We start from the raw sequence: 71,676 nt of genomic DNA on the forward strand, positions 1-71,676 counted from the left end.
CACAGAAGCGAAGGTTCGCCTCTAAAATATTTGGGTGTGTGTGAAACCGGGCCTTATGAATCGGCTGGACTTGAAGGCAGAACACAGAGAGAGAGAGGTGGGCAAAGTTTTAAGGGATTTATTGTAAAACTTGCAGAAAGGATGTAGAATGGGAGCAGGTTGACTGATTCCAGAAGTCGGGATAGGCGAGGGCTCAAGCCGTCAGAATCCAGATCCAATAGCCTCAGCACACAGACGGTGATGTTGTGGCATGAACCGCTCTTTATGTACCGCAGCAGGCTGGATGAGTTGATTGTAGATTGATGCTCAGGCGTTTAGTTGGTGGGAAAACGGGAAACACCTACATCCTAAAAACAGCAGGGCAAACGGAGTCAACACAAAATAGCACGTCAGTCTCATACTTTGTTGTATTTTCTGTATTTACTGCAGTTATTTACATTACATTTATTGCATGTAGTGTTGTATCTGTATGTAATGTGGTTTAAATGACTAGAATTGAAGGCCAATTCTATAAACGAGACTTAAAGAACAAGAGTAATACTGTTATCACACCAAAATTTGTGGGTGTATGCATGTTTTTTAAATGCAGGTAAAGCCGCTAAAAAGGTGATTGGCATTGCCAGCCGAGGAGTTTTCCCCCACCATCATGTTTAATGTCACAAGCTCACCGGAAACCAACACGTCGTCAACCAGTGCCTGAAGCAGGAATCCATTCCCATCGCCGACAATAGCCAGATGTTAGTGGGTGTTGGTGGGGTTTTTTTGACCAATGGGAAGGGAGATTTAAAGATGTCCATGAAGACATTTATCTCATGGTGATAAATCTGAGATGGACATTTAGGACGGGTACAGGGAAAGGAAATGCCCCTATCATGTTACAATATGTCTGTCATGGACAAGTTCTGTTTTTACTCCTTATAGTTTATGTCCCCCTGTATGTTAAGAAAACATAGTTTAATTAACCATGCATTTGTCGTGATGTCATTCTACGATAAATCTTCAGAGAGAGAGTTTCTCCGTTGCCTTTTAATGTAAATAATAAATTATTTGTTTGTAGCCTCATTGTATACATGCTGAATGCATGAAAGTGCAATGTCTGGGAATAAAAGATAGTAGAAAAGTTGAATGGAAATTGCAGAAAAAGCTGCTGAAATAAAGTGTGGACATTCCCATGTTTCCACACACATGTCGAATCATCTGTCATATGTATTATTGAAAAGACACGGTTAGATATGCCTGCAGGAAATGTATCCTCGTGGATTGAGTTCACCCTTTTTGTGGTGTCTCCGCCTCCTTGTTTCCGAGCAAGGACAATCCCAGCATCTACATCTCACAGGCAAGATAAACAGATCCATATGTTGTGTCTATTAAATTACCAATATGATGTCAGGGTTAAAAAACAGGATACCACAGAGCCAAGAGCACGCTTGAGGAGCCGGGTCCTAACAGACTCTCTGCACCGCCTTAAATCCAGAGAATCAGCTTCCTGTCCTCTTCTTCTTCTTCCTCCTTGTCATGGACAACCTTCACATGTACTTGCTTGCTTGTCCTCTGCATGACCTGTCAGGAACCCTCAGTGGCCCAACATTCTTCTGCATTTGTCCCAGGTGTGACCAGAGAGGTGAAATTCATGCACCATCACTCACATTGATCGTCTCCTTCCTGTTCTGCATCTTCTCTCGTGCTGTCTGTAGGAGAGGGAAACAAATGGTGGAGTGTGTCACATTATATCTCATATTATAGCGCTGATTGAGGAAAAGCAGACCCAACCATCACTGTCACTCTCCTCTCTGACCCCAAACCTTAAAGAGCAGCCACATGGCAACCTCATGCGTGCAAAGAAAAGGAGGGGAAGAGAAATACACTGATGCTCGCCCTTGTTCTTCTCCCCAATCATGCTTCTCTGTTCATGTCCTACGGCTCTGATTACAACTTATTACCCTTCACTATCTTGGGAAGCGTTCATCTTTATGTGAGAACTTAGATCACTTCCTGTCCTGAGGGTTCCAGATCACAAACCTTTCAGCTGTTTGCGCCTGTATTACCTGATTTATCCCATGTTTCTAATACAGTATTTACAGTATTTGTTCATATTTTATATCACTTAAAGCTGTTTATATATACATATATACATATATACAGCACTGCAAGAGCTAGTGGAGCAAGTCTAAGAGATGGATTTAATTGATAATGTATCTGTATAGCAGCGTATAGTGCTTTATTTACACACTCATTTCTCATTTGGAAACATTGCAAGTAAATTACATCACTGATTACATTACATTACAGTCCACACAAAGAAAATAAAAATCCATCTTAACGGTGCAAAGCTAAATTAAAAAGATAACAATAAACATCTAATAATTTATAATTAGCTTAATAATGTAATATGGTTTATAATTCAGAATGCGAGAGTGCGAGAGGGTGGAGAGAGCTAAAGCCACAGTGGAGCTCAGACTTTGCATCCAATGCATCTGTGATTCTCTGTTTCAGTTTCATGAACCAGAAAAAACACCCAGATGTTTATGTACTATAGCTGTAAAGTCAGAGTTTAAATTAAACCCTAAACTCTGACTTTCCATTCATGTACAAAGTCACACATGTGTGCCACGATTTTCCTGTTTATTACCATTCTATACGGATTTCCAGTTCAATTAAAGGAAAATAAATTTGTTTGGTAAATGTCACATTGGGTCATAGACATATCCCATCTTATTTTAAAATAATAAAGAGAAAAGGAAAGTTACAAGAAAATAAAAAATAGCATGTTTTCTCATATTTTGCAGTTATTCCAAAATGCAATCAGGAAATGAAAGATGTGGAGGTTTTACAAACACTTATCTTTTTTATAAAAATATATGTTTTTAATTCAACTCTGATTAAGAAAACTCAAACTTTTGTAGAATTTAAATTGTATGTGTTTATTATTTTATTCTAAAATAATAATATTTTACTCTAATTAACAGTTAATTAAACATTGAAAAACCTTGCACATTTCACCAACTCCAGTTTAATGAATAATCTCATGGTCTATAACAATAAGGGAGATTTTTTTGTAATAATAATCCACTGCAAAAAACGGGGGTTATTTGTCCATGACTTTTCTCCATGTCTGCTGCTCCATCCTGTGCATTCGTGGATGTGCACCGTTCATTATTGATAAAGTCTCTCTCTCCCCTGGTCCGCAGAGCCCACAGCAGCGTGGCTCGTCGGCTGCACCGGGAGGAAAAGTGGAACAGGCAACATGAGGATTTGGAGAGTTGCTCAAATGTGAAGTGACAGGTTGGAGAGCCCCCTCGGCTCTTTGTGGGACGCCAGCAAAGCGGCGCCAAATCCGCCTCAATTAACACGCCCCTGCGCGCTCACCTCATCGAACACACGTATAGGCCTATATATATATATATATATTTAAATGTTTTGTATATATTTACTACACAGTTTCAAATTATGTCAGTTTCTCTAAATGTAAGTGGAATCAGGCTGTTTTTTATTATTTCGATTATAGTAAATTCAACAATCCAATCCAATTTTCTTAAAATTAGGGGGTAAATTATGATCATATATAGGATTATCACCTAATAATAATAATAACAAAAATTTGAAAAAGTTATAAAAAGATAGGCTAAAAATCTAGATTGTTGCCTGTATTGAAAACCAAAAAAATCGTAAATGAAATACTTATAATAATAATAATATATATCAATATGTCTACTGTTGGGGCACAGTGATCGCTAATAATTAATTATATTGGAAGCCTGATGTTATAAATGAATGAAAAATGAAATTGGCTTATATGTATTACATTTATAACGTTGTGGTACAGTGGCAATTAATGTGTGTATTGTTAGCTATATAAAACGTTATAAATAAACGAAATTACTTCAGATATATTTGTTAGGAGTCGCAAAGATGTTGTTTTCACCCTGGGCGTGGGTGCGTCAGGTGCGTGCACGCGTGTGGCCGTGTGTGCCATCCGGATAAAATGTGGTCCTGCAGACTTGTGGTTTTGAGTGTTTGGTTGGTGCGGGTCCGTCCGTGCAGAATCTGTCTCTAAAACTTACAGATGCAGTCACTTAACCTTACAGATGTAGAAAAAGACAATCAAGGTATAGCTATAGATGTGGCCCCCCCGCCCATTAGAGCTCATGGTGTAGCCTGGAGACATACTGGAAGCTTCTCGTGGGTCAGAACGTCAACATGTTGACAAGTGTCGCAGGGTGGTCACCAGTTCATTCATTCATGCTGTGCTATTAGACTACTTGCGCGCCCTGTCCCCACCTGATCCTCAAATCCCTCTGTCGCCCTCTAGCCTGAGCGCTGCAAACCACGCCCAGCGCCTCTGAAATTGAAAAAAAAAGAGAGGAAAGAGCTGATGAGGGAAACTTCGTTGCTTCAGTGTGTGTCCGTGCATGTGCCGGGATGGACCGAAGTGTGACAGAGTGAACACCATCCCGTTTCCTCTCTCTCTGTGCGCACTCCCTGCAGCTTGGCACAAGGTTCCAAAGTGCGCATCCCTCTCCTCGGTCGTACCAGCGAATATGTTGAGGATTATTCTTGCTTTTGCTCCAGTATCTTTCCTCTCATCACCTCTTTACCATGCAAAACTCAGAAACTCCTAAAGCACTTTGGATTTAGACGCGTGCGCTCCGCAGCAGCAGCAGCAGCAGCAGCAAGTGGGGCTGAGACCTGACCATGACCACCTGTCTGATCGGATGCCCCGATGAGAGATCCAGTTGACAACCAGCGGGCTGCAATGGCGTACAATCCTTTCCAAGCTCGTCGACCCGGTGGTGCCTTGCCCCTGTCAGCCTTCCTGACCGCCGCCCAGCCCTCCTTTTTCACCGCGCTGGCTTTCCCCGACGTGTCCTCTCTGCCCGAGCCCGTCCCGGAGCAGGCTGCCTCTGACGCGGGGCTGCGCGCGGCTCTGCGCCGCCAGCATCCGAGCCTCCACCCGCGGTCCACGACGAGCCTGCAGCCAGAGGCGGCGGCGGCGCCGGATGATGACCCGAGCGTCACTCTGGATTCGAACTGTCTATGGAATGAATTTCACAAAATGGGAACTGAGATGGTCATTACGAAGTCAGGAAGGTAGGCTCAGCAAACCCCCTGTTCATTCAATCCAGAGAAAGTGCCACAATGGGACCTTGAAGTTAGATTTTTTATTTCTACGTTCAAAAGTGTCATCACCACTGGGGCTGCTCGATAAATGATATACCAATAATTATCCCAATATAGTTTTCATCAATAGCAATACAGCAAAGGTTAAATTATCCTAATGTATATATATTTAAAAGGGACAATGCACATTAATTGACATGCACACTCAAGTTCAACATGTAAATGTGCCAGATTTATCCAGGCTAGTTTTCATCTGCAGTCCCTGGCAGGGTGATGGTAAAATCGCACCAATAACAAATTGTCATTTCTATAAAAACACAAAAGATCAGTAGAAATATATTTCTTGACATTGTGCAAGCACATTGATGAGATACGATACATAACTGCTTTTAATACTCCACCTCTGATTTGTAGAATATTTAGCTGTTTATCAAGTGTTTGTCATTATCGGCCTTCACTCAGGAACAAAAATAATGTATTACTCATCAATGATTTATCGTGATAACTATTGATATGGACTAATATGACATTTTTTATTTATAACACTTTTTGACCAATCTAGTCGACGCATATTTTGTTTAAATCATTGTGCTGTGGGATCAGATTTCTTGCCATTATCTCCAAAATAAAACCTGTAAGACTTATTTTAAAGGGCACATGATACAAAACATATATAGGAATAGTGAAAAACGTTAAGGTGCAATGTTAAATTTCCCTCTGATCCGGCCTCTTAAATCCTCCACTTTCTACAATAGGATTTATGATAAATCCCAAATTACACAAAGCCACAATTATTTCCAACACAACCCATCAGTTTCATGGTTGATTCTCTGCCCCCAGGAGGATGTTCCCGCCTTTCAAAGTGAGGGTGCAGGGGCTCGACGAAGCAGCCAAGTACATCCTGCTGATGGACATCATCGCCGTCGACGACTGCCGCTACAAGTTCCACAACTCCCACTGGACGGTGGCCGGGAAGGCCGACCCAGAGATGCCAAAGCGCATGTACATCCACCCAGACAGCCCGTCCAAAGGGGAGCAGTGGATGAGCAAGCCCGTCGCTTTCCATAAACTCAAACTCACCAATAATATTTCGGATAAGCACGGATTTGTAAGTTGCATGGCCTACTAATTGAAATTTGAATTGCTGCGGCTTATGGGACTTTTATTCTAGTAGAACTCTCAATGTTGATTAGCTTGTTCCCCTATTTTTTCCGGCATTATATCACTAACCTATAATAATTTGAATCATGTGTCTCGTGTCTTTGACTTTTCAGACAATTTTGAACTCCATGCATAAATACCAGCTCAGGTTTCACATCGTCAGGGCCAACGACATAATGAAGCTTCCCTACAGCACCTTCCGGACTTATGCTTTCCCTGAGACAGAGTTCATCGCTGTCACTGCCTATCAGAATGAAAAGGTAAACCCCCGCCCTCCCCCATGTCCTCCCACCATCCTTTCCCTCCCTGCCCCTTCACACGCACGCCCGCACACAGTCACAGCCGACCTGATCTATTGTTGCACGCGGTCAGAACACACGAGTCAAGAGTCCTTTGGAGCACATTGGGAAAATGGGCCTTCACTGGCTTCACATATGTGGATACTAATGCTTCACTCAATCTGTCAGCTTGTTTTTGCAATGACTAACTTTCAGCGTCGTCTTTTTCTCCATGAGATTACGCAGCTGAAAATCGACCATAACCCCTTTGCCAAAGGGTTCCGAGCCACTGGGAATGGGAAGCGAGAAAAGAGGTGATTGCTTTGCCACCACAAAGCACATACAGCACCTGCATACGAGGCCCAATTTAACATAGACTTGTGTACTCCGCAGGAATAATCAGCTGAACGTGTCTTTGCTGCATGAGAGCCAAAGCAAAGTGGACCGGGACAGTGCCGATTCCGAGGACTCGTGTGAGCCGCCCTGTACCAGTGAGCCCTTCTGTTCCCCTCTGGAGCTGGTGAGCAGCCCCCTGATGTCCACCCCAACCTGCTTCGGTGGGTGAACCTACAGTATTTAATCACATTCTTAAGCCTGAATAGCAGCGTGTCTGTGATCCCAAATGACTTTATTGGAATGTGTTGCTTCAATATATTTTAAATGACACTGTAATATTATGCTTCACAAACAATTTGCAATGTTACATTTTAATAAATAAATTTAATATTCAAGGGGTGTACATAAAAACACTGGGGGGGGGATGGTAGGTGGGTTTAATTTAATATTTTTTTAATTGAATTAATATAAGAAATTGTTTTCAGCAACAACATTTAGTGTGATAGAAAAATCAATGAAACGCACCATTTTAATTTACCATATGCGCATTAAAAACATAATTTGTGACAATTTGATTCCTTTATCTAAATTAATCTCAAACGGGAATGCGGAAAATTTTAATTTCAGATAATAAAAATGTAAATTAAATTGTGTGTAAGCATGTGTTGCATGTATGCTTCACTTTGATTAAAACAAACATCTTTCGGTCAATGTGTTTTGATCAGCGATGGAAGAAATTAACAAATAAAAAAAATATATATATATGTATTACTTATAAACTATTTTAGTATGATTCAACCTGGATTTTCAAGATTGTTGTGTTTTTCTCTTCATTTATTTTGTTATATATTCATCCATCCATTTATCTCTTAGTCCATTTCACAGAAGTTATTTTAACTTAGTAGGAGATGTACAGGTTTTACTATATGATTTGATGATGATTCAGTCTTAAGCTGCTCTCAGACATGTACCAAACTCCTCCGGACATTCGTCAGAGGGGCAGTAATATCCGAGTAAGAGCCTCCTAAGCTTCTGCGGACTTTCTCCGTCTGGCTCCCCTGTAAAAACTTCACAGCAGGAGATCCTCGGCAGGATTCACGATGAGCGAGTGGGTGTGTTGACGTTTCTAACACGAGACAGACGCAAAACTGAACAAAAACCAAAATAATACAAATATCTCAGGATAGAAAAACGGTGCCATACACATAGAAGACATCGACAAAGATGTCGAAAGAGCTTTTGGTGATTAGAGACAACTCCGGTGTCTTTGTGCTGTAAAAAAACAAAGAAACATGTGATCTACGCAGCAGAATTATTACGATACGTGCCTCTGTCAGCTGCACGACCCCTCACCTGAACACTCCGGAGATTTCAGTGTGGTTGTGAATGTGTCTGAGTAGAGAATCTCCTGCCTGGTTGTTCGTGTGTTAAAGGCAAGCTCTGGAGAAAGTCTGGTCCTCCGGAGTTCATTTCTGAAAAATCCATCACCTCTGTCACCACTGTGACCTAATGTTATACGAACTTAAGCAGGACAGTGCTGCTTTTTAATTGAAAATGTATACATATTTAAAATGAAGCATGTTATTTCCCTGCAGACGAGAACAACACTGGAGGTGATTCAGATATTGAGCTCCAACACGAGGACACTGCAGAAGCCAGCTGCTCCAGGGATGAACATACTCCTACTCTGAGTCTGAGAGGCGAGGAGCTACTGCGGAACAGGTCGGCTCTCAGCAAGAGTAACGACAATCAGGACGCAACAAAAGAAAGAGCAGCGTTTGGAACCTCAGATGAGATGTACTGCGTGGAGATGGAGTCTTCAAAAAAGCACCTGAGTGATACCGAAGACGGGGTCGTGCCTGTGAGTCCGTCATCATCCCTCAGCGACGGTCCCCTTCAGACTTTGGATTTTGCAGGTGCACACGGCCAACAGTTTCTTAAGCTCGGGGCACCCTTGTTGTTTCATCCGGGACAGTTGTCAGGGAAACCAGAGAGTTTCCCCGCTGCGGGTATGGGACATCTATTTTCCTCTTTGTCTGGACTAAATGAACTAGAAAACGGAGGCCTGCCTCCTCAGAGCATCTCCTCTCCATCTCCCTTCATGTACCACCTGTCACAGCACATGCTGGCATCTCAGGTACGATTCTGCACTCTAACTCTACACATAATAGATACCATACGTTTGTTTGCTCCCTATAGGATGAGTACACCTGAATTATGAAAAGCAGTTTCTCCTCTTACATTGTACTGAACAGCAGAAACCATGTCGTCATCAACCAGGGTCATCTTCAGATCTTTGTGTTTTCATTCAGACTTTTGAGTTGAAATTATTTTTGGGAACTGTTAGAGAGAATATTGGAATCAGAAAAAAATTCTCGAATCAGAAAAATTGTCAACTGGAATACTCTAAAAAAAAGCTTGGAAAATAATATGTTTAAGTATTTGCTCTCATTCAGTAGAGAAAGAAATGATCCAAGAGTTGTTGAAGAAGTTACTTTGACAAAAATATAACGAGCAAAGCCGAGAGTGCCTGATAGCGTGAACGTGCAGCGGCTATAGGTTATACTACAGGTACTTTAGGCAACTACTGTAACTAATTTAGTTTGGGCAGAAAAGGCTCACGTAGGGAGATCAAGTTTGTTGCTGCGTTGCAAGTCACCAAAGGTCTAATTGTATTCTTTCATACAGGGACTCTCACTGTCACCGTTTGGAGGATTGCTGTCGTACCCGTACCACTACATGGCCGCCCCGGCAGTGATCAACCCGGCTCTGCACACTTCTACCAGAAACCACTGTTTCCGCAGCTCCCGGTCGCCTTGGTTGCGTTTCAGCCCCTATCCAATCCCGACCTCTGCCACTTCGAGCCAAAGCCTGTTTGCGGACAGATCATCTGGAGGCTCGAACTCATTGTCGGAGCTGTCCAAGTCAAACAGCAGACAGTCAGGTCAACTGTGCAACAATCACAGCCACAAAACCACGGCTAAGCAGAGGACTCCTGCACATAAAACCACTGTTAAGGGTTCAATGGATGAACTGCAGAACGTATATAATCTGGTTATTGATAAACCACATACTCCCTAAAAAAGTATTTTATCACTTGTTTTTCATTTTACACGTGATGGACTTTAATGAAGATTTCACTGACAAAAACACAGAGAATAGTTTATGAAGTTGCACATAATAATGACCTGTATGTGTTGCTGCTTTATAACATCTTATTATATAATAGATTAAACTTACTTGAAGTTCAATGAAAGCTACAATGAAAACCACGATTTTGACCTTGTTAACACATCCACATGTTTTTTTTTAATAGATAATAACACATTTTATGAGCAAAATGAGCATTCAACACCATGCCTGAGTTTTTCCACCTTGACAGCCTCAGAAGAAGGATTTGGACAGCCAGGGTTTCATGCGTCTTCTTGATCTTCGGAGTTGGTTTTTTACAATATACATGAATTACTCCTATAGCTGTAGCAATCATGTCGCGTACAGTAGGCGAATGGCTGAAGGGTGGATAGAGATAGAGGTGGGTCAGTTTTCATGATAATATAAATGTGAAAGAGAGGACACAGCTTTCCCTTGCTTTTGAACAATGCTTATTTTTAACCTAGATGTCACTTGCTCAAGCAAATTTCAGACATAGCCACGCCCCTCTGCCAGATTACCCCTTGCTGGAAATCCCGCCCCTGCACACACCTGTTCCCATCCACCTAACCACCTGTGACCTCTGTATACATACTGCATCTCCGTGTTTCCACTCACCAGTTGTCCGATTGTCTTCGTGCTCATTGCCAAGCTCCCAAGTCTTCCTGCTCCTGACTGTTTGCCGCCCTTTTGGCACTGTTGCCTGATTTGTTTGCCTTATTTTAACAGTAAAGACTTTGTCTGCCATCATTGACTCTGTTGTGCTTTAGAGCCTCGAATTTTTGGAGTTACATGATAAATTGACCCCACCTAGATCAATCAGTTATGGGAAGTTAAAGAATCTGTTAAAAAATGAAAGATGCATATCGGAAATAATTTTGGCATCCTAAACTATAAAAGAACAATAATGTGCTTCAAGGAATTATTCAAATTGTTTTCTTCTATATACGATTGTCAGATTCTGTTTGAAACACGACTGATCCAAGCCTTTTGAGACTGAACAATGAACATGATCACAGTTCAACCTGCCAATTTCAACGCAGGTTTTTTTTTTTACGAGCACTTACAGAAAAATGTCTACAATAAAGGTCATCTTGCAGGTTGTCTGACAAGTTATCTGGCTAAAGCGCGTGTGTGCGTGTGTGTGTGTGTGTTTCAAAATTTTAGAAGACACTGTTCACATGTAATGTAATTGTCTTCACACACGTACGTGTATAGTGTTGTTGAAGTTAAAATGTGGGTGTCTGTTGTCAGAAATCTTTCTTTCTGCTGCCTCATGACCACAAACATAATAATATTGTTGCATAATTTGGCTCCCAAAACACTTTTGATTTATTCTCCACACAAGCGAACTCAACCAACATTGCATTGTCATGGATGCACCTGAAAAGAGAAGAAGTACATGCACTGTACAAGTGGACTGTGTTCAAAACTGTTCTGAGACTCCGGATTGTCATCACCTGCTATAAGAGTAAAATAAAGGTAAATCCTTAATAACACTGAACACTGTAAATAAAACTGTTACTTATCAACGGTTGCTCCTAAATGTTTTATTTAACAGACAATTTAAATCTGTATATTCTGTCCTTTATTTTCTGTGTTGATTTTGCTTTTAGACGTGCAGTGCATCATTTCTTCTGTCTTCTTCTCCTCCTTCATTGTTTCTCTTCACAGGCACTGGCAGTCAAATGTAAAGAAAAGACAAATATGAAGCTAATGATCATTGTTCTGATGTAATCATTTTGATACTATAATACAGCAGTAATTAAAGAATCCTGTACCTATATTCAGAGAGACACACACAGGTATGATGCACAATTATATTTACTGAATGATATGATATATGGTTTATCTAATTGACATTGCTTGCAATTTTTACATGCCTTATATATATATATAAACATATACACTATGTATATGAGAGAGAGAGTTGGGACTGGGAGGTTGATGAAGGGTAGGCAGGGGGAAGGGATGAGTGGGGAGTGGGTGAGGTAAGAAGGGGAGAGGGAGAGGGGAGAGGGGAGAGCTCAACCAGGCAGTCCATGTAGGCCTTGCAGCGAGCACGCCGTTTCTTAGTCCCTTTTTATGAGACCATCTTTGTCTCTCAGCTGGTCCTGCAGCTGCTCCACCTGCTCCTTCAGAGACGAGTTTCCATCTTTGAGAGCCTTATTCTCAACTTCCTTGACTTCTTGTCGGTTGGTGGTTGTCGAGGATTCGTTCTCTCAAGAAGCTTCTGCTCTCGTCTGGATCTTGGAAGCAAATGACGTTTGTCTGCAGGTGACAACATGAAATAGTGTTTAAGATTTAGGTGAAATGGATCTATTGACAGAGATTCAAGATAAAATAATTGACACAGAGAGAGAGACACACACAGAGAGAGAGAGAGAGACACAGAAATAATCACAACAGCAAAACATTATAAAAACACTTCAATTAGATCATTTATATAAAAACAACATTTCTGTCTCACAAACACACACACACACACACACACACACACACACACACACACACACACACACACACACACACACACACACACACACACACACACACACACACACACACACACACACACACTACACTCAGTTAAAAATGAAGGACCAGTGAACCTTCCTCCTCCAGTGAACATAGTCTGATGCCTCACTGAGACTTGAAAGCTTCCAGGTTACTGGGCAGGGTGTAGAAGGCGTGTTCTACTCTCAGGTGAGCTGCTACCAAACCTTTAAAACACTTCACCACATCTGTCTAGCCTTCACCCAACATCTGGTTCTTCCTGCTCTTCCATGTGGACAGTTTAGCCATGCCAGACAGGAAGTTAATCAGGACTAGTGTTGTTCTGTTTCCTTGATAATATTTAGGCCCAAAAACAAATAACGTGGCCAAAAAGTTCTCCCCCAGAGCCTCTATCTACTGCTGCAGTACTCTAAGAGAGTGTGAGAGAGAGAGAGAGAGAACTTCCATCATCAGTCACCATAGCAACCAGATGCTTTGATTTGAATTTGAATCTGAATTTGATTGGCAGTGATAGCTGTTGTCTTTTTGACTTTGCCTTAAATACTGTAGTTAGAGTTAGCATCACGCTATCACGTATCACTCATTTATTTAAATAGCAACAGAAAATGACAAGAATACCACAGGAATCAATATAAGCAGCAGAAAACACAAAACAGGCTGTCAACAATATTCAAACATTTGTCATGAAAGCTACCACCCTCTTGAAAACGAGTTGGTGCAACTCAAGGGGTTTATCCCATTTGAATAAATGCATTGAATAAACAACCAGCACAGAAACCAGCACATTATCAACATTTAACAGCAGCAGGAAACAGCAGCAGCTTCATATTTTACAGTAGCATCATTTCAAACTTGAAATATGATCCTGAATTGTATAGGTTAACATGCTGGATAAATACAGAGCGAGAGTGAGACATGACTTACCTCACACAAGGTCAGAGTGCAATAACAAACTGTTTTAAACTTGAACAGTATTTAAGGTAGAGTCAAAAAGGACAACAGCCAATCAGAGGTCTCCTGTCAAAGGTATCCAATCAGATTCGTCCTGTTGTCACAGCCTCCGCGGAGTTATTGGTGGAATGTCACTGTCAATCAAAATCTGCTTCAAACTCAAATCTTAGCATCTGGTTGCTATGGCGATGGAAACACCAACTGATGAAGGAAGTTTTCACAATCATTTATTTTAGTAAATACTTTTTTTTACTCTAACTCATGAAGGTCATTTTGATAACTACATTTGATTTATATTTGAAATAATAATAATGTTATTTAATACAATTTTTAAAAAAAATTGTAACTCTTTAAAACACCTTTATTAGTCCTCAGTCCCACAATTTGCCAGTTAACACTTACATAGTGTTTAGGTAAAATATGACCCTTTGACATTTGACAGCAGTAAAAATAGCCTAAATGTCGTTCTTTTAGCCTGACACTTGATGGCTTTTCCTAAAATCACACCAAATATAAACGATAATATTTAAAAATTGGATCCTTTCTGATTGTAGCTCCACTTATCCATTTGTTTCAAAATGGTTGCAACAAATCTTTGTATTATTTGTAAACAAGCGAACAACTTCAAATTGACATTGTTACACAAAAGATGCTGTGAAATCTTCAAGGTTTTCGAAACAGATGGTTGCCTAATGTCGTGATTTTTACATTTATCATCAGCAACTAAATATGAAAACTAACTGATGACAGGTTATGTATTGTTATTATTATTATTGTATTATTGTCATAATTCAAATATAAATAAAACCAATTGAAACATTGTTTGTCTTCTGTTGACTTTTCTAACCAAACAACATATAATTTCCATCAACTCTGAATCAGCTAACTTAGTTTTCACTACTTGCTAAACACTTGAGGTTAAAATCTATTAATGACTCATATTATCCATATACAATATTTCTGGGATATTTAGTGTATGACCTGACCACTGTCCAGAGATGAGCCAAAATATCCGGGATAGGAACGATGCCATCTTGCGTATTTGAAGCCAGATTCTGGGCAGTAGCGATCATGACTTGGAGCAGCTGTAGTGAGGTCATAATGAAGTAAGCTTGACCAATTGAGAGTCAGTCTGAGCTGTCATGATGTTTCATAAGCCCCCCCCAACACACACACATTGAAATCAATCTTACTGGGAAAATAAACACTTGAACACCGATAAGTGTGACCATCTTTGGGAAAAATGTATTTGACGTGTACTTTACTTTGACTGTAAAGGTTGGTCCATGTCTATTAACATGGAAAGAACTGGGTCTATTGCACAGTTTTGGAGTCAGCAGAAAACGTCCCACCTGCAGATGTGGAGAGCTCTGTGTTTGGATTGAGAGAGGCATGAAAAACTCAGATGATATTCCTCTTATTATCCTTGCATGACGAAGTGTCAAAGCAATACTGCTGGAAACTGGAGGAATGTTCAGCACGCTCTAAATTATTCGGAAGTAAATGCTGGGATACAAATGTCAACATAAAGAGAAGCGATAGTCATCTGTAACTTATCACATAAATAATTCACTTAACAGGGATGTCAGCTTAAAGCCAGTGTGACCATGAATATAGCACTTGTGTGTCTTCTGGGGGTTATAGTGGTGTGTAGATGCTCACCATTTTGTTTTCAGTATGCAATGAACACACATAAAGATGGTCCCCTTTTGGATACCATACAATTATCATATTAAATCAGACCTCCATCCATCCATCCATCCATAGAGTGTAAATTTCCCATTCATTTTCTCAATACAAGTTCCAGAAAATCCCTGTAAAAAAAGAGTGTTACACCTGGAACCAGGCAGAACAGCTGTGATATGAATTGTGACCATAAAACATTTGATTCGGAGGAAAAAAATATTGGAAAATGGGCAAAATGCAGAGGTACAAGACTGTATATAATTGTTTTAAGAGTGAAGGAACTACACATCCCATAAACCATTGCAAATGATCTCTTTCCAATGACTTTCAGCAAGCTATTTCTTGTTATTATCTCACAGGCCAAGTGAATTAAAAATGAAAGATGATGTCAGATTATATAAATTCAAAGGCACCACTGATGGTAAAACACCATGTCAGGGCTTGAATACCTATTCATTAATAATGTGAAGTTATGTAGCTCATATGGGATGATGTCCAGTGTGCAAGGAGAGTTCACAGGTTGCTAGCACAAACAATATTCACGTGAAATATTGAAATACTGTCATGTGACCACTGCTAAGACACACAAAGGAGAAAAATGCCTGGAAGTTAAATATATATTTTTTACTTTACTAAGTTAATAATGCAATATCAACCCATAGAATACATACTATGATCAGTTCTGGGGGATTAATCTGCCATTCCCCAATTGCATTCAGAGATGCCAACTAAAGGCCACTGAGGCCATCTAGTGGATCAGAAATACAACTACGCTGCATTTTTGAGCAGGGCTCACTCTCAATATTTCAAAGTGGCATTGTTTAAGTCGAGGATCAGGTTTCAGCACTGACTCTGACAGCCACGAATGTCGAGACGTCTCAGAAGAAGATTGTCTAGATATCTTTCTGAGAAATACAAATCACAGCTTTCCACCTTTTACAGCTGCAAGTTTTCTCTGAATCTACATTGTTATCTTAATTGTTGGTGATTTGAGAGAGACGCCTCTGCAGGCGATGTATGGCTGCACAAAATCATGGTTCATCGACACTTTAGTTATTTGTCTACACGACCTTGACCTCAGCCTCAACCAGCAGGATTATATCTGCTGCTTTGAACTTGTGACCAACTGATTTTGGTGCAATGTTTGGTTTACCCATGGCTGCAGAAATAGTTGAGAAATAAAAACACACAGATCGAAATTTTCCATTTGGATGAACTTTTATTTTTTGCAATAGATGGCACTTTTCAAGTTTTACGTCCACAAGTGCTGATCACCCTCCACTGTTTCTCTTTTTGACGAACACATTTGCTGTATTGGACAAACTGAGCGCTGCCCCTCTTCTTGTCGATTATATAAACGGTTCAGTAAATCTCACTGCGGTCGAATAGTTTATACATCGTGTGAGCAAACAAGCGCGTTCACAACTGCAAACAGTACTCTGTGGAAACACACGTGAAGGATTAGTCCACCGGTTCCATCCACCGCCTCTGCAGCAGACAGCACAGTACACATGCTTCTGGAAGAACCACCTCTTTCAGGTCCCCGCCCCCTGACAAACCCCCTGACAAACCCGCCCCACAAATATTCTAGGAATCTCATTGGCTCTCTCCAAGGAGACCGTCCTAGATCTATGATAAACTAGATCGAGAGAAAGAGATGCTGCCATGGAAGCTTCAAAATCTTCTAACAGGGTCTTCTCTGCCATTCAAATCGCTATAAACTGTGTGGCCCACTTTAGAGGAAGAGCTAGAGAAATAATAATAACAATAAAAACTGTAATAATAATTATAATTTAAACTAACCCCAGATATTTGACCCCCTGCAGAGCATTTGAGTAATTTGCAAACATTTTGAATTATACTTAAATATGTCATAATGTTATATACTATTGATTCAAATGTGACCTTTGTATTGTTTACTTTGACAGGAAACTGGTCGAATTAAAAGCAACCAGAGTTAGCTAGCAACTAGTTTGCATTTACTTCCAGGCAAAGCAGCATTATAATAATAATTATAATAATAATACAGACAAATAATGATTTAATTAAAAAATAATAACAACAACAATGATATATAGGATGTACAATACAAAGCGGCCATCAATGTGAACTTTACATTACATAAGGCACAATACATACATGGTTTTTATACAATACATAAAAGTCCAATACATTTTATTGTAGTATAATATAATATAATATAATATGTAATATAATATAATATAATGTAATGTAATGTAATGTAATGTAATATAAACTGGTGGTGTGAAGTCTCTTCTAGCGGCTGTGGTTCTATAGCGGAAGCCGGGGGTCAGAGGTCGTTGTCCAGGCGTAACCCGCCGCAGCGTCACATCACCCCACTCTCTGCTGTTAGCGTCTGATGGAGCTGTGACCTCATCGGGATGTGACTTTCCTCCTCCTCGGCACTGGGATCGGAGATGTCTGACAGACCCAGTTAATTCCTCAGACCCTTGGACTCAACTGTGTCAGGATTACGTGTCGGTTCATCTCCACCGGTGAGTTGCTCGTCTCGGCTCGCGCCACCTGTGTGTGTCTGCGGTTCTGTGGCGTGCGGGGGGGGGGGGTACAGTACACACCGGTACCGGCAGCGGTGCTGTCCGTCCGCGGGACTCTATTAGCGCCGGTACCGTGGCTTAATAATTGTATTAGCAACTGGCCGGAAAGCTAGCTAACACCTGCGTTATTAGCATGCGCGCCTCGGCTAAGCTAGCCCCGGGACTTGACAGGTAGCGTCAGCTCGCTGTACCTGTGACTCCACTGTACATTCCGCCGGGTCCGTCGGTGATAGAACGCGGTTTACGACGGAAGTTGGTTGGTCTGTTAAATGCCGTCACCGGCTTGCGATGTTGCCCTGGCTCGCGTTCGCTGTGGCTGCGGTGCTCGGCTTGTTTTTCTGGTCCCGCAAGCGGCTGCCTTTAGGTAAGGTGTGCCTGCACCGAGTCTGACAGGTGGGAGGCTCGCTGTTACTTAACCATGTGTGGGACATCCCGTGTTTATTCAACGGGGGAACCTGGAGAGGTTCAGCGCGAGAGCAAGTGATGTTCGTCTCTCCTGTTTATAACGTGCGCACTGTGCTCGAGTCCTGCAGCTTGCAGTGTGTCTCTGTGCTTTTAGCTTTCATTCACCTCCACTTCAAGTGTCGGAGTTGTAAACACACTCTATTTGCAGATATCAGTGCGAGTGAACATATTTGCATTTTCATTCTCAAATGGGGGTTTGATGCGTCAGGGGTCGTACGCATTTAGGAGCAGTACAACCAGCATCATGACCACATGCCAAAGTGTCATTCTTCTTCTTCAATTCTGATACATATACGTGTTGTTGTTATTATATAATCAATTTACAGGAAAACCTTCATCTTCTACTGTTGCATATCATAAAAAAAACATGTGACATAACAAGACACACACACACACACACACACACACACATCTATACTCGATAAATATGTTTGGCTTTGGTCTTAGATATGTTTTTTATTCAACAAAGTTTAGTATTCTCTTATGCCTTTGTTGACTATTTGCACAGCCTTTTTTCACTTTTTTACTTCCTTTACCTCCTGTAATTCAAAAAAAGATTTTCTTGCCTTGAATGTGTGTTTTCAGAAACTTGATGGCCAAATTACCTTCAGGATCAAAAGTGTCTTTCTATCTAAAACATTTTTTTTTTTTCTATGATTATTTTGGGTATCTTCAATAACCGGGATTCTGCACACAATGTACTGATGCACCCAGTGCGGGTGCAAGTGTTGCAACGTCGGTGGCATCATGAAGACACCAGAGTTTATGAACCCACTTTTGCAATATGGCAAACATCATCCCATGCCAGCCCAGAGGGAGTCTTGCGTGTTACACTTTAGGTCACTGTTCGGACTCTGAATCTCCTTTATAACTCCCCCGCTGCTCTTCTTCTTGTCAGTTTTTGCAGCCTGTTCCTGTCGCCCAGCCATGGCACAGCAGAACAGTGCTGCCAAGAAGAACCCGGCTGTAGCGGCGCTGCACTCGCACTTCATCGTGGGGTCGGTGTCGGAGGAGAACTCGGAGGATGAGGTCCAAGGGAAGCTGGACCTGCAGCTGGAGGAGAAGGAGCCGCGCTCGTTGTCGCCGTCCTCCGGGAGCTCGGACAGCACTTGTGATATGGGCTTCGACCACATTGATGGCCCCGTGAACAATCTGAGGTGAGAATCCACCCCTGGTTAGTCTGCAGCACCTCTGGTCTGTCAGTGTTTATTTTTCCACACACTACTGCCAAAAACATTTCTACTGAATACTGTATCATGTTAAGGAAGCTGCTCAAACATCTCATTCATTTTGGAAATATTACAGGTACTTCAGGGTTTACATTTTTCATTAGTCTCTGTTGCAATTCAATTATGTTTGGATTATTTACTTTTGTTTGTCGTTATTAAACCTTTTTACTTATAATTATCATAATTATGGTTTACTTTTACATATCACGAAGACATAACCGTTGGCAGCCCATGATTACTTTATTCTTACTCTGTGGTCATCATGTATGGGAATTTTCAAATGCTATCTTATTAGACCTGGAGTAAATCTGGATTTCTGTGCTCCTCCTTCACTGGGTTCCTCTTTTTTTACAGCATGTGTGAAAAATGTGGTTTCACCAGCAGCACACTGCTAAAGGGTTTCTCTGTGCCCTGAATCTGCGAGGTCAGCCTGCAGTCCAGGCACAAGTTTGAGGGAAAGTTGGAAAATCTTCACACACAGAAATTCTTAGTCGAAAGGAGCTATTCAGCACGGACAGAGCTGCGGTCTTTACTACATCGTCCAGCCCCCAGGTCTTTCACTGGTTCTTGGACCTCTCCTTTTACTGTAAAGTTACTTTTTTCTCAAAAGCATTGCACAATATTTGTCTCTCAACCTTTGAGATTAAAATAAAGTCATGCGGATGTAGGGAAAAAGTTAAAAAACAGTCTTTTTACATGTTTTCTAGTGTACATTATATTATGCAACCAGTAATGTGCACAGTGGTGTTTTTGCCCACTGACTCACTTTATGTGATTTTTCTGAAAAGCTTAACCTTTTGGCATTTTCTTAGCACTATATAAACATCTGGATCCCCTATAGAGTCCAGACAGTTTCTATGTCCAGTCTGGTTTTGAGTGGTTAGATTTACGTGGACAGAGGGGATGAGAGCCAAGGAGGGGGTTTCAACACAAAGATATTTGGATTGCAGATTTAAAACTGGAAATACTGGATGGGAAGTGCTCCCACCCCCCCATCATCTCCTCACGCATAGGCCAGAACAAACTGTCTACACTTTCACAGCTGGATTGAAATCGGAGCCCTCCATTCACTAGGAGCTCATTTGTCTCGTGCCGGTAACCCCGAACAGTGATGCAATAATGCAGAATCAGGCCATAGAATCCAGCCAGCCAAAAGAGCCTAGGCGCTGCCACACCCTCCAGTCAAAAGTCACAGTCCTCCCCCAGTGTTACCCACTCCCCCATGGGTCTCTCTGGGGTGGAGCTTGATTTAAAGACCGGTTGGAAGCACATGCTCCAGCCTGAAAGCACGTTTGAGGAGTTGTGGACAGATTTGTTCTTTCAGTTGTTCTTTTAGGAGCACGATGACAAACTGTTTTATCCTGAAATAAATCACACTTTTGATGTTTTAACACTTCTAAAACGGTTAACTCATCACCATTCCTTCATAATTCATTTTCAGGCTTTTTTTTCCTACTGCTGCTGTAAATCCCCCACAAGCCATGAAGTTCAAGATAAGAGACAGTAGTCCAATCTTCTGCTCTTAAAACCAGTTTATAGTCTGAAATCAATATGAGGTAATATCAGTGTCTTGTTATCTATGGAATGTAGAATGCATAATAGCCCAGCTGCTGCTCAAAAACTCGAGACGGGTTCCATCTTGCAAACAAAAGGTTTTCAGGGTTAAACATCAGAGCACACGTTATTTCCTTGTCATTAGCACAGTTACCCCCACCCTGTCCTTTTAAACCTGGAGGTGTTATTTAGTTATTCTTCAGTATTTCCATACACAGACCAAGCATGTCAGGGCTGCACCTTGTGAAGCAAGGCAGAGATCGCCGGCGTATTGATCTGCAGAGGGACTTCACCGTGGCTTCCCCCGCTGAATTTGTCACCCGATTCGGCGGCAACAAGGTCATCGAGAAGGTAATGATTTGTACATACCAGTCTGGAAGACATGCTAAAAGTGCTAAGCCAGTTGTGCCACATTCAAGCTGACAAGGAGTCAAAAACAAAACCCATGAAATGTAATGACTATTGCACTATCAGTATATATAGACACAGTGATGATATCTATCTGAACACCTAACAGCTAAATTCCTACTAATTTACTAGTCCAGGTCTCATTGTACTTAAAATCATTTAAAATGTACCCTCAGCTTTTTCTGCCGCCACATTCAAAAGACATGGTGGTTTCATTTTCATAAAATGACAAGAAGCATTTCCATGAACGTTTTATGCTCCATAACTTTTATGCTGTGACTCAATTAGACTGATTGATGGAGTATTTTGATTTCGCTTCTCTAGGTGCTTATCGCCAACAATGGCATCGCAGCAGTCAAATGCATGCGCTCCATCCGCCGCTGGGCCTACGAGATGTTTCGCAATGAAAGGGCGATCCGCTTTGTTGTCATGGTGACCCCAGAGGACCTGAAGGCCAATGCAGGTGAGCTTTAATGTGATGTAAATCACCTGAGTAAGTGTAACAGCTATGGTACCAGAATCAGCCGAGGTCTCAGGTCTCAACTCTTTGGCGGTGCATCCTAGCACTGCATTACCTATGTGACTACAGCAAGCCTATGCTTCTGAGAAAAGCAGGTTCTCTGTATCAATCATTTCTTTTCATTAATGCCCTTTATTAGGAATCGGTTTATACTTCCAGAATTGTGTATACTACCTGGCAGGAAACTAATTGTTCAACTAACCATTTATTTGAAAGTCTTTTTATAAATTTATTTTTTGTGTTTCTGTCTTCCATAGAGTACATCAAAATGGCAGATCATTACGTACCGGTGCCCGGAGGGACTAACAACAACAACTACGCCAACGTGGAGCTCATTCTGGACATTGCAAAACGCATACCTGTACAGGCTGTGTGGGCTGGTTGGGGTCATGCATCAGAGAACCCCAAACTCCCAGAGCTGCTGCACAAGAATGGCATCGCTTTCATGGGTTAGAGAACATTCCTACTTTCTTTTTTTATGACTCCTAAGCTTTAAGTCATTTTATTTAATTAAATGCTTTATGTGGATTCATTTTCTGCTCCTTCCTCAGGTCCCCCAAGTCAGGCTATGTGGGCTTTAGGAGACAAGATTGCCTCCTCTATCGTCGCTCAGACGGCTGGCATTCCAACCCTGCCCTGGAGTGGAACAGGTAGGTCAAAGTTTGAGTGGTGTCTAAAAATAGTCTTCTATTGACACTATTTATAATAAGATTGGATGAAGAAAATAGTTTTTTATATTGTTCTAAAAAAATCTATGCTTCATGCATCCCTCAAGACCCCAAATATGTATAGTGGGTGCACAGTTCATAAAAGATAGTTACTAGCATCACACAATGTCATGGACATGTAAGAACGTGTATGCTGATTGTGTCACCTCTTTGTTATTCTCAGGCCTGACAGTAGAATGGACAGAGTCGGACCAAAAGAAGAAGACCATCAATGTTCCTCTAGACGTGTATGAGCTTGGCTGCATCGAAGATGTAGAGGATGGCCTGATAGTAAGTCACCTAACTGACGTTTATTATACCAAATCAATGTAGCATGTGCTTTATTATACAGTACAGTCTGGCATGTATGCTGAAAATGTTTTTCAATTGCCAGGCTGCTGAGAAGGTCGGCTACCCTCTGATGGTGAAGGCCTCAGAAGGCGGTGGAGGAAAAGGAATCCGTAAAGTCAATACTGCTGATGATTTCTCCAACCTCTTCAGACAGGTAAGTGAAAACCAGCATTTGATTCAAAACATCATGCAGGACTTGACACATTGTATAGGCTGGGATTCAGGGGGGGGGGGAGTAAGAAGATTTTGAAAAGATATCTTTTGCATTTCTTAACATCATGGATTTTCTGTCTCTTTGGTTCTCCAGGTCCAGGCAGAAGTCCCAGGATCGCCCATATTCGTCATGCAGCTAGCCAAGCATGCCCGCCACTTGGAGGTCCAGATCTTGGCTGATCAGTATGGCAACGCCATTTCACTGTTTGGTAGAGACTGTTCTGTGCAGCGACGACACCAGAAAATCATAGAGGAAGCTCCTGCTACCATCGCCACTTCTGATGTGTTTGAGGATATGGAAAATGTATAAACCCTTTAGCATAATAAATATATGCTAATGATGGAGCTCTAACACCAACAAATTTCAAGTTTGATATGAACAGACCTGTCCTCTCCCCTCAGTGTGCTGTGAAGCTGGCTAAGATGGTGGGTTACGTCAGTGCAGGTACAGTGGAGTACCTCTACAGCCAGGACGGCAGCTTCTACTTCCTGGAGCTCAACCCTCGTCTGCAGGTGGAACACCCCTGTACTGAGATGGTCGCTGATGTTAACTTGCCTTCCGCTCAACTGCAGGTCAGTCTCGAGCCAGTTTCGGAAATGAACTGCATGACATGAACATGGACATTCGGCAGAGTTTGCCTTTCACATATGAAAAAAGCAGCAGGAGATTGTCCAGGTCAGATGAGTTCACATTAACAGGGAAATGTCGGGAACATTGAGGCGAAGGGTGGTGCTTGGTTAGAGCATGCAGGAGGCAGGACGTAATGTATGAATTCTGCTGTGGAAATCATGTGTTCTCTCTAACAGTACGTTACCAAAAGCTCTCAAACTCTGTTGTCCTTCAAAGTTGACATCCTTATGTCCATCTTCTACGTATATGGCGTCTCTTTTTCATCCTGAGATGTTGTTTTATTCCAGTTGCACCCGTCATGTGATAGAAACATCATCAACGTAGCTGAAGCTAGGAATTCTACGAGGGGGCTTGCAGGAACATTTCTGGAAATATGTACAGACATTTGCCCTCTCACATACAGCCCCTCTGGGAAATTTCAGGAAAAGGTCCAGACTAGTGTGTTACATTACACATCGTGCTTTTGAGTCTGTGACAGACAAAGTTAGCACGCTTCACCGCCTTCACTGCTCTGCACTAGACCGGTCCCATGTCGCCAGGCAACCGGCTGCAAAAGAGGGAGGCAACGTGCAGAACTCGTGTAGTGGGATCCAGTAGTGGTAGCAGCAGCGTGTCATGTGGTCTGGTCTGCAGTGTTTAGGATTGTGTGTAAATAGGTCAGTGGCAGAGAGGCTGAAGGGCAGTGTTGCTGAGAATGCAGTGTAGTCAAGCTGATTGGGTGTTACAGTGGGAGTGTCACCCACTCACACACTGCTGTCTTTTAACAGGAAACAATGGGACTTGTTCTGTCTGCAAGATGTTTCTTATCAGTTGTCTAGCAAACTTAAAAACATGCTGACAACAATTTGATAAGCATGCAGGAAAGAATCTCTGTTAGTTCAGGGCCTGTGAGCCTGTGTTCTGTATGAGTTTAAACTTGTTTTTGATCCCACTTTCTCCTGTCAGATTGCCATGGGTATTCCTCTTCACCGGATCAAAGACATCAGGATGCTTTATGGGGTCCAGCCCTGGGGAGACAGTCTCATTGACTTTGAGGGTCTATCCAATGCCCCCTCCCCACGGGGCCATGTCATTGCAGCACGTATCACTAGTGAAAACCCTGACGAGGTATGAATATAATACTTGTAGCTAAACGCCATGGTTTCTTCTGGTGATTCTCCTTTCCTTTTTATTTTGTCAATTTTACATTTAATAGTTCTGTTTTACCCATTATAAAAGTCCATTGTTATGACATCAATAGAATGCTACCCATGCCTAAATATCAAGTTAGCTGTTTTTGGTTTAGCTTATGAGGAAGATGAAGTGTGGTGTCCGTGTCTGATCGCAGGGTTTCAAGCCGAGCTCCGGAACGGTGCAAGAGCTGAATTTCCGCAGCAATAAGAACGTGTGGGGCTACTTCAGTGTAGCGGCTGCCGGGGGTCTGCACGAGTTTGCTGACTCCCAGTTTGGACACTGCTTCTCCTGGGGGGAGAATCGTGAAGAAGCCATCTCGTGAGTACACGCGTGTCAGAGAGCCCACCATTTATTTATAATGGGATTCTTTTTCTTTGCAGTTTTCAAATTAGATGTTTTTATATTTTGTCTAATTTGGTTATGTCTTAATTATTTTCAAGCAATATGGTGGTGGCTCTGAAGGAGTTGTCGATCAGAGGCGACTTCAGGACCACAGTGGAATACCTCATTAAGCTTCTGGAGACAGAAAGCTTCCAGCACAACACCATTGACACTGGCTGGCTGGATAGGCTCATCTCAGAGAAGATGCAGGTATGACGACATGTTCCAGCTGTGGCCACTGGATGTGAGAAAACTATAAAAAAACAAAAGCTCATGTTTGAAACACTCATCCATATTATTATGTCAGTGCTGACACAGCACTACATTCAAGTGCAGGGATGATTTCTAAGACCTTGTGTCTCATCTTCCTGTGACCATGACATTGTAATTTAAGATTAAATGTAAAATATTTTCCTGGCTGAGAAGTAAAGTGAACGTTTTGTGCAGGCGGAGCGCCCTGACACCATGCTGGGAATCGTGAGTGGAGCTCTTCATGTGGCAGATGTAAATCTGAGGAACAGCGTGTCCAATTTCCTACATTCTCTTGAAAGGTAATGCCCATGGCATGTCACAGTCATCAGTGTGGAGCAGCAATTTGAGGTGTGTTTTGAATATAAAATATGTGACACTACTCTGATCAGGGGCCAGGTGCTGCCAGCACACACGCTACTCAATACTGTGGATGTGGAGCTGATATATGAAGGCCTGAAGTATGTCCTGACAGTGACACGCCAGTCTCCCAACTCCTACGTGGTCATCATGAACGCCACCTCAGCTGAGGTTGACGTTCATCGGCTCAGTGATGGAGGTCTTTTGCTGTCGTATGATGGCAGCAGCTACACTACCTACATGAAGGAGGAGGTTGACAGGTAAGACAAAGAAAATTGTGACAATGACATTTCTATTACTAATTAAGTGTAGAATGAAAAATTAATTATTGGCAAAATCCTTTTTTTATTGGTAGGTATCGCATCACAATTGGGAATAAGACTTGCGTTTTTGAAAAGGAGAACGATCCTTCGCTGCTGCGTTCTCCATCAGCAGGAAAAATCATTCAGTACACAGTTGAGGACGGCGGACACGTCTTCTCTGGCCAGTGCTATGTTGAGATAGAGGTACAGGACAGCATGTTCCCGCTCATGTGTCTGTTGACCACAAGAAAGACAGAATCAGTTTAAATTTGTTTTGTGTTTGTTAATAGATGGTTTAGATGTAAACGCTGATGCTTTTAAATTCCAGGTGATGAAGATGGTGATGACTCTCACAGCTGCAGAGTCTGGTTGTATCCACTACGTGAAGAGAGCTGGAGCAGCACTGGAGCCCGGCTGTGTCATTGCCAAGCTGCAGCTGGATGACCCGAGCAGAGTGCAACAGGTACTTCACGTAGTATGACAACTGGGATGCTCCATATACCAGCTACCAAGTCAACCGTGTTGTGCATTATGTCTTGTTTCGTTCAAAAGTACAGTTTCCATATCAAGTTATGACACTGTGTCGCTTTCTGATCCCTCTGAAAAGTAACTGTCTAAATGACAGAGGTCTGCATTTTCATTCTCAAGAACTGCACTTCACTTACTCTTTGAGCCTTGAATTTTGGTTATTTGGGTGAGCATTTTTGTTTACGACTTAATGAAGTCAAAACATCAATGAGGCAAGAACTAGAGGCTGCCAAGAAAGACGAGGGCTCAGTAGCCTGAAGGGAAATGCAGACTTAACAGTTTAAAAGGAGCCCGCTTCTGGTGTATTTGTACTACTGATGAGGTTACTGCCGTTTGAGGAATGAAGTATAAACAACTTTATTTGTACTCCTTGTACAGCAGGCTTTCCACTGTCTTAAAAAGTCCTTTATCAGAATTTAAGGCCTCAAAAGTCTTCAATACATTAACATATTTTATAGTCACGTAAACATTTAGGTAGGTGTTCATTATCTTAAAGTCCATTTAATGATACTTCCATTGGACTTTAAAATTCTTATAACTGCAAACAAGACCAACATGGACTTGATAACTTAGTTTACAAACACCCCTGTTTGGAATTTATCTGAGTACACTCGGCTTGGCCCTGGGAAAGACTATGGATAACTCCTGCTGAGGGTTATTCTCTACAAGGCTACTTAAACGTATCTTCAGTTATGGGGGAGTGTAGATAATTCTTGGACTCAGATATTCCTTCATATCTGTCGTACTTGACATAGGTCTGGAATTTCATTTTTAATGTTCTTAAAAATGACTTAAATTTAACTTATTGAAACCTGCAAAAACCATGTAGAGATTCACAAATCACATCTTGTCTCATTATTCAGGTTAATATCATTAAGAGGTGATAGCTTTTCGCTTTAACAATATGTCCACCACCAATACTATACCACTCAACTTGCAATGCCTGTATGTGTAACAGTTTTGCAAAGTATGTATTCATTTTTGTTGTATTTGTCTTGCAGGCAGAGCTGCACACAGGGGACCTGCCTGCTATCCAGGCAGTAGCTCTGAGAGGGGAGAAGCTGCACAGAGTCTTCCACAACACACTTGATCACCTTGTCCACATCATGAATGGCTACTGTCTTCCTGAGCCTTTCTTCAGCATTAAGGTGAGAATTCATACACAGCCGAGAACACACCAGCATCAAGACATCCAACTTCAAGCTGATTTCTAAATATACTATGTACCTCCTGTGTCTTTCCTAGTTGAAAGAATGGGTGGAAAGGCTGATGAAAACCATGCGTGATCCCTCTCTGCCGCTGCTGGAGCTTCAAGACATCATGACCAGTGTGTCAGGTCGCATCCCGCCTGCTGTGGAGAAGGCCATCAAGAAGGAGATGGCTCAGTATGCCAGCAACATCACCTCTGTGCTCTGCCAGTTCCCCAGCCAGCAGGTGACACATAACGCATGCACACACCATTCTAACATATGTCCACTGCCTTGTGTTCTATAGTAAAAACACCTGTCAAGTAACTCATTTCAGCAATTGCTTCTTTCTTAGGCTAAATTAGTTCGATATCATGAATTCTCACCTGTTTGGTCCTGTTTCACTTGGATTTTTCAGTCCGTCAGAAAATTACTATCAACGTGCTTCACCCTTTGCAGTTTCTTGTGCAAACAATAGATTTCAAAACATAGATCATATTAAAAGGGTAAGAAGGATTTATGTGCTTTCTCTGTCTCTCCCACTCGCTCACACACATTCAGAGAAAGTGTGTAATATTTATTCAATTTAAATCTGTAATGAGAAAAATGTCTTTCCTTAGATTACACAGGATTTGATTCGCTATTGCTTGGAAAACTCTGATAGATATATATGCATATTTTATGAATTTGATATTCCTGCCTGCTTTATGAAAAGCAAAAGCAGCCCAATGCAATAATGTGAGTAGAAGTGAAAGGTTTCATTCACACTTAACAACATTTAACTAGTTTTTCTCACCTATTTCACACCTTGTCAGAGTTTCATATTCTCTGTGGGGTCCCTGACAATCGCAGATCAGGGTCATCTGTGCTCCGTGGATTACCTGCTTATGAGTCTCCACTGTTGGTGGGATAAAATGCTTATATGGTTTATCTCCTTCGTTTCCAGATTGCAAACATCCTAGACAGCCACGCTGCTACTCTTAACAAGAAGTCGGAGAGAGAAGTCTTCTTCATGAACACTCAAAGCATTGTTCAGCTGGTACAGAAGTGAGTATCGTAGTCAACACGTCAAAGTGATGACAGGTTTCACACATTGATCATTGTAATCTGATGACCCTCAGTGACACTATAACACTGAGATGTACTGCATTTTTGCCACATGCCTACTGAGGTCCATGGTGCATTTTTCTTTGTTTGACTTATTTCCTCTCTCCAACAGGTATCGCAGTGGTATCCGAGGACACATGAAGGCGGTGGTGATGGACCTGCTCAGGCAATACCTGAAAGTAGAGATCGAGTTTCAGAATGGTGAGGAACAGGAGCCACCCACTGACTTTATTGGTTTCAAGGTTTCATAGTGGTGACATGTTTGAACATGCAGGCGTAACGAGGTTTAATTTGTTGTGCAATACAAATTCATCAGAAGAAATGCATTTCCTTGTTCTCTCCTTTTGGTGGCGCCCCCTTTCACAATAAACACCTTCAGCATCTTCAGTTCAATTCAATTCAATTCAATGCCTTTATTGACATTGCACAGTGTACAATTAAATTAAGTGTCCCAGTGGTACAGAAGGTTTCATACAGACAAGTAGACACAATAAAGTCTAATATATATAAAAACAAACAATTAATAGAATAAAACATAGGGTTTTAAAACAGATGAGAACATGTATTAAGTTATGTTGCACATTGTAACATTGCACATGAAAGTATTGCACATTTAGGATATTGTTGCACTTGGTAAAGTTTTCTAATGGCACTTGGATGAAAGCTTGTTAAGAGTCTGGAAGGACCTGTAGCATTTTCTAGAGGGTAGCAATCTGTGACTCTGCACTTCAACTATACAGTATTAACCAAAGCTCTTGTGTGTTGTGTATTGGCTTGTTTACAGGACACTATGACAAATGTGTGTTTGCTCTGCGTGAGGAAAACAAAGGCGACATGGCCAATGTGCTTAACTACATCTTCTCCCATGCCCAAGTCACCAAGAAGAACCTGCTGGTTACAATGCTGATTGTGAGTGACACTGATGGATTTTTAACTTAAGACTTTCCTTCTATAACTTTTATAATTTTAATGATGGTTACGATGATGGTCAGGTAGATTAACCATGCTGATATATATATATATGTATGTATATGTTTAAGCATATGCATTAGCAACAATGTTATAGACTTATAGTACACTTGTTAAGATGCAATTACATTAATTGCTGTTCAATAAAGCAAGTCATTGATTAAAGCAATTTCTGAAAATCAATCATGTAAACTGTTCAACTGTCTTTATAGGAAACGGTGATGATATGAATTTGATATTAATGTGTAGATGTTCCTTCCTATTCTTCTTTTTCTTAAGTAGATTGTTTGGAATATCAAACTAGTTATATTCTCCTATGTGCAGGACCAGTTGTGTGGCCGTGATCCCACACTGACAGATGAACTGATGGCCATCTTGACCGAACTCACCCAGCTCAGCAAGACAACCAATGCCAAGGTGGCACTGCGTGCTCGGCAGGTCAGATGGTTGATCAATTTATTTAAACAAAAAAAGGCTCAGTCATCAACATTCAGAAACAACTAAAAAGTACAATGCATATATATTAGTTTCACCCAGATGAAACTGCAATTTTCTTTTCTCTAACAGCAATTAGTAGCATACAGCTGTTAAAACATATTAGTTGTGAATTTTTTTATAAATGAACTGGTAACTGATCAGTACTTGGTATCGGCCGACATGCCAAGTCCAGGTATTGTAATTGGTATCTGTAAGGGAAACATGGATTCTTATAAATATAAGTGCTCAAAGCCTCTGCTGAATGTTAACTGAACATGTAATATCTACTTTTAAGTCATAGTGAGAATTTCACCACTAGATGTCGCCGTTTACTCCCCTATGGCAGTTATTTGTTAGGAAGAAACCAAACGAGAGATTCGAAGATCTTTAGACATTTTAAAGGTGGAGCTGAAACTGTAAACAAAGAGACTCAAAAGTGATACATATAATAATGACTTATGTAACCTACGATTGTATACCTAATGTGGAAGGTTCTCTCCATCTTCACCCTCTATAGGTACTAATAGCTTCCCACCTTCCCTCTTATGAGCTACGACACAACCAGGTGGAGTCCATCTTCCTCTCCGCCATTGATATGTACGGACACCAATTCTGCATCGAGAACCTGCAGGTTGGTAATAAAGGACTCGACGAGCAGTTGTGGCTTGATGTCATGTTTTGATAATAGACAGTGTTGAAGATATCTCATAAATTTTCTCTCTAGAAACTGATCCTCTCAGAGACATCCATCTTTGATGTTCTGCCCAACTTCTTCTACCACAGTAATCAGGTGGTCAGGATGGCTGCCCTGGAGGTGAGACCCATAATGATTTCAATCTACAAATCAATTAGCTTTTATGTAATTTTAAGAAATAATCACTTCGCACATAGCTAACTAATATTTTCTGTGCTTTCCTCTCTGATAACTAATATTTTCTGTGCTTTCCTCTCTGATAACTTCAGGTTTACGTGCGCAGAGCGTACATCGCCTACGAGCTCAATAGCGTCCAGCATCGACAGCTGAGGGACAACACATGTATAGTAGAGTTCCAGTTCATGCTGCCTACATCGCATCCTAACAGGTATCACAATCACAAAATGCCTGCAAAGCTCATGTGCTGTGTCTCACCTCTCCTGCCCTCCTCCCCAAATGGCACTGTGGACAGGAATCAATGCTCGCAACAGGGATATATATAGAATTTGGCAGCACAGTGATTTGTTTCTTTAATTAATTGAGTATATACTTGCAGCCATCCTCTGTTGTCATCATTTGGTGGTTCCCTGTCTTTTTCCTCTTAAGCAGAGTTCACACTACACGACTTTCAAAGTCGGCTGGTCGCTGTACGGTTCACACGACTTGTCTTGTGATCGGAAGTCTTGCAGTCATTATGGGTTCACACTATTCGACTGACTGGCGACAGGGGATCACACATTACATGATCTTTTCACCAGGATAAACACCCGACTGGTCCCCAAACTATGTTTAAATATGAAAACACACACGGGAAGAGACACAGTGAATTTGACTGATCCTCTGTGTCATCCTGCTCACAGAAAGACACAATAAACATAAGACAGGTGAAACTCTGCAGTTTGAAAAGAGTGCATCTGGGTCTGCAGTCTTCTTTCCGAGCCCAACCCAAAACCTGGCAGGCAATCTGTGCCTGAACCCAACCTGAGCCCAATGCAGTGCAAATAAGCTGCGCTGAGTTTGGGTTACCCTGTGCCTTACACGTATCTGTATTGCTTATTTCCCCAATTACAGACAAGTGCAGTGTACAGTGGTCAGATTGGAGTTTGCGGAGAGCCTCTCTAATCGTGTCTCTGAAGAGTTCACAATGACTGCTAACCGGGCACCGATCAGGGGCTTTTTGTCGGCAACTGGCTGTGCTTAGATGATTGTTGTATCACTCCAACACCTAGAAATAATTCAGTCCACAATCTTTATGTCCTCCATGGTGCCATGCTTCCTCTGCCCCCTCTCCCAGCTGTGTCATTGTTCATCGTTGTTCTCCATGTAAATGCTCCTCATGTGCAAAAGAAGGTATTTTTGCTAAACTGAAAGTGTGAGTGACATGAGCAACAAAGCTCCCAGCATCAAGAATCCCATGTCAGTTGCTCTTCCTTTGTAAGTCCTGGAAAAAAATCTTATATCCTCTCATTAAACTTGGGAATTGGAGAGAAACCAAAGACAAACTGTTGTACATGCTTAGCATGTTGCACTCACATCCTGCATCCTACCAGTGTGATTGTGTCTGTCTTTGCGTGAGTGTTTGTATGTTTATGTGTATGTGCCCTGTGTAGCTCTTCAGTGCTAGCATTTTTTTTTGCGTTGTTTTGTTGAGTTTGTGTAGTTTGACGTCTTTTGGATGCCATCACACGCTCATTTTATAGCATGCTTGTGATTTAATGAATCTTAATTAACCTTCACGATGAGAATGATCCTGTCTTTGTTCCGAGTGAATCTCAGGACAAGGAAGCTTTACAATCTGATGATGCATGTTGTAAAGGGAGCAGTCACACACACACACACACACACACACACACACACACACACACACACACACACACACACACACACACACACACACACACACACACACACACACTACTACACTTTGGCTGTCTCCCTCCCCTGATGCCTGCCACTAACCACTTAGTAATCAATGTTGTTTAATTGCAGAGGGAACATCCCCACTCTAAACAGGTATTGTAAACATTCTTTCTATTGCATTGACTACTAGTGAATGTAGATTAGCTAGCTGCATGGTCAAAGAAAAAATTATGACATAAAGAATGATTCATCTGGTAATTAAGTCAACGACCTGTTACGTTACGTAATGATGTAATGGTGCTTTAAAATTTCCTCAGATCAAGCTGAATTTAGCAACTGGGCTGTAGTCTTGCTCAATTTGTCTTACTGACGACAGCTTCTTATCTGGCATTTAGCCTCTGTGTCAAACATTTGTCTGTTTGTGTGAAAGAGTGTTACATTCCTAATCATTGTTTTTGTGTGTGTGTGTGCTTCAGTATTGTAAATAAATGGAATAACTTGTGACAAAAAATACATGTTGTACACCAGTGCAGATCTCCTTAACTGAAACCTGTAACTGTCCTGGCAGGAAATTTTCTGCTCCAATCCTGGACATTGTAAAAGCCATGGAAACTAAATTAGAGGAAACTAAACCCCAGGACCTTAAAGCACAGGATAGTAAATCTAAGGATGATGATGCTGAGGGGAAAAAAGCCTCAGAATCGGAAACTGTGGAAAGGTTTGACACACAAAACCTCTTTTTTTTGAGTACTTTCAGTGGGTATACCTTCAGGGAAGGCCTCCTACAATCAAAAGGACTAACACCCAACAAAGTGAAATGGGTGAATCTTTTAAAAGGGATTTCCTGGTGGATCTATGTTTCCTTGTTCCTGTGAAAGGAATATTTTCTTTGGTTTAATTTGACTAACCTGTGGTCTATCTTAAACAATCCGGTGGCCGGGGAGCATCTTTACAAAGCCAGTCTAGTGCGTTGTCAGATTTCCTTAATAACTGCTCTCTGTCGACACCCTAGGATGTCGTTCTCATCCAACCTGAACCACTACGGAATGGTGCATGTAGCCAGCGTGAGTGATGTTCTGCTTGACCACTCCTTTACACCACCTTGTCAGCGCATGGGAGCCATGGTCGCTTTCCGCTCCTTCCAGGAGTTCACCAGGTCAGTCCTTGTGTAAAATGGATCTCAACTTAAGTACATTTTGTTCATAGGTGAAGATGACATTATGTGTTATTAATGGCATGTGTGATTTCCCTTCCTTCATAGGAACGTAACAGACGTGCTTAGCTGCTTCTCTGACTCTCCTCCCTCAAGTCCAACTTTCCAAGAGGGAGGTAATCCTGTCCTGTATGGCGAAGAGGAAACCAAGGTGGTGAGAACAGACTTCTGATAGGCCCTGCTCATACCTGGCATTGAAATGTGCATTTGGAGCAGCTCCAAGTACAGGTGTGAAAATGCACCGAAGATGCATTAAGGACTCCCTATGTCTGATCGCCCAGATATTCAAAGGGTGTCTGGGCAACTTGTAGCCACATTCTTTTATCAATATACATATACAAATTTGCCTGGGGCCGCATTGAAGGGCCGCCTACTCAACCTACGTCCTCCCCATTACAGGAAGTATTTACTCATACGGGGTTTTTAAATGGCAGAAGGTGGCTTGTCCCAAAAATTTTAGATTTTCGAAAATCCCATAAAGATACTCTGCATCTCAGGCAATTCGGTTTGCCTGGAACAGGCCACGGAATAGACCCAGTGTGTATTATCTTCTCTTTTTCATTTCTTGCAGGCTAGGCAGAGAAAGTGTGCTGCTACCTTCCTCCGGTTAAAAACACAGAAAGAGATATATTCCTTATTTTGGCGTATAGACCAGGGAAGTGAAATCTGATCACAAGTTGTTGCTCGAGACAAATTCTTATGCCAGGAGTGAACTGAAGTACTTAGAACTGTCCACTTGTGATCAGATCCCCCAAGACGCATGTAAGCCAGGTATGAACAGGACCGTATAACTGGCCTGATGATCGTACATCTTTTAGAATGAAATGTCTTTGGCTTTTTCACCCAGAATGTCCAGGATGAACCAATCCATATCCTGAATGTGGCGATAAAGACAGACAGTGACATAGATGATGACGGCCTGGCAGCCATCTTCCGGGACTTCACTCACTCAAAGGTTGGGAGCTGTCTACAGTATTGCTGTTTTTCTTGAGATTTCTGTAGAGAGATTTAAATGTTTAGAGATGTTTCCCGAAAGATCTTATTCTGAATTTCAGAAATCCCTGCTGTTTGAACATGGCATCAGACGGCTGACTTTCCTTGTTGCTCAGAAGGTGAGTGTAATAGTTCATGTTTAGCAAATCAACTACCCGTCTTCACAATAAGTTACCATGCATGCCACCTATTCAGTATTTATGAATAGCATGTATCAAAACGATACAATTGAACTGTCCGGCATCTTTCTTTTTGCAATTACTAATACTTAGAAGAATAATGTGGGATGACATTACTGTTGTAATTGTTATGATTTGCATTTGAAATTTGGCTTATTTTCCTGTTTGTCTCTGTATCTCTTCCTGCATGCCTTGCTTTTGCTGCATTTATGATGGCAGGATTTCAGGAAGCAAGTCAACTGTGAGGTGGACCAAAGGTTTCATGTAAGTAGAGGCTGAAAAATAAGATAAGGACGGACAGCCAATTATCGATGCATTTACTCTTGTAAAAAAAACTGTTCTGGCACTACCAAGGAAAAGCCCATTCAATATACAGCCAAGATTTAGCTTATTTTATCTATTGTGCCAACATAGATAAAGATAGTAACCTAACCCATCATTGTCCAGAATCAATACTTTTAGATCGACGGGTCATTAAAGCCAGAGAAACATACACTCATTTTTAGAATAGAGAGACGTAAAGGAATCGAACCTCCAATCTTGGCAGTTTTATGTTTGTACTCTGCTGATTGTTAAAAGCGATAATGACAGGTATTGAGGACAGGATTAGATTCTGGGAAATGCTCCGTTTTTTCGTCTCTGCTTTCATTTGGACAATAGGCTTTGATTTTTTTCTTGGATGGTACCACAATCAATGATAAGAGCAAATCATGCTAACTGGTGTCACCGTCATTATGTGGCCCTTGTTACATACATTTTTTTGTAGTGTGCGCCATCCTGTATCCTCGCCCAAATTTTTGTTCCCCCCCTCAGTTCTCTACATAGTGAATTTGATGTGTAATCAGTGTCAAATCACTGCTGCAGAGGCCTTCAGTGTGTGTGTGTACTGTTGCTGTACTCTCGTTATCATGTAGCCTGCGAGGTGACGAGAGCATCTCCAATCGGTCGGGCATTGTTTCTTGGCAAGTGTGACACTTCATCTGATAACGTCAAACAGGGCTACCGGGCATTATTCAGAGGATCAAATGTCTCTGAAAAGAAGGAAATGTTTTATTCATTAGCATAGTGAGTGGTGCTTTCTATGTGTAGCCTATTACCATTATTATGTGAGCGTGCTGTCCGAGTGAATACGCAGTGATTCCAGCAGTAACAGGAGAGGAGGGTCCGCTGCATGTAGAACAAGCTCCTGACCATCACTGCTTAATACTCCACACTTAATCGTGTTGCAAACCAAGCAGAGCTCAGAACAGCTTAATTTCACTCGCTGTGATTAGGTTTAACGTCGATGCATGTTCTAACTGATTTGGTATCCTTAAAAATTAACTGCCATATTTACAACCATGGTTTTTGCTGAAGACATATTTTTTGATTTTTATTCTTGTTATTTATATCTTCCACACAGAGAGAATTCCCCAAATTTTTCACATTCCGTGCCAGAGACAAGGTGAGTGTCCACATTTCATCAGCTTTGTGTCAAATTATCACTTTCACTCAAGACTTTCTGAATGTTGGAATGACCACTTTCTGTTCAAAGGATGGGGGAATTAACCTTTATGTTCATATATCAAATTACTAGGATTCTTACATCAAACAACAGATACATCAAATTCCTTTTGCTGGGAAACTGTTCAAAACCATTTGTGGTCATTAGACAACAACTTTTCACCCCCTTGGCGATTCTGAATTTCACTCTATCACAATCAGCGTTACCCCTCCGTTACCCCCCGATAGTTTCACTTCAGCGATACCACCAAAACTCATTAAAGTAATGAACCTTTTTAACTATTTCTTCCATTTAAGAGAAATTACGCCCATTAGCAGCTTTCTGAGAACGAGATTGCCCGTGATTTCATTTACTTAATACAGTGTGTGGCTCACAGGCATCTCTCTACTCTTATATCAACCAAGTGCTCCTGAAATTGCCAATTTGAACTACTTTACTGCATTACTGTGTTAATGGAAAAGATGATAGCAGAGAAGCCCAACTTTAAAGGGAAAAAAAAAAACAATCTTCAGGAAACAAGCTCGATTAACATACTTGAGTGTTGTATTGCAGTTTGTGATCATGTCCTTTTTTTTTCTCTCCTGATAGTTTGAAGAGGACAGGATCTACCGTCATTTGGAGCCTGCGCTAGCTTTCCAGTTGGAGCTCAACCGCATGCGCAATTTTGCCTTAACTGCCATCCCGTGTGCCAACCACAAGATGCACCTGTACCTGGGTGCAGCCCGCGTGGAGGTGGGCACAGAGGTTACGGACTACCGTTTCTTTGTACGAGCCATTATCCGCCACTCTGATCTGGTTACAAAGGTAAGAATACAATAGTGCATAGTTTTGTTTTTTTTGCTTTATATTCTTGAACGTTTTTTCAGTATATTTGCACATAGGCCCAACAGTCCCCTAAAATTATAACAAGCCTCATAAGTAAAGTCACATTATGTTCCTCAGCCTTGTATTTGTGGTTTTTACAGGTTTCTAGCCCTATTTGATACCTTTTTATTTAAATCCACTAGTTCCAGATTTTTATTTGGATCCGTACAAAGTTGTGCACATTCATTGATACAAAGCGTCTAAATATGTCTGAATTTTTCATCAATATTCACACATAATTCGCTGAGAAATCAACAAATGTGTAGAAAAATGCTATGTTAAAGAAAGTGATAAAAAGAATCTTGCATCTGCCCCCTGATCCACATCAAAATCAAATGGTTTCTTCTCACCCATACGACATCTTACCAGCAAGTCTCATGGTCATCCGTCCTCTAGTTTTCGCATTATACTGATAAAACTACTTCCTTAGTGGAGTAATTATACCTACCCATTTTTCTCTCTCTCTGTTCCATCACTAGGAGGCCTCGTTTGAGTATCTCCACAATGAGGCAGAGCGTCTGCTGCTGGAGGCCATGGATGAGCTGGAGGTGGCGTTCAACAACACAACAGTGCGAACTGACTGTAATCATATCTTCCTCAACTTTGTCCCCACAGTCATCATGGACCCATCAAAGGTTTGTGGGGGGAAAAAAAACATACACATACACTCTCATACATCTCTCATTTTTATTGATCTAATCATCCTCTGCAATCTACAGATTGAAGAGTCTGTCCGCTCCATGGTCATGCGTTACGGCAGCCGCCTGTGGAAGCTGCGCGTCCTGCAGGCCGAGCTGAAAATCAACATCCGCCTAACACCGACAGGAAAGCAAATCCCCATCCGCCTCTTTCTCACCAACGAATCAGGCTACTACCTGGACATCAGCCTTTACAAGGAGGTCACTGATTCCCGAACGGGACAGGTGGGGCCCAAAGACCGACAGGTGGGGCAATCATACATCTTCCATCTCATCTGCATACTGTCCAGTCACAGGCAAAGGGCTTCAGCTCCATCCTGGAAACCTCAAATCACAGAATTCAGTTTGCCTACATCCCTTTTTAAGTTAAAGATGGAGTTTTAAATTTTTACACTGCAGAATATAAATGTCCTGGCTTTAAAATGCACTGACATGAAGTAGTCAGTTTAGTAAATGTTTAGTCTCACAGTGGATCAGGTAAGTTACATCCCATCCATCCATCCATCCAAAGTGAATGTTAAATCTACATTAAACATGAAAGAATGGGGGGGAACCATTCAGAACATTAGTACTCAATTAATGTATTATTTTTCCAAGTTTTTCCATCTCCTTTTTTAAAAAATTGCTTTATTAGTTCCATTAAAGTGAATATTAAGAGCAAGGTGTCAGATTTGCTGAGATAGGATTGATTTTGACCAGTTCCTGTGTACATTCTTCTCCACCACTTGTGCTTCTTTGAATGTGTGTTAGGCTTTGTGTTTGTTTAGGGTCATAGTCGTCGTCATCATCCTCATAATCAGCAACATCATCATCATCATCATCATCATTATGAGGCACAAAGATTTTTGTTACCTTAATCCCAAGGTTGTTAAAAATGTCCGAATATCTGTAAAGTGACGTGTTGTTTCTTCTCTGTTCAGATCATGTTCCAAGCCTACGGGGACAAGCAGGGTCCACTGCACGGCATGCTCATCAACACACCCTACGTCACCAAGGACCTGCTGCAGTCCAAGCGCTTCCAAGCACAATCTCTGGGCACCACCTACGTCTACGACTTCCCAGAAATGTTCCGACAGGTACAGTTCAAAGAGAAACTTACTTCCTGACCATCATGCATAGATTCTGCTAATGAATACTAAATCATTTTATTTGGACTATTTCATTTCTTTCTCCAGGCTCTGAAAAAGCTGTGGCATTCAAGTCAGGCCTTTGCCTACTTACCCAAGTGCCCTCTTCCCTCTGAGCTGCTCACCTTCACTGAGCTGGTTCTAGACGCCCAAGGTCAACTGGTGCAGATGAACCGACTGCCAGGAGGCAACGAGGTCTGTATTTTTTATTTGACACATGAATGCAGATATAAAAAAATACATAATACACATGTACTTTGACATGACCTTTTTCTTTATTTCTCCACCTCCCCTTTCAAAATGTGTAATTTCCTTTTTACTCCCTAGGTGTCTCTGTGTTTCTTTGACTGTGTGCTTGAGTTTCTTTAGTCTATTATTGAATGGATTAACTTAATGCATATGTCTTGTGATTTTTTTTTTTGTTTACACCAAATGATAAGATACTGTAGTCTCAGTCATAGAGCATAACATGTGGAACTTCTCACACTTGCTCTTATTCTCAGCTACAACTCTTTAGTAAACACATTGCCCTCAAATTCATAAAAAACACCAACTATTTACTGTGTATTTATGATACAGTAGATATATATGATATTTAGTAATTCTTTTGGGCCTCTGCTCTGTCTATCTAGATTGGTATGGTGGCTTGGCGGATGACCCTGCGAACTCCAGAGTATCCAGCGGGACGTGAGATCATCGTTATTAGCAATGACATCACGCACAAGATCGGCTCATTCGGGCCCCAGGAGGACATTTTGTTCCTGCGAGCCTCCGAAATGGCCAGAGAGAGCGGAATCCCTCGAATCTACATCGCGGCCAACAGCGGCGCCCGCATCGGGCTGGCAGAGGAAATAAGACACATGTTCCATGTGGCGTGGCAAGATCCAGCAGACCCGTATAAGGTCAGCCACCTTTGTCTCAATCACAGAGCACTGTAGTTGAAGGCTTCTCTAGAAAATTTAAAAATGTCAAAGCATTTTAGACTTCTGCTTGTATTTATGCATGATATAGATTTTTTGTTTTGTTTTTTATATTAATATTATAAATATATATTTTATATTCCCTCTGTAAATCTTGTTAGCAGGTACAATTTGATTTTAGGATGTCATTTTGTGTTTTTGCGCAATGACATTCAAGTTTTTGGATCACAAATGTCCTTACAAATTATTGACGAATTAATAATTGTACTTTGTTGAATTTTCTAACTTCATACATCCACCTGGTTGCTCTTTTGTGCATTTTTTTTATATTTGTGTCTTTTTTCTTTATGTTTCTCTTTTCCTTTTCTGTCCCTTTTTCCTTTCTTCTTTCTTTTCTTCCTTATAAGACTTATTGTTTTATGCCCCTGTATCTTTGTCTGTCATAAATAAGCAGTCATTGTATTTTCCCCTGCAGGGTTTCAAGTATCTCTACCTCACACCTCAGGATTACAAGAAGGTCTCAGCCCTGAACTCGGTGCACTGTGAACATGTGGAGGATGAGGGAGAATCCAGGTAGGTCATAATTACAACATATGAAATCTTTGTACGTGAGGAAATTAATCTTCCAGCTGCTGTAATATCAGTCAAGTGAGCGTGACTCCACTGATTTAAGTCCATGAGGATGTGATAGAGGTAACTGCAGGCGGAAAGCTGGTGGAAGGTCACGTCTGGCTCAGAGTGAATGCAGCTCAAGTGTTGTCCAACAGGTACAAGATCACTGACATCATTGGAAAGGATGAAGGACTGGGTGTGGAGAACCTGAGAGGGTCTGGGATGATAGCTGGAGAATCCTCTCTGGCTTATGACGAGATCATTACCATGAACCTGGTAAGACTGAAGTGGACTCACTTGTGTACAGAAAACACACGCACACATGAAGTCTCCTTGTTATCCCTGATCCCTGCTTCCATGAGATTCCTTAGAGACAAACATTATCATCCTATAGGTCACATGTCGAGCCATTGGAATCGGGGCCTATCTGGTCAGGCTTGGACAGCGAACCATCCAAGTGGACAACTCTCATATTATTCTTACTGGAGCTGGAGCTCTCAACAAGGTAAAATCATCCACAAATATTTTCTAATATAAATGTGTTTTCGGTTCAATATACAATCCTGTTGTTTGCCTGCACAGTTTCCCATAACACTGAATGAGCACCAAATTAATTGTTTCTGAATTTGCACAGTTGATGCATCTGCATTTTAATGAGGAATTCACTATACATTTTTTATTCATTAGCTGGCTTTAACATTTTTCTGCTGATTTGAGAGGAAGGGCTAAAAGATCTGGAAAAGAGCTCTTTGTGTGCTTTGTGTTTTTTTTTTTTATATAATCACAAACAGGGTAGAATTAACAGTATTTTCATAAATTACATTTATATCAAAGAAATAAATAAAACTGAAAATGGTGCTATTATTTTGTAGCTTGTCCCATATCTGCTTCCTCCTGCCTTGCGCTGCTCTGCGAGTTCTCTTTCCCGATCCCAGTGACAGGCCCGCCTGCCACTCATATAGTGGAATAATTGAAAGCGAACCATGAAGTTGTATTTGCATAGAAATAGAGTGACATGCCAGAGGCTACAATGCAGGACACCCATATCATTTGTTTTTAATCAAAATGAAGTTTTGCTGAGGCAAATTGTTTTCTGAATGCAGTGTGTGTGTGTGTGTGTGTGTGTGTGTGTGTGTGTGTGTGTGTGTGTGTGTGTGTGTGTGTGTGTGTGTGTGTGTGTGTGTGTGTGTGTGTGTGTGTGTGTGTGTGTGTGTGTGTGTGTGTGTGTGTGTGTGTGTGTGTGTGTGTGTGTGTGTCTTTACGCTTCAGTCCCTGCTTTCATCTTGCTTTTCGTTCTCTGTCCTTGTCAGTGCATTAAGATGACTCCATTTTAAATTAGATAACGGGTTGCAACATGACAAATCATGTAAATGGCCCAATAATGGCATATCTATTTGCTGGAATAGCAATTGTTTTTATATGGCACCCACTGTGGAGCTGTATTTGTGCGATTAGACTCGTAGTCATGATTACTGACAAGTGTCTACATTGTGTAGGCAATGCATTGCAGTACAGTGCATCATGTGTTTGTTTTAAAATGGTACAGATCTCACAAGCCACATGGGCAAGAAGGGTGTTTTTTCCTGCTCGTTGATCATGTGGTTTCTTGGCTATTAACTGAAACTTAATGGAGAGCAGGAGGCTGCCACCCAGAGATCATCATTTCATTATCGGCTGAAAAGCTCTCATATTTTCATGGGGACTGGATAGTAACTACTAGCGTAAATACCCCAGTGAGCTGTTACATCCAGTTGGCCTCTGCTTTCCTCCCAGTCGTCTCCCTCCGTCCCTCCTCCTATATCCCATCCTCTCCTCCCTGCTGTAGAATCTTAATGAAGCCGGCGACGGCCAGAGGCGCCGGGGTTTTGTGTATGTCAAGGTGATTGCAATGTTTCTCAGGCCCGCAGGCTTTACTGACAGCTTTAGGAGAGCGCCCTAGATTTGTAGCCAGATACATAACCATTAACGGTAATAAAGAAAGTAAATGATGGCTGAAAAGGTGAGAGTCGAGGGTAGGGTTTGAGCTTCTCCCTGATTTTTATGGAAGCAAGTCAGGACTGTGCCACCTGTTCTAAGCTGCTTATGAAAATAGGGCGGGCTGAGAGATTTTTATGGCTTCGGGTTGGCACTGTTCTGCACCTTCTCTATCAGTGTTACACAATAGCCTCCATCAGTTCTGATAAACTAAGAAATACAGCAACAGGGAATTTCAGCCAGTTGCTAGCATGTAGGGGAATCAAGTGTTTTTTGGGGGCGGGGTCTGCTGTGACGGAGAGTTTTCTGACAGCTGATCACCTGCATTGACAAGGGAGTGGGGCCATGCCGTGTACTTCAGGGCCCCAGCTGTTCCCTGACATGTCTGCGACTGTGTGCGAGCTCGTTGATCAGCAGCTCCACAAATGAGAAACTTAGTGACAACACCTCCTGTTGTCTGCCAAGGCTGCGCAACACATACGGTAGATTGACTGTTGCCGCCATCGGAGGCATGAGAGACAGGAAGCTTTTAAAGGCCAAATCTTCACATAATTAAACTGGGCAGAAAAGCGCTGCTCCAGATTTCCACACCAGTTCCAAGAGCAACACTGCAATTTTTTACTCCTGTATGTGTCTAAGTGGATTGTAAACATGAAGGCCTTGTTTTTCACCAGGGTTTATGCCTTGATCATTTTTTTGTCCAATGTAAAATCCACACCTATTTGTCAGCTGTGGAATGGAGTGGGTTGTCCACTAACCAAAGGGTTGGTGGTTCGATCGCCTGTTTCCTTGGCCAAGACACTGAACTCTAAATTGCCCCAGACAGCTGTGCCGGCAATGTGTGAGTGATGTGTGATAGAGAAAGTGCTGCACATAGATTCATTGTATGAAGGGTGAATGGCAAAACCGTACTGTAAAGTGCTGTGAGTGGTCATCAAGACTAGAAAAGCACAATATTAAAACAGATCAATTACCTTTACCTTTCTTCTTCCAACTCCAGGTGCTGGGCAGAGAAGTGTACACGTCGAACAACCAGCTCGGTGGAATTCAGATCATGCACAACAATGGTGTGACCCACTCTACGGTTTGTGATGACTTTGAAGGAGTCGTCAATATTCTGGAATGGCTCGCCTACATGCCCAAGGTAATTTTTAGCAGTTGTTTTGAATAAGATGCTCAATCCTGAATTCATACGAGTCTCTCAATGTGTAGAGTTTTCCTTTTTTTGCAAAATTAAACAAAAAATCTTTCTTCAGTGTACTTCCAGTCCAGTGCCCATCCTCAGTGCCAAGGATCCCATAGATCGGCCAGTAGAGTTTGTTCCAACCAAAGCTCCGTATGACCCTCGCTGGATGTTGGCAGGACGTCCCAGCCAGAGTAAGTGGTCTTATCTGTTCATCAGTCACTAAAGTCTTTTTTTCTGTGTTCATATTAATATAAATGGAATCTCTTTGCACTTAAGACTGATGGTTGAAAAAAAAACAAAAACATTTGAAAGCTCAGCTTCCCTAACTTTTTACACATTTAATATTCATAATTAAATAAGGTCTGTTTATAAAACATTCAAACCTTACTGTACTCCAAAAGCTGAATTTGAAATTGAGTAAAAAGAAGTTGTCCTATAGTATCATGGATGTAACTATGACAATGGTTCATACATTGCAATTTACTCTACCAAAAAGGTTTGTCAGTAGTTGTAGAGTCCCACAATTTGTTTGTGTGCTATTTAAAAATAAATACAAAAATGTACCATTTCATCAAATTTCTAAGTTAACTTTTGAAATAGTTTGAGTGAAGCAGTTGAGAAACAAATAGAGAAACAGTGAAGCCAAGCATCATGCTGCTGAAGGTAGAACCGAAATGGATGCAGTGTGTTTTACACTGCAGGTCAGGACTGAGCAGGTTCCAGTGTAATTACAGCTAACGACAGTAAAGAGACCAGTAGACCGTGTGGGAGGCCAGTCAACGTCTCCGGTAGTGATGAGTGGCGAGGTTTAATTGAATGGTAACCTCCCAGGCTGGGCATGTTTCTCAGGGTGTGCAGGCAGTAAAAGAGCTGAGCAAGCTTCTTTATACAGTCATCCATCATGGTAGCTGCCAAGATTACAGATTCAGAAATACACAGCCGCCGACTGCATGAGGAATAGAAACAGGGATTTTTTTTTTAAGTAGGGAAAGTGATAACGTCTTCTGAAAGTTGATTCATTCCAACTCTACTAACTTGACTTTCTTCCCTGTTTCATTCATCTCTGTGTACAAAGCTCCAAAGGGTTCGTGGCAGAGTGGCTTCTTTGACCACGGCTCCTTCATGGAGATTATGCAGCCGTGGGCTCAGAGTGTCGTGGTCGGCAGAGCCAGGTAACACAACTCTAAACGAAGATTACATCTCTTTACACCTTAGATAACTAGAATGGCACTATAGAGTGCATATCTCTGTCAATAATCCCCTTATGAAACTCCATTTAAATCTGCTAGATCCAGTAATTGTTTGGACCTGCACCAAATTGAACAAACTAATAGATTTAAGCCTACTAAATACAAAATCCATCCACTTTATCCTGGGAAGTCAATGAAAAAGTTAAATAAAACACACCTTGCAATGATGAATAAAGTGATAAATAATTCCTGGATTTGCCCCTTTTTCCTAATCTGTGTCAAAAATGTAAGTTTTTTTCTCTTGGCCCATCCATTTCTCTACGTCCCATCCTTCTCCCAACTTTTGTGGAAATCTGGATTATGCAAAGATAAACTAGAATTGCTAGAGTCTAATTATTTCTTGGGAATACAGGAAAATTATTGAAAAACACACTCTTTCGCAATGTAATAGAAAATGGAAAATAATTCGGGATGACAAGGTTACCTTCTTGGCAGAGGTAGTTCTCCTGCCATTATAAAATGTAGTGAAGGTACTTTATAGACGTGGGTGCTAAAAGTCCTGTCTCCTCAGACTGGGTGGGATACCCACCGGAGTGGTTGCTGTGGAAACCAGGTCCGTGGAGCTGTCGATCCCAGCTGATCCAGCCAATCTGGACTCAGAGGCGAAGGTGAGGGCTCCCTCGATGCATATACTCAAGATTGAACTGGTACCCAAGGGTTGATAATGCTGATGTTTCTGACTTGTGTATTCAGATCATCCAACAAGCAGGACAGGTGTGGTTCCCAGATTCTGCTTTCAAAACTGCCCAGGCCATTAAGGACCTGAACCGAGAAGGCCTACCTCTCATGGTGTTTGCCAACTGGAGGGGCTTTTCTGGAGGAATGAAAGGTACGTCCCCCTTCCTTAATAATGAGTAATCCTTGGGTTTGACTCTTTGCTGTGTCTCATCAGAAAATGTTCCTCCTTAGATATGTACGACCAGGTGTTGAAGTTCGGCGCCTACATTGTGGACGGGCTGAGGGAATACAGGCAGCCGGTACTGGTTTATATTCCCCCGCAGGCTGAGCTGAGGGGAGGCTCCTGGGTGGTGATAGATCCCACCATCAACCCTCGTCACATGGAGATGTACGCCGACAAGGACAGCCGGTGAGTTGGATGAAAAAAAGGTACGAATAAGAAACATCTATATCACAGCACCTATGGCTCAATGAAATCCTTCTTCATCGTTCAGCGGTGGAGTGTTGGAGCCTGAAGGAACAGTGGAGATCAAGTTTAGGAGGAAGGACTTGGTGAAGACCATGAGAAGAGTCGATCCGGTCTACCTGAGTTTGGCAGAACGACTGGGTGAGTCCTGTTGAGATCGAACTAAAAGGTCTTCTTTGATCCCCCCCCCCACTCGGCCTTGTTCTCATTTGTAGTCCCTCTCGCTGCCAATCCTGTTTTAGAAAGGAACCATATATCAGGTGGGAGCATGTGTGCTTTCACTCGTGTCCTTTATTTGGTGTTGATTGTATCATCTTCGATGCAGTTCCCCCGGGAGATGTGTCAATCACAGCTCACTCGGATCAATCACCAGCTCTCCTGTCACTCCTGAACAGGCTATTGATTTCACTGGAGGGGTGCACAGAGGAACTTTGGTCCAATGCTGCGGTGTGTGTGTGTGTGTGTGTGTGTGTGTGTGTGTGTGTGTGTGTGTGTGTGTGTGTGTGTGTGTGTGTGTGTGTGTGTGTGTGTGTGTGTGTGTGTGTGTGTGTGTGTGTGTGTGTGTGTGTGTGTGTGTGTGTGTGTGTGTGTGTGTGTGTGTGTGTGGTGGGGGCTTGATGCTTTGGGCAAACTGTTGGAATGAAGGTGGGGGTTTGAGAGCTTACAGATAGAAATTGACATAAATCAGTCCTCAGTGACAGCAACCAGGGGTTTTCTGTTAGCAGGAGTTAATTCACAGCTGCGTGTAGAAACTGGTCAAGCCGAGGACTGCAATGTTCCACAAGGTTCCTCGTCTGCATAGTCAGGCAAATGTTTGAATCTGTTGATTTAAATGATGGTTTTATTTTGAAAACCTCCAACAGGAACCCCAGAGCTGAGCCCCCCTGATCGTAAAGAGCTGGAGACCCAGCTGAAGGAGCGTGAAGAGTTCCTGCTGCCCATCTACCACCAGGTGGCTGTGCAGTTTGCAGACCTCCATGACACCCCAGGTCGCATGCAAGAGAAGGGCGTCATCACGGTGAGAACTCCTTTTTTTTTTTTTTTAAATGCTATCTTTAGTGCATGTATTGCTCCAGTATAAATGTGCGGTATGTGTATAAACGGAAAAGCCCACAGGGGAAGTATCAGTCTAGCTGCAGCCGCACCTGCCCAGTGAATAATGTTTGGTCTCCCCGAGCTGCTGAGACTCGTCCTCATAATTATCTTCTGATGACCCTGGTCCATCACCTTAGCAACCGCAGAGCAGCCCCCAGGCAGGTCCCACCTCATTCTGTGCCTTCCCAGTCCCATCCTTCACATACAAACACACACGTACACACACACACAATCTCGCTTTGCTCACATGACCAGAAGGGTGTTTCACGGATGGATGGCAGTCAGGGAGATCTTTTTTTTTTAATGTGGACTTGCTAAAGACTCACTAACTGAACTGATCTGTATGTTCACCTTCATTTTATCAGCAGAGAAATCTGTGTTCAAAATAATGAAGTACTCATTCGTATGTGTAGACATGGAATAATGTTTAAAACGTGGGTGACAGTTGCTCTCAATAACATGAACCGCTTGTCCTCTGCATTTCTCAGGATATCCTGGAGTGGCAAACGTCCCGTCAGTTCTTCTACTGGCGTCTGCGGCGTCTGCTGCTAGAGGACACGGTGAAGAGGAAGATCCAGGCCGCCAACAGCGAGCTGACAGACGGCCAGATCCAGGCCATGCTGCGCCGCTGGTTTGTGGAGGCCGAGGGGGCCGTCAAGGTAAAACCCCCGACATACCATCATGCTTGTTCTGTAGACTCTTGAGTGGAAGCTGTAGAAAACCATAATTAATATCTCATTGAAATGGAAGCTTATGATTTTGACATTAACCTGTAATGTTGTGTAGTCATTGTATAATTCTCGGTTCTTTTAATTTATTCATCTCGTCTACAATTTAAACATGCAATATGTGTATAAAAACTAGAAGGGCACTAATTAGAATGCAGGCCTCCGCCAAGTCCCAACAGTTCCCTTGTTAAAACCACATTTTAATTCACTAGATCAGGTTTTATTTGGATCTGCACCACATTTCACACACACTGATAAATCGGTCCCCTAAATACATCTGTTTTACAAAAATAAGTAAAGATTCATGAATTATTCTCTGAGAAACCAACGAAAATGTTGAAAATGCCAAATCTCACAATGTTAAAGAAAGTGGAAAATAAAAAATATTCCCAGATCCACCCCCTCATTTAGATCCGCACCAAAATTCATTCGGTTCTTTCCTCACCCTTTCCACATCATGCCACCGAAATTCACGGTAATCCCTCCAGCAGTTTTCATATAATCTTTCTTACAGACAAACAGACAGGGGTGAAAACATCACCTCCTAGAATTTGACACTCTACCTCTTAAAGGAGCTTTGTTAAACTCGACGACAAACAGAAGTCAGTTATTTCAACTTAGGTTCAGCTAGCACAGTTCAAAAAATTCAAATTCAAATCAACATAAAATTACACCAAACTTCTTACATTATAAAAATCAGAGACTGAATGACAAGAAAGCACAGTATCGGTTGTGTATTAAACCTTTTTTATCAGGTTTCCTCACAACCACTGGACAAAAATAGATTTTTTTTTTTTTAAACTTCATACAGTGTATCTGCTCATATCCAAAGTCATCATTATATCCAGTCTTCTTTAATGAGTAACTGTTACGCTTTGATAAGTGCGTTTTCTCTTAATCTAGGGTTAAACGGCTCATTCCTCACTCAAATCCGAGGCTTGTTTTCAGGAATGTGTGTAGCTTCATTCAAGTAAACACCTTGTTAGCTCGTAGGAATAATTACAGAAGTGTTTTTTTTTGTTGTTTTTTTTTAATCCCTGAACTCCCATCCGTTTTCCCACAAGGTGTGCCAGTTAAAATAAAAAGTAGTCATCATTCCTTTTAAATGATCGTCGTTAATGAAAGTAAACATCCCTCAGAGATCCATAAATACTGTGGTTCCCTCTGGCCCAGTCTCGGGCTCAGAGTAGGAGCCGTGGGGGGGGGGCGACATGAGCCGGCCCCGGCATCGGAGATCTCCTAAGACGTGGCCTTCTTGTTAGCTGATATAATATCCCCAATCAGGACTGGCTGTCTTAAGCCACAATTAATCACAGCCCTGGCACGTGCAGATAGGAGAGCAACACACTGTTTCTTAATTAAAAGCAAACAGATTAAAAATGATTAATAACGGCATTAGATGTTCTCGTGGACCTCAAGCAGGACTGCTCATAAAAAAGGCAAGAGCCCATTAAACCCCTCCACCCCCAAATCTTTGCTAAGCCCTCCAGCCTGGCTTTGTTTGGAATCGGAGATGCCGGCTCTCATGAATGCTAATTTTTTCACCGTCAGGTCCAGTCAACAAAACATCAGGGCCCCATCTATTTGTGCCTGTCCAGCTCTTTTGTTGTTGTTATTTATTCATTGATTTGTAATATTTTTGTCTGCCTATACTGTACATACCATATTTATGGAGGTTTTAAATTAGTTTATACTCAAACCATGAGAAAAGGTTTGATTTCTCTGCTTTATTGATTCATCTTCCCTCCTATGATATTTCTCCCTGCATTATTTAGGCCTATCTGTGGGATAACAACGAAGAGGTGGTGGGATGGCTGGAGAGGCATTTAGCCGAAGAGGAGGGGGCCAGGTCTGTCATCGACGAGAACATCAAGTACATCCGCCGCGATCACATCCTCAAACAGATTCGCAGGTGAGGATTCTAAACAACGTGGTTAAGAGTTTCACGGCGCAACTAGTTTGCACCCTTCTTCACACGTGCGAAATCCTCGCAGGATTTTAAAGTTGTTTCTCCTCTTTACTTTCAGCCTGGTTCAAGCCAACCCAGAGGTCGCCATGGATTCCATCGTGCACATGACCCAGCACATCTCACCCACGCAGAGAGCAGAGGTGGTGCGAATCCTGTCCACCATGGAGACGTCGTCCTCCTCCTCCTCCTAGTCGGGAGCCTGGCCTCTCCTCCCTTCTCTCGCCCGTCTGAATCACGGCTCGGGCCACGACCACAGCCAAACAGGGGGAAAAAAGAAAAGAGCCTGGCTCGGCCGCTGCTGCTCCTGACTGAGGCCTGCACTCAACCCTGTGGCTGGAGGAGCCGACGAGATGGCCTTCGCTGCCGCCAGGTCACTAATGAAGCGTTGGAGATTGATCTGACTAAATAAAAGACGACTGACATCATTGGTAACATTTTTTAGATTGTCTTACGCGTATGGTGGTGTGTAGATGAATCCATGTATTTTGTATTTTAAGTGCAATTGAAAGATGACCTAAAAAAAATATCTAGAGACTAATATAACACTTACGGAGTTTACAAAGTCGGCTCTAATGGATGTTTATGCTTCCATGATAATCAGTGGCCTCCATCTTTTTGAACAGGAGCGAGCCCAACAATATATATATATATAACGTTGTCATATTATAAACGCATCTTGGTTTGTGACATATGCTTGTTAAGATTTGCAAGTGTTTTGATGACCAGCTCAACAATGACAACACATTACCCAGGGGGCATTGGCAGGGAGAGAAAAAGGGGGTTTTAAATTCCACCGTAGGGAGCACTTAGTTAATGAACAAAGACAGGGAACACTGCAGCAGATTTGGACAGGAGAGCCCCACAGGGAGCAGGGGCAGGGTCCCTTTTTAGACCCTGACTGTTTCACAGTTACCCCGCAGTGAGCGATGGGCCGCTCGCCTCGCAACAAAACACACAGCTGTCCCTTCTGTTCGCCCTCACACAGTACACACATGCTGCTGCTGTACGTGCACTTTACTGAGGACTGTTCCCTTCCACTGAAAGCCAGAAATAAACCTCTAGTGTAGACTACAGGTGCGCACAAACACACACACACACACACACACACACACACACACACATACATGCAAGTGATGCAAAATGTGATACACTGAGTGGATAATAGTTTAAATGGGATTTGTTAATGGTACTACACAGTGTGGATAATAGCATGCTTGTTTTAATAGTCTTTTTTCACCTTTAGGTTATTTCTTTTTTTCTTATTTTGTTATTCCTAATACCGAGAATTTTTTCTGTTTCAACTAAAACATTTATTGAATGAGCGGACCTCTACTGTAAGTCTGAAATGTTGTCTAATTTTACTGTAATCCACAATAACTGTTCTATTTAATGTTTGTACCTTTTGTTTATATGACATATTACTTATTTTCTTAATATTTTCTTTTTTTTGAAAACAAAACTTGAATCTCATATTCTCCACTTGAGCTGGATAGACGGGGAAGTCGTGGAAAGTGAATAATAAGTGTTTTCTCTTTTTTATTTTGTTTCTTTAAGAATAGAGTATACATAACAAGCAAAACGGTACCGTCATGTTGAATTCAATCCACTCTGTCAGATGTTATGATGAGAAAAAGCAATGTTGGCAATGTGAAATGGCTTCATGGTCGATGCTGTCCCTCTAATGTGCCTCTATGTTGACATATAATCCAGTTGCTTTATAAGTAACTGGCTGTTTCTATACAAGAATGGAGAAGAATTTACAGTGACAAGCTCTATATGTGTCTAAAACTTTAATAAAGCTTATCCAACTTAGTCTGAATTGTATTTGTGCAGAAACTTGTAACTTTGAAATTCTTTTTTTTTTTTTATTCCTTGAAAAAAGAAAAATAACGTAATCGGATTTAACAAAATTCAAGTTTCCAAGAATTTGCAGTAATTTAATTTGTCATTTATTTTGTTCATGTATTGATGATCCTCAGGACTGATAATCACGTCACTGGGAAACCTCATTAATTTAAACAGTCGGAGCAAAGTCTATTACTCCGGGGAGACGTTTTCTGATTACTCCAAAACGATAGACTTCCGATTTCCTCAATCCTCAGACGATTAAAGTGCCGTTTTCTTTCCTGGCTTTTAAACTTCAACCGTCTTAAGGAGGATGAAGAGGATCAAACAAATATTGAGGGATCTATCTCATCCTTTTTTATTTTTTTTATTTTGTCTCGTTCATTCATATCATCCCCTTGGCTCTGTCAACTCTATTACCGCCCTACCAACAAATATGTAAGACAAATTGAGTTGCAAGCACCCAATACCCACCACAATTATACGAGGCCCAATAAGAAAATGAGTCATTTGGTGGTATAATTGGAAATGTGCCTTGCTTGGTCTCTGCGGTCTCCCAGAGGCTTTTGCTCATTTCTGGTGGCATGCTAGGCCGGCTAATTCTTTTAATCAGTGGCGAACTGCAGAAGTCAGGTTGGTTCTCAACCACTGAAGTGGAGAGGGAGGTTTGGTTTAGTGGAACTTGACGGACAGACGTTGGTGTGGGTCAGGAAAGAACCCTTTGCGTTGTATTGCAGATCGGGATGGATCCAGGAATTTGATGGATAGGGTGTTTTTTAGACACATTTAGGGAACTGATAACTGAGTATGAGCAATTTGGTGCAGTTCCATTGGAGTATTAACATAGGATGACATTGTAAGATGCAGTACTACAGGTAAAAGTTCCCTGTCCTTAACAAGTCATTAATGTAAAAAATATGAGCAGAATGTGATAAGTGACATTGAGATATAATGTTCAATGATCAACTGTTAAAGTTGTTCAGGAAAGTTACATGTAGTGAACATTTAATTAAATCTTTGTTTTGTACAAATCATTATTTTGGACATTTGATGCGAAAGATGAGTAACATATTTAGAATTACCACAGTGAGGTTGTGTGCCTCCACCACCCAGTGCAGTGTCAGTCTCCAGACTCATGAGGTCTGTGTGTCCTTTGACCACTGAAATCAAATCAGTTAATCCTTGAGTCCGAGTGAATATTTGTACCAAATTTTAAGAAATACCCACAAGGCCTTCTTGAAATATAGCATTCAAGAGGATGGGACGCATGGACATATGTACAGATTGGCAGAGAGAGGGACAGACAACCCGAAAACACAATACCTCCGGCCACTGGCTGTCACCTGCATGGAGACATAAAAACTGAAAGACGCTCGATATATCAGTAATGAATTGCTGTACTGTATACACACACAGATATGTATATCCTTTTATAGTTCTGACCTTTGAGACTCTCTCCCTCAAAGTGGGTGACCGCTGCCTGCAGGTGATGGTGGCAGCCATAGTGGAGGTGTGCAAGAAACTGCTCTCTGTCCTTTTTCCAGTTTATGATGACCAGTGTGGATTTACAAAAACCAAATAATATTGTTGGCTTTAATCAAGCTGATGCTGCGCCTTTTTTTTTTTTTTACATACTACTGCCAAATCCCGGTGATGGCCGGCCTCAGACAGAACTGAAAGAAAAAGGACAACATCGGTTCTGTGATGAGATTGAAATGGAGGCATTAAGATGGCGGGGGGAGACTCAATCATGCATCCGGAGGAGACCGTAATTCCACATTCATGCATCTCGGTGACTTGACAGCACTTGAGAGACAATGCCCGTGACCCAGTTGCAGGATTCCAATTAGCGGGCTGTGTGCAACAGTTGAGATGAAAAGCGAACAGGGTCTTTACAGAGCCCCAGGGCTGTCTGATTACTGCCTGAAAACAAGAGTCTTTTGGCCGTGACAAAGAGTGGAGCGACACAGAGGGAGTGCCAGGCCCCAGCTGTCTCTCCTCCTCCTCCTCCTCCTCCTCTCTCCTCTCCAGGCTGAAGATTCTGAAGAGCTCATCTCGTCTCCGCTCCGTCTGCCTTCCTCTTCACGTTTCCCCCATATTGTAGAGTGTGTATGGCTGCACAGTCGCAGTCAGACACTTTTCAAACGGCGTCGTTATTAGTTCTGAAAATGTTGACCGGCTGTTGCTCCCTGTCTGAAGGAAACCCATCACCTCTGGGTCATGAACCTGCGTCTATTAACTCAAGACAACTTCGTTACACAACTTTGTGGCCTGAGAGCTGCCGCCAAAAGATTTTCAATCCACAGAAAACAGATCTATGATTTAGAAAAAGTAGTATACATTTCCATACTTAGATTATCAGCCTATTAACAGCTGTTTCAATGTCTGATTTTGTAACAGTATCGTTCTAATCAAATTCACATTTTAATAGTTATCATTATGATGTAAATGAAAATGTTCTTCTCCTATTAAATGGGAGCAATATAATAAAGTCGCACATTAGTTTGCGTAGTGTATAGTATATTCTTAAATACATTAGGTAACCTTAAGTATTTTTTCCATAGGTTATAAAGCAAAGTGCTACTTTGTAAATTATAATATACATTGTAATTTAAATTTTTTTTATTATGTTTTCACTCCTGTCTGTGGGTTAGTTTGGACGTTTGTTTGTTAGCAAGGATACACAAAAGCTACTGGTAATATATTTCTACAAAACTTAGTTGAATGACGGGGTATGAATCAGGAAAGAATCACTAACTTTTGGTGCGGAGCTGTATCAGAGGGGAAGAATGTTTTTTTTTTTTTTCCATAAATTTCTTTTGGGAAAGGGTTGAGCTGCACCTTGAAAAATTGTTTTTTCTCCGTCTTCTTTTCTGGTGCAGTGGTAAGAAAAAGTCCAAATGAAGCAGAGGGGGACTCGCACACAGAACAAAATAGGAGACAAAGCTTGGTCTGGTTCAAATGTCTATATTACACATATTGCAGATCTATGCAGACAGTGACGAAATTTGCAAAGATGCAAATGTTAAAGTCCATGTGGGACTTCAGGGCAGAATGAGCCATTCAGCCACCGTATCACCATCTGTAGACAGAATCGTCTTACAGGTGCAGGTCAGTCATCTAGAGCTTGATTGAACACACATGAAGTCGATTACACATCATTACGAACACAACAGAAGACTTTGCAATGTGTAATGTAATTCAAATACATACAATAAGTAAAATGTTGCTAACTGGTACAGAGCGACAGTCACAGGTGGAGTGTTTTAAGGCAAAAGTTATATCTGTACTCGCATCGATGAAGAATTTGGTCTATATTACCTCTACTACAGTTGGTCAGAGCCACAGAATAATTAATCTGATATCTATATCTGCAAAGTGTCCAGTAACAGCTGATTTAGGATCAGGCAGATTGCACTTTTATGTTCTTTGATCCTAAATCTAAGTTGTCTCCTTGTTTCTCCTACATATCGGATGCCACATTTGCTTCATGTAAGAAGGCAGATAACATTGATTGAGCTCCATGTTATCGATTCTTTGATTTCAAACTCTTTTGAAGGAGTTGCAGGAGTGAACAATACAAATAAAACAGATAGAAATGTGTAAGATATAAAACAGATAAAATGCAGTCATGATATGACCTTAGATTTTGTAAAATAGTTTAGTAAACCGCACTTGTTGTATATAAGAACGTTTTCAATCTGGATTTAAAAGCTGCAATGGATGAGGTATTCCTCCAACCATCAGGCAGTTGGTTCCAGTAATAAAAAAAGGCTGCATTTCCTTGTTTAGATGGTTATGAAAGCTGTTTAAACATTTCATTTAAGGCCCAGAACAAAGCTGCCACAGGGTTTATCTTAGATTCCATAGGGTCCCAGACTAGGTGGATTTAAGCTGAACCTCTGATGGGAATGAAAACACTGCATTCATACCATTGGCTTTGTTTGCATATAGTTTTATGGTGGCAGTGCTTTCCAATGAGATTTCCCTGTGCAGGTCAGGCTTTCGTGATTTATAATGCTCGATAGACCTAAATTATCAAGCTCAAACCCCAACTTCTGAAAGGCAATTTCCATCAATAGATCAAAAAGAATGAAAGTAAATGATGTATTGTATCTTCAATGCAAGGAGGCCATCCCTGCAGAGTTATCGCCAGGCAGTGAATCTCTCCAGGGGCACGGAGGCGGCCTGTCAGCCGGCCGCACGAGAGGCTCCATCTCCGATCTGCATCTTGAACGCGCCACAGGAGGGTCAGGGATTACAGCATCCCATCATCATCGACACATAACGCGTTCTCGATTGGTAAACACAGGCTGAGGGCTAACTGAGCATGAGATGAAAGTGGGTAAGGCTGATTCACAAGCACAAGAAGCGTCTGCTGGCAGAAGACGAGGGAGGCACCAGAAGTTATGAGCTCCTCACCTACAAAATATTTGAATCACGACTTCAGGAAACACGGTGTGCAAGTCTACGCATCTTCAAGAATAAATCAATATCATGCCGAAGCTCAGTGCACAATTGCTATTTGTCCCTGATGCCGCTGCTGCTCATGCACTTGACTCTAAATTTGTCTCAGACAGTGGAAACGTAGCTTAGCCGGAATGCAAAGCTCCTTGTAATCATGAACATTGCAGAGCAGGTGAATCTGCTCCACGTACCAAGCAGCCTTTCCTCCCATTCCCCCCCCCCTCCCCCCCTGGTCCGACATTAACATTCATGGAGCCACTGGAGTGTGGCGAGCCACGTACGTCAAGCCGCCGCCGCCGCCAAGACGCGAGGAACGATAGGGGAGAGAGAGGGAGGACGGAGGAATGGGAGGGGTGGGGCCTATGGTGGTGAAGGTTGCTCATTGTTGGGATTGTGGGGAAAGGTCAGCAACCAAAGGTGTCACATGCACGAGTCATACATCACAATTATTACTGTAGGTCATTGACTGGTATGGAAATTATGAGAGGAGGTCCATAAGTAAAGCTGGAAGAGTGGACGAGGACGAGCCGGCAGGAAGCTACTGTATCTCTCAGTAAATGTCAGTAAATTCAGATTCAGATTCACGTGCTCTATAAGTAACCTGAATGTTATGGATCCATATTTGTTTGAGCATCTTTGTCCTCTGGTCATAATCAGCAGTTAAATGTTTCTTGTCCACCCAAGTTGCACATTTAGTTTCCTGTTGTTCTACCGTCTTGTACAGTTTAAATCCATTGCACCAAGTGGTCACGCCTATTTTGCTACTTTATGGTAGTCTGTTGTTAATTGTATGTCTATTAGTGTAAGTACACTGAGTAGAACTACACCGGAGTCAAATTCCTAGTATGTGTACTCATACATGGCAAATAAAGCTGATTCTGATTCTAAATGTATTGCGATGATGACGGCTCGAAGGATGGAAAGGTGAATCTGTTGATCCACCTCTTTGGTCCAGACTGAAATATGTGCCAGCAACTATTGAGATTGATTTCCATGATATGTCGTGCCTACATTCATGCTCCCCAGAAGAGGAATCCCTCTGACTTTGGCGATTTATGTTATGGACTCATAATGTCCTGGTGTTTGGATTCAGTTTTGTATATTTAGTAGATCTACCTCTAATTGGACATTTCCTATTTTATTTTGAAACTTTTTTTTTAAACTTTTGTGTCTCCCCTGCTTTACTTCCTGTCTGTGTCTCTGTCTGTTGATTACTTGTCCCACCTTTATTAGTTTCACCTGCAGTGTCTTGTTGACTTGTGTATAAAGGACTTGCCCACACGACTGCAGACATTTTGAATGAACGGGTATTGGTGTACGTGTGGACAGGGCTCGTTTTCTCTGTCAGTTCATCTGTTCTTGTCAGTTAATCAGCGTTCTTGCATTTTCCTGTTGTTTTCCTTTATATTGATGGGGTTTGAGTTATTTTTCACCTGGCTTTTTCCCTTTGAGTTTTGAACGCTGCTTCTCAGACCCCTGAGCTGTTCTTCATACCTTTAATTCCTATTAACGACTGTTTGATCATCTGCATTCAGGTCTTCATCAGATGTTACAGATCCCTTGATTTTTTTTTTCCTTTCTTTTTTTTTTTAACCATCTCAAAAACATTGGATGAATATAATTGTGAAATTTGAGAGACGAACATGGTCTCCAGCAGATGAAAGTGTCATAACTTTGCTCCCCACACCCTTTATCTGTCACCACGATGAAGGGCTAATGACCAAATACCTGCAAAATCTTTTACAGTCCTGCCTGAGCTCCATTTGGTGCTAATCAGCAAATGATTGCTCACTACAATGCTGAACTAATATAAGCATGCCTTCTAAATATTAAACTTTATAAACAGATTCTGTATGTGATGTAGGCGAGGGACAGGATTTCGAGACTGACCAGACCGTTCCTGTTCCTAGTTGGACAGAAATGCATCGACTATCGGCTTTTAAATTTATCTGCATTCATGTGCAGATAGCTCATAATAGAAACTATAGCCAAAATGTCATCCGGTCTCATATTAAACTAGTCTTACTGTAAACAGTGTACAGTGAATGGAAGATGTTTTGGCCTGGGTATTTACCGTCTACACCGGGAGCCCTAAACTATTGGCTGGAGCCCCCAGAGGGTAATTCATCGTCAGTTATTGGCCAATGGGCTTCAAGATTGTGGGCATGTTCCCGAACAGCCACTGACAGGAACCTGAGGACTAGTAGACACTTGAGGTTAAACTTGGTATTAATGTAATATGTGGGACTCCTTTTGAATCATGTGTGTGTTCCTGTGTGGTCAGCGCCTCCTCTTTTGAGAGTAAGGATGTCGCACTCTGCAGCTAGTTGATATATAATATATTCATATTTTTGAATATTGCAACCCATTCTGTGTCAAATTATAAAGTGCATGCATGTCAAGTGAGTGGTGGGCATAATGATTGATTGATTGGTGGCTGCGCTGAAGAGCCTGCAGTCTGCTGCGTATGCACGCGCCACATTCTAATTCTCAGTTGTAGTTTGCACGGAGCTGCTGACTAAAAGCGTTGAGCTGAATGCAAACATCGGTCCAGCAGTGGCCCGATTTGAGAGGTGCGCCACATTAAAATTCATACATTACATTGCATAGCAGTGGAGCGTTTAAAGCCAAGTCCCTGTGGAACTGTTGGTTTACTGCTTCTCATGGGGCCGGTGGAATGGCTGGATTTGTGACCAGCAGTGTCCTCTGGCTCTGAAGGACGAAGGCAACCAGCCGGGGAAATCACTGCGCTCCACAACAAGGCATAGTGGCATTGAACAATGTTGCCGTCCAACATTTAAGACCGATAATTTAGTTGCAGGAAGCATCTACCTTCTGTGTGTCATGTGTTTTAGTATCACACTGGTTAGAGGCAGAACCCAAAGGCAGAGGCTGGATCTGGCTTCAAAAAACATCCTTTACTGCAGGAGGTTCGGTGCACAGGTACAAAGTCGGCCGAAAAAATAAGAAAAAACTCTTTGAATGTAACACATGTAGGGTCAAGACTGATTAATGCTGGCACGCTGTACACAGAGTTGCAAGATGAACCGGCAAAATAAGGAGGGAAACACTGAGACTAATACCAGAAGGGAGACGATGAGGGCGCAGGAAACGCAAGAGGATCAGAAGTGAAGACACTAAACTCAGGAATGTGACAACTGAAATGATCACATATGAAGAGATTTGAGGGAATTCAATGTGGAAAATGTTTAGGATTATTAGAACCCACATCCGTCATCCAGAGTGAGGCTTGGAGCCTAAAAGAAAGATCTAAATTAGTTAGTCACTCAAATCTGAACAAACGTATTCAGTCAGAGACCAACAATTATATTTGGGGACAATTTACGTCCTTGCTTCTGACAATGCACCAGAGTGCTTTACATGGCAAACAGATATAAACCCGAAAACCAACATGCACAGTGGCAGATCTACGATTTATCTCTACGGGGGCCAGAGAGGGGCAAATGATATGTCCAACATCCGTGTGCACCATTCCTGCTTCAGTGAGATGCACATTCAAGTCGTTCCTTGTTTACTGTTAGCTCTATAACTTTGAGCAAAGCCACACATCATTGGATATACTTTCAAAATCATTTCTTCATTCACGCACATTGAGTTCTTCAAAAAAGTTTAGAGAATAAATATTCTTTACAAATTGTCGTTTTGTCAGCATTGATAGTCAAGACCACCGACAGTACAGGGGGACCTCAGGGGCCGATCAGATTTCAGCTGGGGCCAGTGCCCCATGCCCCGCCCCTTGATCCACCCCTGAACATGCAAAACATACCTGTTTGGTTCTGACATTTCATCAGAAGTAAGGCTTCATCTACACCACTACATGTTAGTTTTAAAAATGCATTACGACTGCTATGTTTACACCTGCCATCCAAGCTAATCCCACACTCACGAGTGCCTAAGATGGATCTTGTCTTGGAAATGCTGTTGGCCCCGTTTAACCTTGAAATCTCCAGGTGCTGCATAGTAGTATGGATGTGTGACATTTGATAATGATGTTGTAGTCGTCTGCATCTGCTTCCTGATTGCTTCTTACCAGTTACACCTCTACCGTCAGCGGTGGAAGCAGAACCATGCAAATATGTAGTGTCGCGATGAGGTAGGAGTTCCACCTCATCGTGGGTCCAAGAAAAGAAATCCCTGCTCTTACTTTCACCTTCATTGTTTCTCATTTGTAGTCATTTCTGTGACCAAGCAGCCGACTGTAGACGATCGGCTTCCTGTTTACACGGGCACGCACATGCCCAGTGTGCGTGAATGGTCACATGATACATGTTTTCAGGAGTGTTTTGACATGTATTGGGGATTATTACTGACCTGGACTTACAACCCTCATGTGCACAGAGATCATTTTAGTGTTAAAACAAAAACTTATTAGTTTGGGTGTTTACATGTCCTCTGTGGACTGCAACTGTCCAACAATTCCATATTATCATTATGTTGCCGAGTTACAGTACGTGTAGATACTAAATAACACAAAACAGGTTAGTATGTTCATTATATACTCGACGTGCACATCTTCTCCATGAGGGAGTGACTTGTCAATATCTATAACCAGCTGAAATCTTCTCTGCACTTGGCCTTTTACAGAAGAAGCAGTGCAGGAGAAGAGAGGAGGTGGGGAACTCGTATGATTCCGTCCTCTTCAACTTTAATCAAAAGTACACTGACATGCCGCAGCCCCCTCCTCCTCCTCTTTCATAATAATGGGCCGCTAAAAATTCAGGAGGCAGGCTCCACATCAATCACTCGCCAGATTTGAGTCCAATGCAATAAATATGTAAATGAGGAGAAACCAATGTCTCGTAGCTTTGAGATCAGCGCGAGGAGAGAGAGAAAAAAAATGAGGCGGAGGGGGGGGTTGTATTAATTGCCCATGGCCAGAGGAATCCTATTACTGTGGGCATTGATTATAAAATTGTATGTGTGAATGATTTTCATGCAAAAAGTGGACTATAGCGAGCCTCCAGCGAAAAAAGTGAAGAAAGAGGGGAAATTAGCGAATTGGGCCAGACTGTGCACGAGAACAAAAAAGGAAACGGCAGCCGCCAAATGTCAAACGCCAAATCTCAGTCCAAACAAGATTTAGATTACTAGGTTAAGAATTGGATGAGAAGTTAAAGAGAATTTCCACCTCTAACGCAATAATATATTATAATAAAAATATGTATTCAGCTGTATATTATGGAAGTGTGTGCGTGTGCGTGTGTGTGTTAAACATGAACATACATAAAACAAACTCAAAATGTACATTCCTTGAACACAAGTCACCAAACGGCATAATTGTCAAACCGTAAAGATTTATACTATCAACATTTGACTTTTGGAAGCAGTTAAATACATCTTGTAGTGAATGTAATGCAAATCGTTCCCCTGAAGACAAATACCATTTATTGTAGGTGGCTTATCTAACAGTTGCCATGATCGCTAGCAGGTATAGATTCAAATCGATTAGCTGTGTGGCCTCCTGTTTGACTTGCAGATCTCTCTCTTAATCAAGGCATTTTGTTCAGATAAACAGGGATTAAGCTGCTTAACAGAGAAGAGAACATTCAAACATGAGGCTTCACAGGCTTTAATTCACGGAATGGGACAAAGTTTAAAACAGTGAATACATGTTTGTATTTCTATACATATTCTTTATTGAAGCTGTACTTTAAACCTCTGCTTCTCTCAACATTATTTAGATAACAACATATATGTTGTGTGTAACATATTTAATCACCACTTTAATATTCCCATGACAACGAGTTACTATCCAAAGACACTTTTAATCTCATGTGCTTAAGGTCTAATATTACCAGTAGCAGATAAAGGGAAAATAGTATGTATTAAATGTAAATGTATTTTTATGACTTTGACTTCATTTTTAATTGATGGGAATAAGAGTGGCTCAAAAGTGCTTTTGTTGCACACTTACCAGGTGAAGCTCCAGCCTGCGCCAGTGAGAACAATGAGACGGTTGTTGATGAGCTCCGGGTCCCAGAGAAGATGCTTCATGTGCAGCTGAACAAGGCTCAAGACGCAGCCTGAGAGTCGTTAACACACCTCAGTGGTTAATGGGTTTTTATAGAGACAAAAAAAAAAACTGAATGGGGAACCTGAACTGAAATTACTGTCAGAAATTAAAAGCTATTATACAGTTCTGATGACTGAGAAAAAGAAATTGATAACAAAACCTCCTTCATTATGTATATCAAAGACTGTGTGTCATTTCATTTATGGTTATTTTGAGATGCTTGTTTTGCATTCAAGTTTAGACTTTTTTTTTGTTACCTGGTATTAGAGCCAATAATGGATATTCAGTTATTCATTCTTTTGATCCGTGTTTTTTCTTTCTGATACCACGTCATTTTTACATTAGTTAACAATTAAAAGATCTGGTTTCAAAGTATATGATTCATTTGACATCTTTCTGTCCATAGTTACTTTATTTTCTACAAGTATTTTACCGTGTGTGTTTCTCTTTTGTCCCTGTACGGGTGCATGGGTGAACAAAATAGCACGGATGGAAATAGGAGAGACAATCCTGAGCTTCTACTAAGCAGAAAACCATTTCCTATCATGTCATGAAGAAATCAGAAAAAGACACCATGCATTATAAATGCATCGCATGTACAGACATGATCTAAAGCTTGTATAGATTGAAAATACAGTAAAATGTATGATCTCATAAATAGGAATGACATAACTGGGAAGTCATAAAACTGTCATATGGTGAAGTAATGCAGAAGCTTTTGCAACCAATAAGATCAGAGATATGAACCACAGCTTTTTTATGGGTTTAACTAATAATTTGCGATCATATTGTTCAAATAATGGCATCATTATGAGAAGGCTTGATTACAAAATAAAACGTTAACATGCAAGCAGGGCACATTGTTTTGGTCCAAAATATCCTATGAAAAGCCCAAAACCAAGAATAAATCAACTATCTAGTGTGTACCTCAGTTCCTCTGTGCTAGATGTCTCCATTTTATCTAAAAGAATTAAAAACTCATCAGTGAGGTACATTGTTGCACTGAGTCACGTCTTCCTTAATAACCATCAACATACACTGTCCTGCTGCCATAAATACTCATTAGCACACCAAATGTAAATAGTGCCCAACAATTAGAATATTATACTTCACTTTGAACGTTTGCTTTAAAATACAATGTTCAGCTGCTTTAGGGACAGAGGGTGTTTAAAATGAAACTACACGTGACTTGTTTATTATGAAGATTAAGTCTTGTAATGGGTACAGACAGAGTGGGCGAGTAACGGAGCAGTGAGATGAATTTACTTGCTGTTGGGCCTGGTTTTCTAATATTGTGTTTTTTAAAAAGAGTATCATCCGCCGAAACCTTTTAATGTCACTTCCGTTGTGTGTTTGGTGTTCAACAAGGGCAAGTACAAGTATCTTGTTTATTCAGCCATAATAGTTCCACGAGCTTTTCCGACTTCATCACCACCATTTCACCATATTTGTATTTTTTAACCAACTGATAAGATTCTAAAAACTATTCCGCCAGAAACATAAATGATGAGTTACTAACACATCCATGTGTGCCTTCTACAATCGACCCTCCCTGTCTCTCCTGCCCCTCCCCCCCCCGAACGGCTCCACTGGTTCGCTCCCTCACCGCTCGGCGGCTCGATATTGGATGTTGGTCCCGTCCTCCTTCATGCTCCTCACCTCTCCCTGACTCTAAAATATTCACTCTGTCACCACCCATTTCTCCTCCGCTAACAGAGAGGTCTCGACCCATGACTCGAGTGGTATTTTCAGACCAGCTTTATTATTTGCAGATCCACATGTCCCTGCAGGGCTGCTTTCTAAATTATCTGGAAAATTCCCCCGAAAATTGACAAGATGAAACCCCTTTGTATAAGCATGCACGCACAAAACCACACAGCATGTTATTCGCTTTGAATGTCTCATGTAGATCAGCCAGCACTGTCACTAACATCACAGGAAGCAGCTCCGGCTTTGTTGATGCTGCAGCAGAAAGAAAACCTCCAAACCTCTGCAGTGACCACATATTCTTTTCAAGATGTTCAACTGTCTGTACCAACAGGAAAAACTTAGGGTTGCAGCATTTAGCTCTGACTTTGTCACTCGTATTGCACTTTATACGACCAGAAGAGCCTTGAATGTAAAATCCATGAGTTATAGTATTTTCTCAATTTATCAAGAAAGAACTGCCTGTCAGTGTTTCCTGGAGACCAGTGTAATGTCTTTATCACTCTTTTAAGAAAAAAACCAAGATGACACAAAAGCTCGAACCTCACAACTGAAATACAACCAGACAACGTCTGCTCTTTACTTAATTAAAACATCTAAATGATCAGTTCATAAGCAAGGGAGCTGATAATGAAGTCCTCTTGATTAAGTAAGGTGTGTGTGTGTGTGTGTGTGTGTGTGTGTGTGTGTGTGTGTGTGTGTGTGTGTAAAAACCATTGTCGTGAGGACCATTTTGGGTGGTCCCCCAGAGCTGTTTAGGGTTAACATGAAGTGTTTTTTTAAGATTCAGCTTAGAATTAGGTTAAAGTTAGGTTAAGATTTGGTGTGTGTGTGTTTGGGCGTCTTGTAAAATATGATGCTGATCATTTTTTGTTTTGGGGGGGGGGGGAAAAAATCACTTAAGCCTCTAATAACCTCCTGTAAATCATGTCGTCACACAGCAAATGAAAATGCATATAAATATTTACTGGGGCTCTAATAATCAATAGCAGCGACAAGGATTATTTCAAATCATTGTATAAATTGATGATTTACTGTGAGATGGGTGTTAAATTCTATGTTAGTATAGTCTTCAATAACTGAGTGCTGCTGATTAAAGTTACTGTTTTTCAGCAGCTTTCAGAAAAGGGGGTCTCTAACTTGCACTGTGAAATTATAAAATCTGTGTCCTGCAGCGAAACCCTCACATTTTGATCCGTGAACAGATGCTTCCATCAACTCCTGTCCATTCACATTCCAATAAATCAGGAAACTATATCAATCTCACACTTGAATGAACAAGTACTGTAATTCACCTCCCAAATCATTAATCCAACAATAATGATGTGTTTTATTATACAGTGAATCGCCCGACACACCAGTCCCTTAAAATGAATTTGTACAATCACGTTATTATCTCATGAAAAACAGTGATGCTGCTGTTGGTGGCACATGAGACTTCAATATGAATAATTTGACATTTTTATCACTCAAAGAAAGAATCTTGGGTCTCAGATGTTTTGGCTAAATTGGAAAAACCATGTTCTACTCAGACATCCTCAGAGAATTAGAAGAGAGCTGTCACTTGGCAACAGTTTATTAGTATTTTCTGTTTTTTTTATTTTCAATGAGGACATAATACAAACTACCACAGTGAGCGACCACAGAAATAGAACAGCTACAAAAATTTGGTTTTGAGTCTGAATCAAGAGGGGTTTCTTTTTATATACAGCTGAAATTCAAACCCCTGCATACTGGAGCTTTACGTAAACAACCGACTGTTCTGTACAATTGTCCATTGTTCCATATATAAGATTGGACTTGTGTCACGTGAAAGTCAAATCATTTTTCTATTCCATATAAAATTTGCAGATTTATAAAGGTATCCTTTTGAAGGCAAACGTGTGTCGACAATCAAATAATTAAAAAGGAACATGCCTGGCAAATAAATGGAAAAAAAAGACCAAAAACAAATGCGTCCACGGTCCTGAGAGAGGTTTTCGGTCAAACCTATTAAACATCACAATCATAATCTGTTATTAAATGATGAAATCTTTTATTACGTGTGAACTCGTGTAGAGAGAGAGGGTGCTGCTCGTCAGTAAAACACTGAAACGTGGTAAAACCGCTGCCATGCACCTTCACATTAACATTTTAAGTCAAATACGTTGCAGAAGTTCTCCTGCAATCACTGAAAAAAACCCACTTTTCCTGCAAACTATAAATGTGTTTGTTTATTGCTTGATCTGTGTAGCCCAGCATTACGGATGTAATGAGTCGAATTCAAACTGTTAATCGGCTGGTCAATAAACAATCATACCGACATACAAATATAGAGATTTTATAAATACAGAGAGCTTAGCAGATATGAAAGCAAATAAATATGTAATATATAAAGTAAATAACTTAGAGAATAAATAGATCAATAAATAGATAAATTAAAAAGTGCATTTTATAACAAACAAACAAAAAAAAAAGAACTGATTTGCCTTCAAAATCCAAGTGTGCCTTGTAGTTGCAGTTTCAGCTGCATCACCAGACAGTGCCTTCACTCATCTCTGAGGAGGGCTGTGACAGCTGGTTGGTGTATCCATTGTCACTGAGGGACACAGTGGTGTAGGGCGTGCTGGGCCCACACATCTCGCTGGAGATGCTGTGCATGGAGCCCGGCCCGCTGGGCTCCGGACTGGGTGAGTCCACAGGGTGATGGGCCGCCGGGTCGGAGAAGCACTGCACCTCCCCCGGACAGTGGTGGCCCGGGTGATGGTGGTGGTGGTGGTGGTGATGGTGGTCCATGGCTCCTAGCGGGGTGCCGGCGGGGACAGAGGAGGGCACGAAGCCCAGGTCTGCTGGAGTCTGAGCCTGGGAGGAAGGTGGGCCCTGGTAGTACTCGTAATTCCCTCCTGAGCCATAATACTCACCATAATCTGTGTTCATAAAAAATACAAATGTGTGGATTAGTGCCCAAGTCTGAATTTAAAGAGAAAACACAACACCAAAATGAACCTTTTTTTAAATGAATTTTTAATCTGTATTTATATTTAAAAAAAACAAAACAGAAATCCCCCTTCAATAAATGACTTACAGTGAATTACATAAAAAAAAAAAGAAGCTAATTTCATTCATTGATATTCTAATGAGCCTGTTCATCAAAAGACCATCAACTTCAAATCAGGAAACTCACCATCCCTCCACCCCCCCTAAACAAATACTGTGGCTCACCTCCATAATAAGAGAAGTGTCCGAGCTCTCCGGGCTCCAGTCGCTCCCCGAGCGCCCTCATCCTCCTCGTACCGCGGAAAAACACGTGCCTCCGTGGGCCCAGTGCGCTCAGCTGCTTCATGCGTCTCTCTTTAGACCTCCGGTTCTGGAACCAGACCTTCAGGACGCACAGGGAACAAGCCAGGGTCAGAGACCGCGAGCAGCAAGGAGGAGACAAGCGGGGAAAGCAGACAGCAGCAACTTGTCAGAGCTGTAAAAGCCCTGTTTGATGACATTATCTTGAAATCTCAGAAATAAATAGGCCTATAATATTTATTTTGTAAGTCTAATTAATGGCCTGGATTCTGGTGCGGAAATATCCTGTGCGTAAAAAGTACATTTTGGCACGAACTGATGCTCTGCGCACTGAAACACCATTTACTTTAAGGCATTTCCAATTTATTACAGGAAGCGTTTTACATGGACCTTAGAGCTCAGTGAGTCCTGTTTTTAATAGGTGTGATATATGTGCGTCATGGGAGGAGCAAGGATTAGGGGTTAAAAATACTGAATTTGTTTTTTGTTTTTTTTTAAATGTGGAAGGATGAAAAATGAGAAAATCGGCAGAGAATGAGGACGGATTCTCTCAGGGTGTCTGCAAGATGCAAATGCTGAGAGGCATCAGCCACTACACTGATGATTAGTGTCCATTGAAAGGTCGTTAATGCGCATTGGTTGTGAATAATTTGGTCCTTGACTCTTCTCTGCCATGAGGGACCTGTTTGGCTAGATTTGGATGGCTGTCCGATAATGCGTGCAAATGGGTCACATGGCATATAACAAACACAACGTTTTTATCCCAGTTTGTCCCCATTATTATTATTATTATTTCTTTCTACTCGTCTTCTTACTTGGATGACTCTCATGGTCAGGCCCGTCTCCTGCGACAGCTGCTCCCGGATGTGCCTGGTGGGCTTCGGCGTGGCCGTGAAAGCCGCCTTCAGCGTCTCCAGCTGCTTGGCTTTTATGGTGGTGCGCGGCCCGCGTCGCTTCCCGACGGCGCCCTGCTCGTCGTTCTCGTTGCCGGCCCCGTCCTTGTCGGACAAGGGTCCCGTCTCCGAGTCCTTCCCGTCGTCCTGCGGGTCCTGGGGGTCCGGGGACAGGCTCGGGTCGCTGGACGTCGTGACTGTCATGAGAATAAAGACGGATTCAATCATGCACCCGCAAAACCCCATAGAAATAAACCACACATTTAAAGCAGATCATCAATACAGAAGAAAATAAATATGAAATAATTCTAAAAGTAAATATTTAGAAATATAATTTGATTTAGAAAATACTACTACTAATAATAGTATTTTTGAATTGTTTGATTTAGAAAATAATAATGAATTAAAACACAAAATACAAAATTGCCTTTATTATTATGATGTTTTTTTGTTACATATAGGCCCATACCTGAGAGGAGGATGGTGTCCTTGCCGTTGTTGTTCTGATAGTCCTCTTTGCAAACGAACTTGAACTCGTCCAGGATGTAGAGCTCCTCTCCCGTGGACAGCTGCTTGTTGCACATCACGCAGGTGAAGCAGTTCAGGTGGAACACTTTGCTCTTGGCCCTGCGCACCAGGTCGCTGGGTAAAATCCCCTGAGCGCAGCCGCCACACTTGGTCCCAAATCGCCTGGATGTTCGAAAGGGGAGAGGGGCGGTCAGTGCATGTAGGTGGGATGTGATCATGACTCTCAAAGGGGGGGATTTCTGCAGGTTTTACAGTTTGGCACAAGCGATACTACAGGCCAGATGTCTCAAAAGACACCAGGAGCTGTTGGATAAGGTCCGTTGATCGTCAAATACACCAAATTAGCCATCAGCCACTATACTGGTTATTTTTGCAGGCCTAAGTAAAAGCGCTTTGGTGGTGAATCATTTGCGTCCATGACTTTACTGGGATTTGAATGGTCCGATAATGGGTGCAGGGGACATATACTAAACCCACCCTCCATCTTTTTAACGTTTTTAATCCACCTTTTTTTTTTTTATTCCTTTTCCACTTTTCTTGTTACTTGGGTGAACAATGTTGAGGACAATTAAAGTTTGAATACTACACAGAACCAATGCCACTTGTCATATCAAATTGTATGGAACATAAAATTATAATTAACAATTCTACATTTTTTCCCCCTGCATTTAATTATTTTTGTGATTCTAGAAATAAAGATAATACTCACATAGTCTCAAACATGTAGACTATCAGCAGCCATAGTTTATGTCCCATCAGGAGAACTATATCTTAAATTAATGCATTTTTCTATTTTCTTTTGCAGCTTACCTTGCAGGAGCAAATTCCACGTGTTATTTGTTTCTAATTATCTAAACAGAAATTTGCATTTTCAGCAAATTTGCATTTTCTCAGTATTTTTTTCCTCTCTTTTCTTTTCTCGGCTGCTCACCTAAAGAAGTCGTTCTTACAGTACAGCCTCCCCTCGCGTGAGAAGCACTTCTCGGTCAGGCTGCATTTGCACTCGCAGCACTGGACACACTGGATGTGCCACGGTCTGTCCAGGACTTTGAGCAGGAACCTATCGACGATAGGCTTCTCGCAGCTGGCACACTGCAGCATCCTCCGGAGTTATCCCCACCCTGGTAAACACGCTGCGTCTGTCCCCCGACGCGTCAGCCTGGCTGTATATATACGATCCAGCGAATCCAAAATGCATCCAAGCTGATCTCAGAGTAAACACATCACCATCCGCGAGGTCAAACGCAGCCGCTCCGACAACGATCCACATGTGGCTGTGGCAGATCCAAACAACAAGAGGGTCAGCTGCAGCGGGGAAACCAACACCAGGCAGCAAAGATCACAGGCTGGGGATCATGATCCGAATGTATGGGTACAATCAAAAGGAGGGGGGGGGAAAGGACTATGTACCCATTGGTGGCGAGTGCGAAAAACTCAATATATCCCGAGGAGTGGAAAATAATGCGCCATCGGTGCGCTGAGCTTTGTTTGTGTCCCTTTACGCTGCGAGCAGCTCAGTGTGGGAGAAACGTGGAAATGAGCGCACCTCTTAAAGCTCGGCCTATTGGCTGTGGGGAAGAGTGTGACGTCAGGGCCAGGAAACACCTATGGGAGGACGTTTCAGCTCACACCAATGTGCACTTCACTATTAGAATAAAATAAAATAAAACGTTGGAATTTTTTTTAAACCAACGAACTTCAGTATTAGGGTGTGTAAAGGAAAATCTAAATACGCACGGTGAGATGAGATAAAATAAAATGAAATAAATCAATAACCTAGAATAATATAAAACAATAAGATAGACTAAAATAATAATAGACAAATAAAATAGACTGATGACTCCACCAATAAGATGTCTCGTAAAAATATTTTTTCAGATTAAAAGAAATAGGGGGGGGGAGAATCCTCAAGAAATCAATGGGCTTCTCAGCCAACTGTTTATCGCAGATAACAACTAACGTCCTTTATTTCAACAATAACTGTTGTTTTTATTTTCAGTCAGTACCAGTGTGAAGAAAAAGAGTCACTGATGATATCACATGAATAAATTATTTCTCCCAGAGCAGGCCTGGTTAGAATGAGACTCCATCAGATAGCGTGCAGGGCCTGTCCCTGCAGCAGCAGCAGCAGTGTGGACACATGGACGTGCACTGAACACAGGCTCCTTTTTTTCTCCACCACAATGATTATTAATGTTGTGGCCCATGTGGCGTTATTCTTCATTTGGTGTGAAGGGACAAGGGTCACTAATGGTTATAATCTGCGGCTGATAGGAGGCCTCTCGCAGATCTTATCGCACCGCGTTGGTGTTGCTGTGCGCGGAGAGATAGC

The 71,676-nt window shown here is 41.7% G+C and overlaps 3 protein-coding genes across 16 annotated transcripts; 2 read left to right on the plus strand and 1 right to left on the minus strand.

The window, feature by feature from the left end:
• Window positions 1-4,410: 4,410 nt before the first annotated feature.
• LOC118121792 (T-box transcription factor TBX2b-like) lies at window positions 4,411-11,542 on the plus strand. The gene is made up of 7 exons (XM_035177930.2): window positions 4,411-5,088; window positions 5,959-6,226; window positions 6,393-6,539; window positions 6,795-6,871; window positions 6,951-7,114; window positions 8,489-9,030; window positions 9,582-11,542. The coding sequence occupies exons 1-7, from the start codon at window positions 4,721-4,723 to the stop codon at window positions 9,972-9,974; spliced, it is 1,959 nt and encodes a 652-aa protein (XP_035033821.2). The 5' UTR covers window positions 4,411-4,720; the 3' UTR covers window positions 9,975-11,542.
• A 5,980-nt stretch (window positions 11,543-17,522) lies between these two features.
• acaca (acetyl-CoA carboxylase alpha) lies at window positions 17,523-52,406 on the plus strand. 14 transcript variants are annotated; one of them, XM_035178415.2, is made up of 54 exons: window positions 17,524-17,713; window positions 19,137-19,395; window positions 21,225-21,372; window positions 21,754-21,892; window positions 22,207-22,398; window positions 22,501-22,599; window positions 22,841-22,947; window positions 23,051-23,161; window positions 23,315-23,524; window positions 23,623-23,793; window positions 24,797-24,958; window positions 25,179-25,342; window positions 25,465-25,615; window positions 25,853-25,956; window positions 26,047-26,274; window positions 26,370-26,520; window positions 26,645-26,779; window positions 27,846-27,992; window positions 28,090-28,278; window positions 28,978-29,078; window positions 29,251-29,339; window positions 29,923-30,047; window positions 30,432-30,545; window positions 31,102-31,215; window positions 31,309-31,398; window positions 31,548-31,666; window positions 33,268-33,291; window positions 33,707-33,856; window positions 34,151-34,294; window positions 34,400-34,505; window positions 35,199-35,306; window positions 35,407-35,463; window positions 35,743-35,787; window positions 36,926-36,967; window positions 37,616-37,831; window positions 38,371-38,526; window positions 38,611-38,835; window positions 39,510-39,665; window positions 39,765-39,911; window positions 40,349-40,618; window positions 41,112-41,209; window positions 41,404-41,524; window positions 41,643-41,753; window positions 44,223-44,366; window positions 44,479-44,599; window positions 45,484-45,580; window positions 46,170-46,266; window positions 46,352-46,487; window positions 46,568-46,745; window positions 46,831-46,943; window positions 47,666-47,820; window positions 48,386-48,556; window positions 50,401-50,537; window positions 50,653-52,406. In XM_035178415.2, exons 2-54 carry the CDS (start codon window positions 19,166-19,168, stop codon window positions 50,783-50,785), a joined length of 7,248 nt encoding a protein of 2,415 aa, XP_035034306.1. In that variant the 5' UTR covers window positions 17,524-17,713; window positions 19,137-19,165; the 3' UTR covers window positions 50,786-52,406. The 14 variants fall into 14 exon arrangements, with proteins under 14 accessions (XP_047199410.1, XP_047199411.1, XP_047199414.1 ...); XM_035178416.2 differs by having other exon boundaries at window positions 34,400-34,502; XM_035178418.2 differs by having other exon boundaries at window positions 21,240-21,372; window positions 34,400-34,502.
• A 13,823-nt stretch (window positions 52,407-66,229) lies between these two features.
• LOC118122227 (LIM/homeobox protein Lhx1) lies at window positions 66,230-70,862 on the minus strand. The gene is made up of 5 exons (XM_035178819.2): window positions 70,276-70,862; window positions 69,286-69,506; window positions 68,739-69,013; window positions 67,849-68,005; window positions 66,230-67,553 (listed from the first exon to the last, which is right to left on the minus strand). Exons 1-5 carry the CDS (start codon window positions 70,443-70,445, stop codon window positions 67,159-67,161), a joined length of 1,218 nt encoding a protein of 405 aa, XP_035034710.1. The 5' UTR covers window positions 70,446-70,862; the 3' UTR covers window positions 66,230-67,158.
• Window positions 70,863-71,676: the final 814 nt, after the last annotated feature.

Source organism: Hippoglossus stenolepis, chromosome 15 (genome assembly GCF_022539355.2).
Source record: "Hippoglossus stenolepis isolate QCI-W04-F060 chromosome 15, HSTE1.2, whole genome shotgun sequence".
Lineage (NCBI taxonomy): Eukaryota > Metazoa > Chordata > Actinopteri > Pleuronectiformes > Pleuronectidae > Hippoglossus > Hippoglossus stenolepis.

Excerpts from the sequence above, each read along its gene's own strand:
- LOC118121792 (XM_035177930.2), top strand. The coding sequence starts at position 4,721 with ATGAGAGATCCAGTTGACAACCAGCGGGCTGCAATGGCGTACAATCCT. Across the intron at positions 6,227-6,392 it reads TTTCGGATAAGCACGGATTT|ACAATTTTGAACTCCATGCA; the intron begins GTAAGTTGCATG and ends TTGACTTTTCAG. Across the intron at positions 9,031-9,581 it reads AGCACATGCTGGCATCTCAG|GGACTCTCACTGTCACCGTT; the intron begins GTACGATTCTGC and ends TCTTTCATACAG.
- acaca (XM_047343454.1), top strand. The coding sequence starts at position 19,166 with ATGGCACAGCAGAACAGTGCTGCCAAGAAGAACCCGGCTGTAGCGGCG. Across the intron at positions 23,525-23,622 it reads TGTTTGAGGATATGGAAAAT|TGTGCTGTGAAGCTGGCTAA; the intron begins GTATAAACCCTT and ends CTCTCCCCTCAG. Across the intron at positions 25,343-25,464 it reads AATCGTGAAGAAGCCATCTC|CAATATGGTGGTGGCTCTGA; the intron begins GTGAGTACACGC and ends ATTATTTTCAAG.
- LOC118122227 (XM_035178819.2), bottom strand. The coding sequence starts at position 70,445 with ATGCTGCAGTGTGCCAGCTGCGAGAAGCCTATCGTCGATAGGTTCCTG. Across the intron at positions 68,006-68,738 it reads TGACCATGAGAGTCATCCAA|GTCTGGTTCCAGAACCGGAG; the intron begins GTAAGAAGACGA and ends TGCGTCCTGAAG. Across the intron at positions 67,554-67,848 it reads ACACTTCTCTTATTATGGAG|ATTATGGTGAGTATTATGGC; the intron begins GTGAGCCACAGT and ends TTATGAACACAG.